Source organism: Hordeum vulgare, chromosome 5H, assembly GCF_904849725.1.
Source record: "Hordeum vulgare subsp. vulgare chromosome 5H, MorexV3_pseudomolecules_assembly, whole genome shotgun sequence".
Taxonomy (NCBI): Eukaryota; Viridiplantae; Streptophyta; class Magnoliopsida; order Poales; family Poaceae; genus Hordeum; species Hordeum vulgare.
In genome coordinates this window covers 14,981,245-15,053,333 of record NC_058522.1, presented here as the reverse complement: position 1 = coordinate 15,053,333, position 72,089 = coordinate 14,981,245, and the positions used below count along the sequence as shown (strand labels likewise).

Genomic DNA, 72,089 nt, shown 5'->3' with positions numbered 1-72,089 from the left:
GCGCCGAGGTTCCGGTCGGGGTTGGGGCAGCAGGCAACCCGTGGGTCGGGGTTCGGGCTGCCGGCAACCCATGGGTCGGAGTTCGGGCTGCCGGCGACCCAAGGGTCTGGGTTGGCACTACCGGCGACCTAGGGGTCGAGGTTGGGGCTGCCGGTGACCTCATCATCCCGTCCGGCCGGAGTAGAGGCTGCGAGCTAGGGGCCTGACTTGGAGGCGGATGAGGAAGGGATTCGTCGGCGTCGCCCGTCGAGCGGCAGCGGTGGGAGTCAACCATCGGCGGCACAGCCGCGACGCCTCCTGCGTAGGCTGGAAGGCTTGTGGGATGGGGTTGGTGGATAGGTGGGACTCCAGTGGGCTAATAGGGTTAGCCCACTTATTTTTTTTCTCTGTCCAGTGGAAGCCCAATTAATCAATTTAAGTGGGATGAACCCACTAATCCCACTTATTCCCAGATCCACCTACAGCCTGAGAATCTGGTAACCGTAACAGCGGGAGGTATGTACTACCAGCCACTCCCTGTGGCCCTGGTGGCGGCGAGGTCAAGCTGCTTGACGGCGACAGGTTGGGGCTCAAGGTCGAGCCGCATGCCGGCGTCGACCAAGCCCTTGTGGACGGTGCCAAATCCGCCCTCCCCAAGTAGGTAGCCACTCCTACAACGGGCATTACTTATGAAGGGGTTCGACGAAATATACAGAAATCATGTTGAATCATTCATACAGAAAGGGAGTGTTGGAATTAAAGTGAATGATGACATTGACCATTTCTTCCAAACTTTCAAAGGTCTCAGGCAGGGAGATCCAATGTCACCCATCCTATTTAACATAGTTGCAGACATGTTGGCAATTCTAATAGGAAGGGCTAAACTAGGAGGTCAGGTAGGTGGACTGGTGCCGCATCTTGTGGACGGTGGCGTGTCTATCCTGCAATATGCTGATGATACTATCTTGTTTATGGAACATGACATAGCAAAAGCCAGGAATATGAAGCTTATACTCTGCCTCTTTGAACAATTGTTAGGCTTGAAGATCAATTTTCATAAGAGTGGGCTGTTTTATTTTGGGAAAGCCAAAGATGAATAAAACACTTACAAATAATTGTTCGGCTGTGAACTCGGAAGCCTACCATTCAGTTATTTAGGTATACCTATTCACCATCGCAAGCTTTCCAGTAGTGAGCGGAAAAGCATCGAGGATCAATTTGAGAAAAAGCTAAGCTGCTGGAAGGGCAAGCTACTCTCATATGGGGGAAGACTGATTCTAATAAACTCGGTGCTTACGAGTTTGCCGATGTTCTTTCTATCCTTCTTTGAAGTACCCGCAGGGGTACGCAAAAGGTTGGATTTTTATCGATCTAGATTTTTTCGGCACGGTGATGAAGACATGAAGAAGTATAGATTAACTAAATGGGATATTGTTTGTAGGCCCAAATACCAAGGAGGTCTGGGAATTGAGAATTTAGAGGTACAGAATAGATGTGTGCTAAGTAAGTGGTTGTTTAGACTTTCTGTAGAGACAGAAGGCATGTGGGTACAAATTTTGCGTAATAAGTACCTACATTCTAAAACCTTATCCCAGGTAAAAGTCAGACCCAATGATTCACCATTCTGGAAGGGATTGATGAGAGTGAGGTCAACCTTCTTCCATAGAACCAAATTTATTATTGGAAATGGTGAGGGTACGAGATTCTGGGAGGATTCATGGTTGGGGGAGATGCCTCTACCTGTGCAATATCCATCTCTCTATAATATTGTTCAACGCAAGGAGGCGTACGTAGACAAAGTACTTCAGTCAAATCCTCTAAATATCCAATTCAGACGGTCATTATTAGGCCATCGTTGGGCGGGTTGGCTACACCTTGTCAGGAGGCTCATGGATATCCAGTTATCAGAGGAACTTGATAGGGTGCATTGGAAGCTTACAAATAACAGAATATTTACGGTGAAATCGATGTATCTTAATCTTATTGACATGACTAACATCCTAAAAACCATTAATATTTGGATAGTCAAGGTACCCTTAAGGATCAAGGCCTTCATGTGGTTTGTGCATAAGAAGGTGATTCTAACTAAGGATAATTTGGCTAAACGTAATTGGGGGCGGGGAGTACTCGATGTAGCTTTTGTGATAATGAAGAGAACATTAGACACCTCTTTCTCCAATGTCCACTTGCGAGAGTTCTTTGGCAGACAGTGCGTATAGCCTTCAACATTGCACCTCCGGATAGCATTGACACATTATTTGGAGTGTGGCTAGATGGAGTTGATATGACTATTGCTAGACACATTTGTACTGGGGTTTGTGCACTTCTTTGGGCTATATGGAACTGTAGGATTCATGTGGTTTTTGACAGACATACAAATATACATTTTTTGCACGTACTACACAAAGCTGCGTCATTGATCCGTACATGGTCATTACTCACTCCTGCGGAAACCAGACAGCCTTTGGTTACTGGGTCTACCCGGTGGGAGACGGTAGCGCGGGATATCTTCAACCGGTTTGGATGGCGGTCCAGTAATAGGATAGATGGCTAGGCATGTAGGCCTGTTTTGCCGGTTGTGGCACTTTTTGATTTACTTTTACTTCTATACTGCTATGTCGGAGACTATGTTGAACCGAGATCCGTTCGCTTATTTTTAATAAAGGGGCCATAGTATCAACAACATGCATTTTTTCTTCTACAATAGTATTGGAAACTTTTTGAGAATTAATGAATTCCTTAATTGTGTTCTCAAGATTAGAGGGTATCATATTAGAATTTGTAGAAGAATTTCCATACGAACTACCATAAAATTTCTATAGTTGTTAGAGGAATTACCGGGATAAGGTTTAGCATTGAAATTACCTCTATAAGCATTGTTGTTAAATTTATTTTGCGAGACAAGTTCGCATCAATAGCATCATTATTTTACTCAATCAAACTAGACAAGGTCATATCATTGGGATCAACATGAGTTTTTTGTTAGCAACCAAATTCATAAGAGCATCCACTTTTTCACTCAAAGTAGTGATTACTTCGATAGAATTTACCTTCTTACCAGTTGGAGCTCTCTTGGTATGCCATTGAGAATAATTAGTCATGATGTTGTGCAGAAGTTTTGTGGCCTCTCCTAAGGTCACATCCATAAAGGAACCACCTACAGGAGAATCTAGAAGATTTCTGGACACAAAGTTTAGTCCAGCATAGAAATTTTGTATAATCACCCACAAGTTTAAACCATGAGTAGGGCAATTTCTTATCATCAATTTTATTCTCTCCCAAGCTTGTGCAACATGTTCTTGATCTTGATGTTTAAAATTCATTATTTCATTTCTAAGGGAGATGATCTTAGCATGAGGGAAATACTTGGCAATGAAAGCATCTTTACACTTATCCCATGTTCCAATACCATTATGAGGTAAAGATGAAAACCAAGCTTTAGCTTTATCTCTTAGTGAAAAAGGAAATAATTTTAATCTCAAAATATTATTACCCATATCCTTTTTATTTTTCATATCACATAATTCAATAAAGGTATTAAGATGTGACGCGGGATCCTCATTAGGACTTCCCGAAAATTGATCTTTCATGACAAGATTTAGCAATGCAGCATTAATATCAAAAGATTCCGCACTAGTGGTGGGTGGTATAGGAGTACTAATAAAATCATTATTATTAGTATTTGAGAAATCACACAACTTAGTGGTATCTTGGGACATGGTGACCGAACAAGCAAAGCAACGAGCAAGACAAGTAAACTAGCAAGTAAAGCAAGCAAAGAAGTAAACTAGTAAGAAGCAAAGATAAATATATTTGTATTTTTTATGAGAAAAACTAAATATAACAGCAAAGAAAGATAAGAACAACTGAATGATATTTTTTGTGAAGTTACTTGATAGTTGATGATGGTATCCCCCCACAACGGTGCCAGAAATCCTTCCTCATACTTATGATCTGTGTTGGGCTTTCCATGAAGAGGAACGGGTTATCGCAGCACAATATAGGTAAGTATTTCCCTCAGTTATGAAACCAAGGTATATCGAACCAATAGGAATACCAATCCTCAACCGTCTTCAGTGGCTACACACAAAAGAGCAAAAAACTTGCAACTAACACTGGCAAGAGGTTCTCAATCCCCTTGGTCTCGTTATTTGCAAGCAAGTGAGTTGTGTAGATAATTGTAGATAATTGTAAATTGCAAAATAAAATAAAAGAAAGTAAATGGCAGCAAGGTAATAGTAGTGTTTGTAAATATACAAGTGAATAGACCCCGGGGGGGCGTAGTATTCTCTAGTGGCATCTCTCATAAAAATAGCATACAGTGCATAAACAAATTACTGTTGGGCAATTGATAGAGAAGTGGATAGTTATGCGATTTTCACGGCAACGACCATGTATATATAGGCATCACACCCATAAGCAAATAGGCCGACTCCTGCCCTGCACTGTTGGGGAACGTCGCATGGGAAACAAAAAATTTCCTACGCGCACGAAGACCTATCATGGTGATGTCCATCTACGAGAGGGGTTTGGATCTACGTACCCTTGTAGATCGCACAGCAGGAAGCGCTAAGAAACACGGTTGATGTAGTGCAACATCCTCACGTCACTCGATCCGCTCCGCGAACCGTCCCACGAACCGTCCCGCGATCCGTCCCACGATCCGCTCCGATCTAGTGCCGAACGGATGGCACCTCTGCGTTCAGCACACGTACAGCTCGACGATGATCTCGGCCTTCTTGATCCAGCAAGAGAGACGGAGAGGTAGATGAGTTCTCCGGCAGCGTGACGGCGCTCCGGAGGTAGGTGGTGATCTTATTCCAGCAGGGCTCCGCCCGAGCTCCGCAGAAACGCGATCTAGAGGAAAAACTGTGGAGGTATATGGTCGGGCTACCGTGGCAAAATTGTCTCAAATCAGCCCTAATACCTCAGTATATATAGGAGGGAGGGGAGGGACCTTTCCTTGAGGCTCAAGGAGCCCCAAGGGGTCGGCCGAAGTGGGGGTAGGAGAATTCCTCCTCCAATCCTAGTCCAACTAGGATTGGAAGGTGGAGTCCTTCTCTATTTTCCCACCTCCCCCTTTTTTCCCTTTGATTTTCTTTCTCTCCTGCGCAGGGGCCTTCTTGGGCTTGCCCACCGGCCCACTAAGGGTTGGTGCGGCACCCCTAAGGCCTATGGGCTTCCCCAGGTGGGCTGGCCCCCCCGGTGAACATCCGGAACCCATTCGTCACTCCCGGTACATTCCCGGTAATGCCGAAAACTTTCCGGTAATCAAATGAGGTCATCCTATATATCAATCTTCGTCTCCGAATCATTCCGAAAACCCTCGTGACGTCCGTGATCTCATCCGGGACTCCGAACAACATTCCGTAACCAACCATGTAACTCAAATACGCATAAAACAACGCCGAACCTTAAGTGTGCAGACCCTGCGGGTTCCAGAACTATGTAGACATGACCCGAGGGACTCCTCGGTCAATATCCAATAGTGGGACCTGGATGCCCATACTAGATCCCACATATTCTACGAAGATCTTATCGTTTGAACCTCAGTGCCAAGGATTCATATAATCCCGTATGTCATTCCTTTGTCCTTCGGTATGTTACTTCCCCGAGATTCGATCGTCAGTATCCGCATACCGATTTCAATCTCGTTTACCGGCAAGTCTCTTTACTCGTTCCGTAATACAAGATCCTGTGACTTACACTAAGTCACATTGCTTGCAAGGCTTGTGTGTGATGTTGTATTACCGAGTGGGCCCCGAGATACCTCTCCGTCACACGGAGTGACAAATCCCAGTCTTGATCCATACTAACTCAGCGGACACCCTCGGAGATACCTGTAGAGCATCTTTATAGTCACCCAGTTATGTTGGGACGTTTGATACACACAAGGCATTCCTCCGGTGCCAGTGAGTTATATGATCTCATGGTCATAGGAATAAATACTTGACACACAGAAAACTGTAGCAACAAAATGACATGATCAACATGCTACGTTCATTAGTTTGGGTCTAGTCCATCACATGATTCACCCAATGATGTGATCCAGTTATCAAGCAACAACACCTTGTACATAGTCAGAAGACCTTGACTATCCTTGATCAACTGGCTAGCCAACTAGAGGCTTGCTAGGGACAGTGTTTTGTCTATGTATCCACACATGTATCTAAGTCTTTCATTCAACACAATTATAGCATGGATAATAAACGATTATCTTGATACAAGAATTATAATAATAACTTTATTTATCATTGCCTCTAGGGCATAATTCCAACATGCACCTATTATTATTACTCCGCTCATCGACCGCTATCCAACATACATCTAGAGTATTAAGTAAAATAGAGTAATGCATGGAGAACGATGGCATGATGTAGAGAAAGTAAACTCAAGCAATATGAATAAACCCCATCGTGTTATTCTTAGGAGCAAGAATACAAAGACGCACCTTGTCCCTTTCTGTCACTTGGATATAGAAACTCATCAGGTTGAACCTACTACAACACACCCCTCTCACCGAAGAAATATCAATCTAGTAGGCCAAACTATTTCAATAGATCGGAGAGACTTACAAAGCTATCATAATCATGCACATAAGAATCATATTTAGAATACAGAGAAGACTCAAATATTTATCATGAATAATCTGAACATAAACCCACAATTCGTTGGATCCCAACAAATGCATCGCACATAAGTATTACATCATATGGATCAAAGCGAAGATGCGATGATCATTGTATTGAAGATCAAGACAGAAAGAGTTTGCTATCTAGGTACTAGCTACAGATCCGCAGGTCTATGGTGAACTACTCACACATCATCATGAGGGAAGCAAGGTTGATGAAGAGGCCCTCCGTGATCGATCCCCCTCCGACAGGGTGCCGGAACGGAGCTCCAAATGGGCTCCCGTTGGAACAGAGACTTGTGGTGCCATAAAAAGTGTTTTGGGACAGGCGCTAGGGTTTTGCGATATATGAGAATTTATAAGCCAGAGAACAAGATCGGGGGAGACACGAGGGGGATACAAACCATCAGTCCCCCCCCCCGAGGGCCCCCTCCCCCAAGGCGCACCATGTTGGCTTGTGGGGCCCTCGTGCGGCTCCCGGCCTCTTCCGAAGCTTCCAGGTCTTCTTTTGGTCCATAAAAAATCATAAAAAAGTTTCGTGGCAATTGGACTTCGTTTGGTACTGTAAAATTGATAAGTGAAAAACATGTAGAAAACAACAACTAGCACTGGGCACTAGGTCAATATGTTATTGCTCAAAATATTATAAATTGGTAAATAAATGCCCAAGAAGTATCCTAGAATGATAGTATGTCAGCATGGAATAATAAAAAATAATAGATACGTTGGAGACGTATCAGCCCAATGCGGTAACGGGCAGGGGTGGGGGGGGACTTAGCGGCGACGGCTAGGGTTGAGAGAGGCTTCGTTTGCGAGTCCTTGAACTAAGCACCTTTCTTTTTCTTCTTCTTTTGTGCATGCCCCTTGACCTTGATTTTAATGTGGGGCAGGCAAGACTTTCCTCTAATCTCTCTCCCTGTGGTTAATTCTCTAGTCTTATCTATCTCTTTCTCTCTCTTTTGATTATAAGTGCATGTACATTATATACAAGAGATAAGTCCATATTACAACCTCGAACTACCATCGAAGTCTAGAGAACAACCCTGAGCTACAAAAACCGTCTAATTTACCGCCCTATACTTCCAAAACCGGTGACACATGACTAAGTTGTTGACTCGTCAAAACCGATCAAAATCAGTCAAAAACCAGCCCAGGATTTTTTTGGCCGGTTTTTGAAGTTCAGGGTTGTAAAATAGATAGTTTCGTAGTTTAGGGTTGTGTTCTAGACTTCAGTAGTAGTTTGAGGTTGTAATATGGGATTATCTCTAATAAGATGGATTATCTATTACTCTTATTTCTAGTTGGTCCTAACTCAGTCTCGTTGTGTGCCCTACTCCCATTCCTCACGCGATCACCGTGACCATCAAAGCATCTCCAGCAGGCGCCCAACGTGTGGTTCACAAAAAATCAGTTTACAGCGCGTACACTGCAAAATTTAGCGCGTCGGTGAGCGCTGGCTCGAGCGGAAGCCACAAAATTTGGCACGCGCGTAGCACTCCATCAGACGCGCAAAAACTTCAGCGCATGCAACATGCATATTTGATAGCCTATATAGCGATACATAGCATAGATAGATAGCGATACATAGCATAGTCGCATAGATATCCTAGACAGATAGAAAATGATAAAAAAATGATACATAGCATAGCATAAATAGTCTAGATAGATAGAAGACTACTCCTCCTCCTCCTCGTCGGACTCCGACGCACTGGTGTTCGATTCCTGCATCATGATGAAGGCATCAGCCCACGATTCATCGTCAGAGGACCAAGTCGACGATTCCTTCACCTCCATCTGAAAGGGTGCGGCTTGCTTCCACGTACGCCTATCTTCACGATAGGCGGCTTGCTCCGCCCTCCTCTCCGCCCTCCTTTGCGTGAAGAATTCACGCTCGTCGAGGACATCCTGCGGGAACTGACTGTTGGAAATATGCCCTAGAGGCAATAATAAATTAGTTATTATTATATTTCTTTGTTCATGATAATCGTTTATTGTCCATGCTATAATTGTATTGATTGGAAACACAGTGCATGTGTGGATACATAGACAAAACACTGTCCCTAGTAAGCCTCTAGTTGACTAGCTCGTTGATCAAAGATGGTCAAGGTTTCCTGGCCATAGGCAAATGTTGTTACTTGATAACGGGATCACATCATTAGGAGAATCATGTGATGGACTAGACCCAAACTAATAGACGTAGCATGTTGATCGTGTCATTTTGTTGCTACTGTTTTCTGCGTGTCAAGTATTTGTTCCTATGACCATGAGATCATATAACTCACTGACACCGGAGGAATGCTTTGTGTGTATCAAACGTCGCAACATAACTGGGTGACTATAAAGATGCTCTACAGGTATCTCCGAAGGTGTTCGTTGAGTTAGTATGGATCGAGACTGGGATTTGTCACTCCGTGTGATGGAGAGGTATCTCGGGGCCCACTCGGTAATACAACATCACACACAAGCCTTGCAAGCAATGTGAGTTAGTGTAAGTTGTGGGATCTTGTGTTACGGAACGAGTAAAGAGACTTGCCGGTAAACGAGATTGAAATAGGTATGCGGATACTGACGATCGAATCTCGGGCAAGTAACATACCGAAGGACAAAGGGAATGACATACGGGATTATATGAATCCTTAGCACCGAGATTCAAACAATAAGATCGTCGTAGAATATGTGGGATCCAATATGGGCATCCAGGTCCCTCTATTGGATATTGACCAAGGAGTCACTCGGGTCATGTCTACATAGTTCTCGAACCCGCAGGGTCTGCACACTTAAGGTTCGACGTTGTTTTATGCGTATTTGAGTTCTATGGTTGGTTACCGAATGTTGTTCGGAGTCCCGTATGAGTTCACGGACGTCACGAGGGTTTCCAGAATGGTCCGGAAACGAAGATTGATATATAGGATGACCTCATTTGATTACCGGAAGGTTTTCGGAGTTACTCGGAATGTACCGGGAATGACGAATGGGTTCCGGGTGTTCACCGGGGGGGGGGGGCAGCCCACCTCGGGGAAGCCCATAGGCCTTGGGGGTGGCGCACCAGCCCTTGGTGGGCTGGTGGGACAGCCCAAGAAGGCCCTATGCGCCATAGGAAGAAAATCAAAGAGAAAAGAAAAAAAAGGAGGTGGGAAAGGAGAGAAGGACTCCAACTTCCAATCCTAGTTGGACTAGGATTGGAGGAGGACTCCTCCTCCCTTGGTGGCGCAGCCCTTGGGGCTCCTTGAGCCTCAAGGCAAGCCTCCCCTCCCTCCTCCTATATATATGGAGAAATTAGGGCTGATTTGAGACAACTTTTTCAAGGCAGCCCGACCACATACCTCCACGGTTTTACCTCTAGATCGCGTCTCTGCGGAGCTCGGGCGGAGCCCTGCCGAGATTAGATCATCACCAACCTCCGGAGCGCCGTCACGCTGCCGGAGAACTCATCTACCTCTCCGTCTCTCTTTCTAGATCAAGAAGGCCGAGATCATCGTCGAGCTATACGTGTGCTGAACGCGGAGGTGTCATCCGTTCGGCACTAGATCGTGGGACGGATCGCGGGACGGTTCGTGGGACGGTTCGCGGGGCGGATCGAGGGACGTGAGGACGTTCCACTACATCAACCGATTTCACTAACGCTTCTGCTGTGTGATCTACAAGGGTACGTAGATCGGAAATCCCCTCTCGTAGATGAACATCACCATGATAGGTCTTCGTGCGCGTAGGAAATTTTTTGTTTCCCATGCGACGTTCCCCAACAGTGGCATCATGAGCTAGGTTCATGCGTAGATGTCTTCTCGAGTAGAACACAAAACTTTTTGTGGGCGGTGATGTGCGTTTTCCTGCCCTCCTTAGTATTTTCTTGATTCCGCGGCATTGTTGGATTGAAGCGGCTTGGACCGACATTACTCGTACGCTTACGAGAGACTGGTTTCATCGCTACGAGTAACCCCCTTGCTCAAAGATGACTGGCAACTGTCGGTTTCTCCAACTTTAGTTGAATTGGATTTGACCAAGGAGGTCCTTGTATAAGGTTAACTAGCAATTCATATATCTCCGTTGTGGTGTTTGCGTAAGTAAGATGCGATCCTACTAGATACCCATGGTCACCACGTAAAACATGCAACAACAAAATTAGAGGACGTCTGACTTGTTTTTGCAGGGTATGCTTGTGATGTGATATGGCCAATGATGTGATGTGATATATTGGATGTATGAGATGATCATGTTGTAATAGATAATATCGACTTGCACGTCGATGGTACGGCAACCGGCGGGAGCCATAGGGTTGTCTTTAAACTAACGTTTGTGCTTGCAGATGCGTTTACTATTTTGCTAGGATGTAGCTTTAGTAGTAATAGCATGAGTAGCACAACAACCCCGATGGCGACACGTTGATGGAGATCATGGTGTGGCGCCGGTGACAAGAAGATCGTGTCGGTGCTTTGGTGATGGAGATCAAGGAGCACGTGATGATGGCCATATCATGTCACTTATGAATTGCATGTGATGTTAATCCTTTTATGCACCTTATTTTGCTTAGAACGACGGTAGCATTATGAGGTGATCTCTCACTAAAATTTCAAGACGAAATTGTGTTCTCCCCGACTGTGCACCGTTGCGACAGTTCTTCGTTTCGAGACACCACGTGATGATCGGGTGTGATACACTCAACGTTCACATACAACGGGTGCAAAACAGTTGCACACGCGGAACACTCGGGTTAAGCTTGACGAGCCTAGCATGTGCAGACGTGGCCTCGGAACATATGAGACCGAAAGGTCGAGCATGAATCGTATAGTTGATATGATTAGCATAGAGATGCTTACCACTGAAACTATTCTCGACTCACGTGATGATCGGACTTGAGATAGTGGATTTGGATCATGTACCACTCAAATGACTAGAGAGATGTACTTTTTGAGTGGGAGTTCTTAAGTAATATGACTAATTGAACTAATTGTCATGAACATAGTCTAATGGTCTTTGCGAATTACGATGTAGCTTGCGCTATAGCTCTACTGTTTTTATATGTTCCTAGAGAAAATTTAGTTGAAAGTTGATAGTAGCAAACTTTGCAGAGGATTGTCCTCGTTGCTGCGCAGAAGGCTTATGTCCTTAATGCACCACTCGGTGTGCTACACCTCGAGCGTCGTCTGTGGATGCTGTGAACATCCGACATACACGTTTCTGATGACTACACGATAGTTCAGTGCAAAATACTTAATGGCTTAGAAGCAAGGCGCCGAAGACGTTTTGAAACGTCACGGAACATAAGTGATGTTCTAAAGAGATGAAATTGTGATTTCATGCTTGTGCCCTTGTTAAGAGGTACGAGACCTCCGACAAGATTCTTTGTCCACAAAGTAAAGGAGAAAAGCTCAATCGTTGAGCGTGTGCTCAGATTGTCTGAGTACGACAATCGCTTGAATCAAGTGGGAGTTAATCTTCCAGATGAGATAGTCATGGTTCTCCAAAGTCACTGCCACCAAGCTGTGAGAGCTTCGTGATGAACTATAACATATCAAGGATAGATACAATGATCCTTGAGCGATTCGCGATGTTTGACACTGCGAAAGTAGAAATCAAGAAGGAGCATCAATAGTTGATGGTTAGTAAAACCACTAAGTTTCAAGAAAGGCAAGGGTAGAAGGGATACTTCGTGAAACGGCAAAACAGTTGCTGCACTAATGAAGAGACCCAAGATTAAACCCAAACCCGAGACTAAGTGCTTCTATAATGAGGGGAACAGTCACTGAGGCGGAGCAACTCTAGATACTTGGTAGATAAGAAGGCTGGCAAAAGTCGAAAGAAGTATATTTGATATACATGATGTTGATGTGTACTTTACTAGTACTCCTAGTAGCACGAGGGTATTGGATACCGGTTCGGTTGCTAAGTGATTAGTGACACGAAATGAAAGCTACGGCATAAACGGAGACTAGCTAAAGGCGAGGTGACGATACGTGTTGGAAATGTTTCCAAGGTTGATATGATCAAACGTCACACACTCCATCTACCATCGGGATTGGTGTTAAACCTCAATAATTGTTATTTGGTACTTGTGTTAAGCATGAACATGATTGGATCGTGTTTATTGCAATACGATTATTCATTTAAAGAGAATAACGGTTACTCTATTTGCTCGAATAAATCACCATCAATGGTTTATTGAATCTCGGTCGTAGTGTTACATATGTTCATAATATTGGTGCCAAAAGATACGAGGTAATGATGATAGTACCACTTACTTGTGGCACTGCCGTTGGAGTCATGTTGGTATAAATTGCACGAAGAGGCTCCATGCTGATGGATCTTTATACTCACTTGATTTTGAATCACTAGTGACATGCAAATCATACCACATGAGCAAGGCCTTGTTTTCATTGAGATGAAACAAGATAGTAACTTGTTGGAAGTGATACATTTTGATGTATGCAGTCCAATGGGTGCTGAGGCACGCAGTGGATATCATTATGTTCTTACTTCAATGACGATTTGAGTAGATACAAGAGTATTTACTTAATGAATCACAAGTCTTAAATATTGAAAGGTTCAAATCTGTTTCAGGAGTGAAGTTCGTCGTAACAAGAGGATAAACTGTCTATGATATGATCATAGAAATGAATATCTGAGTTACAAGTTTTGGTACGCAGTTAAGACAATGTGGAAATTGTTTCGGAGTTCATGCCACCTGGAACATCATAGTGTGATTGTTATGACCGGTACAACGTACCAACAGAGGAGGCCCAATGGGCAGGGTTAATTACGGGCTTAGCCCAAGTTATCTTACCTATCTTAGAAGTCCAAGTTATATTAGAGTCCAAGTTATATTAGAGTCCAAGTTAGAGTCCAAGCTATCTAGGGTTTAGTGGAGGCTGTCCTCCTTTATAAGCACATGTACCCCTTCGATATTAATCAGACAATAAACAGTATATTCTGTTGTCGTCTCCCTCAGGAGACGAGAGCCCCAAACCCTAGCCGCCTCCCTCTCTCTCTCTCACGCCGCGACGGCGCCCAACCGCCGGCGCCGGCGCCCCCAACCTCGCAGCCCGCACTTCCACCCCTACAACCTACGTCCGAGACCTGGTAGAACCCTAGCCTCTACAAGTGATGATGTGTCTGAACGTCATAGCCACGCACTATTTGGTATGGTGCATGCTATGATGTCTCTTGTCGAATTACCACTATCATTTATGGGTTATGCATTAGAGACAACTGCATTCACTTTAAATAGGGCACCGCGTATTTCCGTTGAGATGACACAGTATAGACTGAGGTTTAGAGAAATCTAAACTGTCGTTTCTTGAAAGTTTGGGGCTTCGACACTTGTGTGAAAAAGTTTCAGTTGAATAAGCTCAAACCCAAAGCGGATAAATGCATCTTCATAGGATATCCAAAACAGTTGGGTACATCTCCTATCTCAGATCCGAAAGCAAAGTGTTTGTTTCTAGAAACGGATCCTTTCTCGAGGAAAGGTCTCTCTCGAAAGAATTGAGTGGGAGGGTGGTAGAACTTAATGAGGTTATTGAACCGTCACTTCAACCAGTGTGTAGCAGGGCGCAGGAAGTTATTCATGTGGCGCCTACACCAATTGAAGTGAAAGCTGATGATGGTGATCATCGAGCATCGGATCAAGTTACTATAAACCTCGTAGGTTGACAAGGTCGCGTACTACTGCAGAGTGGTACGGTAACCCTGTCTTGGAGGTCATGTTGTTGAGCAACAGTGAACCTACGAGTTATGGAGAAAGCAATGGTGGGCCCGGATTCCGATAAATGGCTGGAAGCCATGAAATCCGAGAGAGGATCCATGAATGAAAACAAAGTGTAGACTTTGGAAGAACTACTTGATGGTCATAGGACGGTTGAGTAAAGATGGATCTTTAAAAGGAAGACAGACGGTGATGGTGATAAGTCAGTATTAAGAAAAGCTCGACTTGTCGCAAAGATGTTTCCAACAAGATCAAACAATTGACTATGATGAGACTTTCTCACTCGTAGCGATGCTAAAAGTCTGTTAGAATTATGTTAGTAGTTGTTGCACTATTTATAAAATATTGCACATAGGATGTCAAAACATTGTTTCCTCGACGGTTTCCTTGAGCAAACATTGTATGTGATACAACCAGGAGGTTTTGTCCATCCTAAAGATACTAGCAAGTATGCATGCTCCAGTGATCCTTCAATGGACTGGTGCAAGCATCTCGGAGTTGGAATATACACTTTGATGAGATGATCAAAGATATTCGGTTTGTACAAGGTTTATGAGAAACTTGTATTTCCAAAGAAGTGAGTGGGAGCACTATAGAATTTCTGATAAGTATATGTGGTTGACATATTGTGGATCAGAAGTAATATATAATTTCTGTAAAGCATACAAGGTTGTTTGAAAGGAGTTTTCAAAGGAGTACCTGGATTGCGCTACTTGAACATTGAACATCAAAGATCTATGGAGATAGATCGAAAGCGCTTAATGGAAGTTTCAACAAGATCCATGCCTTGACAAGTTTTTGAAGGAGTTCAAAATAGATCAGCAAAGAAGGAGTTCTTGGTTGCGTTGTGAGGTGTGAATTTGATTAAGACTCAAAACCCGACCCCGGCAGAATAAAGAGAATAGACGAAGGTCGTCTTCTATGCCTTGGCCGTAGAATCTGAAGTATGCCATGCTGGGTACCGCACCAGATGTGTGCCTTGACTCAAAGTCTGTTGAGAGGTACAGAGAGTGATCCATGATTGAATCACTAGCAGCGGTCAAAATTTATCCTTAGTAACTGATGGACTAAGGAATTTTTCTTGATTATGGAGGTGGTTAAAGAGTTCATCGTAAAGGGTTACGTCGATGCAAGCTTTGACACTAATCCGAATAACTATGAGTAGTGAAACGGATTCGTATAGTAGAGTAGATATTTGGAGTATTTCCGAATAGCACTTAGTAGCAGCATCTATAAGATGACATAAAGATTTGTAAAGAACGCACGGATCTGAAAGTTTCAGAACCGTCGACTAAAACCTCTCTCACGAGCAAGACGTGATCAGACCCCATAACTATATGGGTGTTGGATTCGTTGGAATCACATGGTGATGTGAACTAGATTATTGACTCTAGTGCAAGTGGGAGACTGTTGGAAATATGCCCTAGAGGCAATAATAAATTAGTTATTATTATATTTCTTTGTTCATGATAATCGTTTATTGTCCATGCTATAATTGTATTGATTGGAAACACAGTGCATGTGTGGATACATAGACAAAACACTCTCCCTAGTAAGCCTCTAGTTGACTAGCTCGTTGATCAAAGATGGTCAAGGTTTACTGGCCATAGGCAAGTGTTGTTACTTGATAACAGGATCACATCATTAGGAGAATCATGTGATGGACTAGACCCAAACTAATAGACGTAGCATGTTGATCGTGTCATTTTGTTGCTACTGTTTTCTGCGTGTCAAGTATTTGTTCCTATGACCATGAGATCATATAACTCACTGACACTGGAGGAATGCTTTGTGTGTATCAAACGTCGCAACATAACTGGGTGACTATAAAGATGCTCTACAGGTATCTCCGAAGGTGTTCATTGAGTTAGTATGGATCGAGACTGGGATTTGTCACTCCGTGTGACGGAGAGGTATCTCGGGGCCCACTCGGTAATACAACATCACACACAAGCCTTGCAAGAAATGTGACTTAGTGTAAGTTGCGGGATCTTGTATTACGGAACGAGTAAAGAGACTTGCCGGTAAACGAGATTGAAATAGGTATGCGGATACTGACGATCGAATCTCGGGCAAGTAACATACCGAAGGACAAAGGGAATGACATACGGGATTATATGAATCCTTGGCACTCAGGTTCAAACGATAAGATCTTCGTAGAATATGTGGGATCCAATATGGGCATCCAGGTCCCGCTATTGGATATTGACCGAGGAGTCACTGGGTCATGTCTACATAGTTCTCGAACCCGCAGGGTCTGCACACTTAAGGTTCGACGTTGTTTTATGCGTATTTGAGTTATATGGTTGGTTACCGAATGTTGTTCGGAGTCCCGGATGAGATCACAGACATCACGAGGGTTTCCGGAATGGTCTGGAAACAAAGATTGATATATAGGATGACCTCATTTGATTACCGGAAGGTTTTCGGAGTTACCGGGAATGTACCGGGAATGACGAATGGGTTCCGGGTGTTCACCGGGGGGGCAGCCCACCCCAGGGAAGCCCATAGGCCTTGGGGGTGGCGCACCAGCCCTTTGTGGGCTGGTGGGACAGCCCAAGAAGGCCCTATGTGCCATAGGAAGAAAATCAAAGAGAAAAGAAAAAAAAGGAGGTGGGAAAGGAGAGAAGGACTCCACCTTCCAATCCTAGTTGGACTAGGATTGGAGGAGGACTCCTCCTCCCTTGGTGGCACAACCCTTGGGGCTCCTTGAGCCTCAAGGCAAGCCTCCCCTCCCTCCTCCTATATATATGGAGCAATTAGGGCTGATTTGAGACAACTTTTTCAAGGCAGCCCGACCACATACCTCCACGGTTTTACCTCTAGATCGCGTCTCTGCGGAGCTCGGGCGGAGCCCTGCCGAGATTAGACCATCACCAACCTCCGGAGCACCGTCACGCTGCCGGAGAACTCATCTACCTCTCCGTCTCTCTTGCTGGATCAAGAAGGCCGAGATCATCGTCGAGCTGTACGTGTGCTGAACGCGGAGGTGCCGTCCGTTCGGCACTAGATCGTGGGACGGATCGCGGGACGGTTCGCGGGGCGGATCGAGGGACGTGAGGACGTTCCACTACATCAACCGCGTTCACTAATGCTTCTGCTGTGCGATCTACAAGGGTACGTAGATCGGAAATCCCCTCTCGTAGATGAACATCACCATGATAGGTCTTCGTGCGCGTAGGAAAATTTTTGTTTCCCATGCGACGTTCCCCAACACTGACGGCGCCACTCCACCATGGCATGCTCGTCCATCTCAGCAATGCTGAGGTGGCGCTCCCGCCTCCGGTTTCAGCGACGGTCCTCTTCAGTGACAACCCGTGGACGAGGCGCGACGTTCTGCGCCCAGTCCAGCGTCATCACCTCGGGGAAATTCATCTCCCTACGAGGCATGTTGAGGCGCCACGCCTTCGCGTCGTACGTGTGGGCGGCCTCGTCGGCGGTGTCAAACATGCAGAGGCCAAGGCGCATGTCGCCGGATCGGACCTCGGTGTAGAAGGTGCCGGAGGGGGCGCGCGGATGTCGCGGTAGACCGAAGCTCCCCGGCGGCGCGACGGCATGGTGGCGCGGCGGCGGCAAGGCGAGAAAAGAGGCAGAGGGGGGTGTGGCGAGGCGAGGGAGGGCACGTGGCGTGGCAACGGGGCAACGGTTTTTGGTGGAAGGGCGCGAGGTGGGCGCTGCATTTTATAGGCGTGTTGGACGCCGCACCCTAAATCTAGCGCGCGTTCGCCCATTTTTTCCCACACGCGTGTGATACGTCTCCATCGTATCTACTTTTCCAAACTCTTTTGATCTTGTTTTGGACTCTAATTTGCATGATTTGAATGGAACTAACTTGGACTGACGTTGTTTTCAGCAAAATTGCCTTGGTGTTGTTTTTGTGTACAAATGAAAGTTCTCCAAACGTCCTGAAAATTTACGGAGATTATTTTTGGAAAATATGAAAAATACCTGCGCAAAGATCCACCTGAGGGGGTGGGCCAGTGCGCCACAAGCCCTGTAGCCGCCACCCCCCTGGTGGCGGATGGCAAGCTTGTGGGGCCCATGTGGCTCTGCCGCCCCCAATCTCAGCTCTATAAATTCACTTTCATCCCAGAAAAAATAAAAAGAGAAGATTTCGTCGCGTTTGCGATACGGAGGCGCCGCCACATCCTGTTCTTCATCTGGAGGGCAGATCTAGAGTCCGTTTTGGGCTCCGGAGAGGGGAAATCGTCGCCATCATCATCATCAACCTTCTTCCCTCTCCAATTCCATGAAGCTCTTCGACGTTCGTGAGTAATCTATTCGTAGGCTCGCTGGACGGTGATGAGTAGGATGAGATCTATCATGTAATTGAGTTAGTTTTGATGGGGATTGATCCCTAGTATCCACTATGTTCTGAGATTGATGTTGCTACTACTTTGCCATGCTAAATGCTTGTCACTAGGGCCCAAGTGCCATGATTTCAGATCTGAAATCATTATGTTGTCACCAATATATGTGTGTTTTAGATCCGATCTTGCAAGTTGTAGTTACCTACTATGTGTTATGATCCGGCAACCCCGGAGTGACAATAACCGGAACCACTCCCGGTGATGACCATAGTTTGAGGAGTTCATGTGTTCACCAAGTGCTAATGTGTCGGTCCGGTTCTTTATTAAAAGGAGAACCTTAATATCCCGTAGTTTCCTTTTGGACCCCGCTGCCACGGGAGGGATGGACAATAGATGTCATGCAAGTTCTTTTCCCTAAGCACGTATGACGACACACGGAATGCATGCCTACATCACATTGATGAACGGGAGCTAGCCACATATCTCTTCGTGTTATAACTGTTGCATGATGAATATCATCCAAACAAATCACCGACCCATTACCTATGAGTTTGTCGTACTACTGATGTTACTTGTCTTGCTCTGCTTCTACTGTTGTTACTTATCTTGCTCTGCTGCTACTGTCGCTTGCCACTGTTGCTACTTGCTACTATCGTCACTACTGATGTTCCTTGCCACCGCTGTTACTCGTTACACTGCTGCTACCTGCTACAATACTTTTTCTCGCACCATTGACGTGAATGAATATTTTCCGTCCACGGGCAACTTCTGGCGCCATTGATATGACAGTTAGGAATAGTCTGCCATCAACAGATCATTTCTGACACTTTTGTTATCATACTACTTTGCTGCTGATACTTTGCTTGCAGATACTAATCTTTCAGGTGTGGTTGAATCTGACATATTCAGCTTCTAATACTCGAGAGTATTCTCTCACCTCCTGCCTGGCGTATCAACAAATTTGGGTCGAATACTCTACCCTCGAAAGCTGCCGCGATCCCACGCGCTGGTGGGTCGTCAACAACATTCTTCTAGTTTCGGTTGCCGGAGAGTGCTAGCAGCATTCTTCTGGTGCCGTTGCAGGGGAAGGTCTGCTGTCATGGAGTCAGCATTTTTCTGGCGCCGTTGCCGGGGAGGTATTGCTATATTCTCTAAGTCACTTGGGATTTATATCTGCTGATCACTATGAAGAATCTGAAGGATCCGAAAACCAAAGTCTTGCCCTCAACTACGAGGGGAGGTATGGAATTGCCATCTAGCTCTGCACTTGATTCACCTTCAGTTATGAGTAAGTTTGCGACATCACTTCCTGCTAGAAATCTTGATATGTCGCCTGTGCTTGATGATGCTTATGATGCTACTGCTAGAGATGCTATGCTTGATACTATGCCTGATGATGCTATGCTTGATACCGCTAGAGATGCTATGCCTGATGATGCTAGAGATGCTATGCTTGATACTGCTAGAGACACTACTTTGTCTGATGTTCCACTAGGGGTGTTCCTTGATGCTCATATTGCTAAAGTTACTGCCAATGCTCGTGATGCTTCTGAAACTGCCGATACTATTGAGATAGAACCTGCTTTTGCTCGTGTTAGATCTAGCTCTCCTAGATATGAATTGCCTGATATACCTGAGGGTTATGTTATGGAGGAAGAGATAGCTGAGGATTTTCTTGCGTGTAAGGATGCCTATGACGCTGAGAAATTACTTCTCAAGTGGTAGGAAAAATCTCTGAGAGCTAGGATGAAATACGACCCGAAGTTTGCCACTTCACCTATCTTTATCACCGATAAGGATTATGAATTCTCTGTCGATCCTGAGATAATCTCTCTAGTTGAATCTGATCCTTTCCACGGTTATGAGTCTGAGACGGTCGTAGCCCATCTTACCAAACTTCACGATATAGCCACCCTTTTCACTAGTGAGGAGAAGATCCGCCACTACTACATCCTTAAGTTGTTTCCTTTCTCTTTAAAGGATGACGCTAAAGCCTGGTTCACCTCTCTTGCTCCTGGATGTGTGAATAGTCCCCAGGATATGGTATATTACTTCTGTGAGAAATATTTCCCTGCCCATAAGAAGCAAGCTGCCTTGCAGGAAATATACAACTTTGCTCAACTCCAAGAAGAGAGTCTCCCACAAGCTTGGGGGAGGCTTGTCCAGCTACAAAATGCTTTGCCTGGTCACCCTCTTAAGAAGAATGAGATACTTGATATGTTCTATAACGGACTTACCGATGCTTCTAGAGACCACCTAGATAGTTGTGTCAGTTGTGTTTTTAGGGAACAAACTGTAGAACAAGTTGAGACCCTACTGAATAACATCTTGATCAACGATAATGCTTGGACTATTCCCTAACCACCTCCTAAGACAACTCCTAAGAAAATATGTATTCTATTCCTTAGTCCCGAAGATATGCAAGAAGCCAAGAAATCTATGCAAGAGAAAGGCATTAGATCTGAAGATTTCAAAAATCTACCACCTATCGAAGAGATCCATGGTCTCGATAACCCGATACAAGTAGTAGAAGTGAATTCTCTGCGTAGGTTTTATGAGAGTGATATTCCTTTTGACAAACCTGCTAGCCTATGCTTTGATGAATTTGACAACTTTGTTTCCAAACAACAGAGTTTCAATAATTATGTTAGCAGACATTTGGAACAAAGTACTCGTATGCTTAGCCATTTAAGTGCTTGTGTATACAGAAATGTCAATAATCTGAAGCTTCTGGGTAAACATGCCTCTATGATTACTACTCAGGTAGAACAAGTACTTAAAGCTCAGAATGACTTGCTCAATGAATTAAATGACAACTCTGTCAGAGTCATTACTAGAGGAGGCAAAATGACTCAGGAACCTTTGTATCCTGAAGGTCATCCTAATAGAATTGATCAAGATTCTCAAGGAATCAATGCTGATACACCCAGTCATCCTAAGGAGAAGAAGAAGGATGATAGAAACCTACCTGCCAGTTCACCAAATACTGTCACACCTGAAGAACCTAATGATATTTCTATGTGTGATGCAGAAACACAATCTGGTTATGAACATGAACCTGGTGACAATATGGACAGTGATGTTCATAATAATGCTCAACCTAGCAATGATGAGGATGTGGAGATTGAACCTACGGTTAATCCTGATAACCCACAACCTAAGAGATACGATAAGAATGACTTCACTGCTAGGAAGCATGGTAAAGAAAGGGAGCCATGGGTTCAGAGATCTATGCCCTTTCCTCCTAAGCCATCCAAGAAAAAGGATGATGAGGATTTTGAGCGCTTCGTTGAGATGATAAGACCCATCTATCTGCCGATGTGGTTAACTGGTATGCTCAAAATGTCTCCGTATGCCAAGTACATGAAAGATATCGTGACTAATAAACGGAAGATACCAGATCTTGACATCTCCACCATGCTTGCCAATTACACTTTCAAAGGTGGAACTCCTAAGAAACTTGGTGATCCCGGAGTGCCCACCATACCGTGCTCCATTAAAGGAAACTACGTAAGAACTGCCTTATGTGACCTTGGAGCCGGTGTTAGCGTTATGCCGCTCTCTCTTTATCGTAGACTTGAATTGGTTAAGTTGACACCAACTGAAATTTCTCTGCAAATGGCCGACAAATCAACTGCTTTCCCTAACGGCATTTGCGAGGATGTGCCTGTTGTGGTTGCTAACACCACTATCTTAACAGACTTTGTTATCTTGGATATTCCCGAGGACGATGCCATGGCTGTAATCCTCGGAAGACCCTTTTTAAACACTGCAGGGGCTGATATAGATTGCAACAAAGGCAATGTCACTTTCCATGTCCACGGTAATGAGCACACGGTGCACTTTCCGAACAAACGATATCAAGTGCATTGCATCAATGCTATCGAAAAGACTTCATCGATTCTTATTGGGAGCTTTGAATGCCCTATTCCTCGCGTCACGATGAAGTATGATTTGCTTGTTGGGGAGATACATATCCCCATTTAGGTGACTTAGTGGCTATTCCAAAATTCTCCGTTCTCTCTTGCGATTCGAGAAGGTTTTGTTATGAGGACTTGATCAACCCCATTGAGGGATTTCTTTCGATGACCATGAAATGGATGAACCAAAGAGTCACATACCTCTATTTTGAGCTTTCATTTTATGTTGCTTAGAAGGAAAATGATAGATTTAGTTTAGTTTTCCTGTTTTTTGTTTTAGCGTCCCGGAGAAAAATACCTCGAAAATAAAAGTTCTCCGATGGTCCTGAAAATTTAGTATGATTTTTTCTGGAATATTTGAAAATTACTGGGCCTGAGAGTTGGCCTGGGGGCCTGCCAGTGGGACACAAGCCCTGCCACCGCCACCCCCCTGGTGGCGGCTAGCAATCTTGTGGGGCCCACAGGGACACCCTCCACTCATTCCAGCTCCCATCCTCTTCTTCCACCTCCAAAAAAAATTGTTTCGCAGCTCAAACCCGTGTTCTTGCTCATTTGGCTGTGAGTTTCGATCTCCTTGCTCAAAGCACCATTCTCCGAACCGTTTTGGGGAAATTACTCCTTGGTAAGTGACTCCTCCATTGGTCCAATTTGTTTTTGCTCTAGTGCTTTATCCATCGCGTATTCTTGCTACCTTGGTGACCCTGTTCTTGAGCTAGAAATGTTGATTTTAGCTGGTCCCAAGTAGTTTTAGCGTGTGATACGGTCTCTAGGCACTAGTAGGAGTAGTTGCTACAAGGTGTGGTTGGTCTTCATTCACTTTTCTCTTGAACTTCAAAAATTTCAGCAAAAGGAAATTATGTTCAGGAGGAAGTTTCATGGTGGTTCCTCAAGTAAGAAGGGTCCCCGTCTTTCTTTTCGGGAGCCCGAACCTTTTCAACTAAGGGACGCACCGGTACAACCATGTGAAAATAGCCTTCCGATGAGTTCATGATCGAAGCAGGCTTCAAGGATGAGTTTGATACACTTGTCCGCAATGCCGGGTTAGAAGAATTCCTATCATATTAATGTGAAAAATATGCTATGCTCACTGCCCCTTTTGTGCGTAGATTTAAATTTTCAGTTGTCCGTGACTCATCCATACTGTTTGATCTGTACGATAAATCCTACGCCATGGATTTGGAGGATTTCAATAGGATTTGCAAGATACCCGATGGGGTAGTATTAATGATCCTTCTAAGTCTTCGGTCAGAGACTTTGTCTCCAGTATAACTGTTGGAGAAACCAGAGATATCACGCAAGCCACCATAGGAAGCATCCAATTCCCTGCCTTGCACTACTTTGCCCTCTTCATAGGTAGGTGCATTAACGGCAAGGGTGCACATTGTCACCTATGCGCTTCTGACCTTAGTATCCTTAAGAGCGCAGTAACAGGTGACAGGAGCTTCAATATGGGAGCTATAATAGCAAGGAGGCTGAATAATAATGCCAGTGAGGGGGATTTCTTTGGTGGAGTTTATGCTACACGCTTAGCAAATTTTCTTGGAGTATCCATCCGTTCAGAAGACCCTCCTCTCCGTACAGCCTACCTTGATCGTGTCACTCTAACACGCTACCAGTTCCTTGAGAGAGATCATGGATCCCTCCTATACGGCTTGCTATTTAACCGGCAGCGTGTTTTCCATATTACCCTTCCCGCTCCTGCTTTCTTTGACTTTCAGGTAAAACGGAGATACAACATAACCATAGGAGAGGCACAGGAGTATGAGAGGGAGGCGACGGCTGCTCGACTGCGTGAGGCAGCTATTCAGACAGTGGTTGCAGCACTCCCGTATAACACCCATTATGATTTTGGGTTTCGCCAGGACCATCCATGGGAGTAGACCAAGCTAGGCCAAAAGCCTAAGCTTAGGGGAGTACGTGTTCTCACCGACTTTACAATCATACTTATGCTTTCACTTTGTTAGACGGTGTTCACACTTTGCCACTGTATTATCCATGCTAGTTTATTTTTGTTTTCTTGTTTTCTTGTTTTGTGTCCTTTTGAGAAAACCCAAAAAGATTTTTCTTTCTTCTTTTGCTTGTTGGGAGCTTTCACGTGTAAATAGTTTTGTTTTTCTTTGGGTCAAGGTAGAAGATATTGGTTACAATGTTTAGTGGTTCTTGCTTGCATACCTGTTTAGGTTTCAAAGAGCCATATTACTTTGTCTTCTCCTTTGTGTTTGCCTTCAGATTTAGCTTAGTCCAATGCTCTTATTATTGTTCACATCGTTCGATCGTGCAAATGAAAGGCAATAATGATGATATATGATGAAGTGACTCAGACTGAAAAGTTGGTATGAACTCTATCTATTTTGTTTTTGTAAATATGACTAGCTTGTCATGCCTGATTCAGCTTTGTTGTGAGAGAACCATGTTTGCAATGACAACTTAGAGATCATAGTTTCTGATGCCATGCTTATTTAGCTAGGAGCTTATAATGGTTTGTCTTGAATGCCAACATAGATTTTGAGATGACTATGATGTAGTATGATAGGATGGTATTCTCCTTTGAATGTTTCAAGTGGTTTGACTTGGCGCATGTTCATGCATGTAGTTGAAACAAAATCAACATAGCCTCTATGATGTTCGTGTTCATGGTGATTTATATCCTGCTCATGCTTGCATTTAATGTTAGTCAAACTCATTGCATCTTGATGACTGTTGTCGCTCTCTAGTTGGTCGCTTCCCAGTCTTTTGCTAGCCTTCACTTGTACTAAGAGGAATACTGCTTGTGCATCCACTTCCATAAACCCAAAAGTTTTTCCATGAGAGTCCACCATACCTACCTATTTGCGGTATCTACCTGCCGTTCCAAGTAAATTTGCATGTGCCACTCTCTAAACCTTCAAGAAATAATCTATTTTGCATGCCCGAACCGCTCATGTGGTGACAGGGGGCTATTGGCATCTTCCATGCTAGGAGTGTTATCCTCGACATGTGTTTATTCACTGTCATTCGTGAGAAAGGGGCCGGTAATTGGACTGCCTAGTTCCACGCTTAAATCAAAAACATAACTGTAAAACAAGACTCCCCCCGGATTGATGTTACTATGGACGTTACCCGAGGATTCGGCTAGCCGTGGAGTGTGATTGATTGGTGGTGGGGGAGTTAAAACTTTACTTTTCTATTTGGGAACCACCTATAGCATGAGTAGCATGGAAGATATTGAGAACTCTTGGTCATTGCGTTGACAATGAAAGCATGCCACCCAAAATTATTATCTCTGCTTTCAAAGCTTGAGCTCTGGCACCTCTGCAAATCAATGCTTCCCTCTGCGAAGGGCCTGTCTATTTATTTTCCTGTCGAGTCATCCTCTTCTTACATAAGCACCAATTAGAGAGCACCTCTGTCATTTTTATGCTTTGCTTTTGATTGATATTGAGTATGACTATGACTGGATCTTCGTTGCTATGAATTACAATGTTTAGTCAACCCTTGATCTTTGGAAGTGCTCTGCATTTATGTTTTGCGGTCTCAGAAAGAGCTAGCGGGATACCACCTATTCATATTGCTTCATGCTTGTTTTGATTGAAGTATTGGTATTTGAAACTCATTATTATTTGCTCGTTAGCTGACTATGCCATTGATATTAGTTTATCGTGAGACCTTTGTGTCACTTGCTTATGTGGTTAACTTGTGATCTTGCTGAAATTCTGGTTATGAGTTAGACATAGTTGCAATAACAAGATCAAACAGAGTTTGTCAAAGTTTTTCTTTCTCTCTGAGTTTGTCAACTGGGTTGCTTGAGGACAAGCAAGGTTTTAAGCTTGCGGGAGTTGATACGTCTCCATCGTATCTACTTTTCCAAACTCTTTTGCCCTTGTTTTGGACTCTAATTTGCATGATTAGAATGGAACTAACCTGGACTGACGCTGTTTTCAGCAGAATTGCCTTGGTGTTGTTTTTGTGCAGAAATGAAAGTTCTCCAAACGTCCTAAAAATTTACGGAGATTATTTTTGGAAAATATGAAAAATACCTGCGCAAAGATCCACCTCAGGGGGTGGGCCAGTGGGCCACAAGCCATGTAGCCGCCACCCCCCTGGTGGCGGATGGCAAGCTTGTGGTTGCTAACACCACTATCTTAACAGACTTTGTTATCTTGGATATTTCCGAGGACGATGCCATGGCTGTCATCCTCGGAAGACCCTTTTTAAATACTGCAGGGGCTGTTATAGATTGCAACAAAGGCAATGTCACTTTCCATGTCAACGGTAATGAGCATACGGTGCACTTTCCGAAGAAACAATATCGAGTACATTGTATCAATGTTATCGAAAAGACTTCATCGATTCTTATTGGGAGCTTTGAATGCCCTATTCCTCGCGTCAAGATGAAGTGTGATTTGCTTGTTGGGGAGATACACATCCCCATGGAGGTGACCTAGTGACTATTCAAAAATTCTCCGTCTTCTTTTGCGATTCGAAAAAGTTTTGTCGAGGAGGCTTGATCAACCCCATTGACGGATTTCTTTCGATGACCATGAGATGGATGAACTGAGGAGTCCCAAGCCTCTGTTCCAAGCTTTCATTTTAGGTTGCTTAGAAGAAAAATGATAGGTTTAGATTAGTTTTCCCTGTTTTTTGTTTTAGCGTCCGGTAGAAAAGTACCCCGAAAATAAAAGTTCTCCGAACGCTGTGAAAATCTAGTATGATTTTTTCTGGAATATTTGAAAAATACTGGGACAAAGAGTCTGTCTGGGGGGCACACCAGTGGACCACAAGCCCTAGTGGCGCGGGCACCCCCCTGGCTGCGCCACCCAGGCTTGTGGGGCCCACAGGCACCCCCTCCACTCATTCTTGCTCCTATCCACTTCTCTTACCTCCAGAAAAATTCATTCTACAGCTCACACAGCAGTGGCACCCTCAGTCCACTCCGGAGTACCCCGGAGATGGTTATTTCCCTCCTTGGGAGTAGACCAAGTTAGGCCAAAAGCCTAAGCTTGGGGGAGTACGTCTTCTCACCGACTTTACATTCTTGCTTATGCTTTCACTTTGTTAGCCGGTGTTCACACTTTGCCACTGTATCATCCATGTTAGTTTATTTTCTTTTTCTCGTTTTCTTTTCGTGTGTCTGTCTAGTTTGAGAAAAACCAAAAAGATTTTCCTTTTCTTCTTTTGCTTGTTGGGAGCTTTCCCGTGTAGATAGTTTTCTTTTTCTTTGGGTCAAGGTAGAAGATATTGGTTACAATGTTTAGTGGCTCTTGCATGCATACCTGTTTAGCTTTCAAAGAGCTATATTACTTTGTCTTCTCCTTTGTGTTTGCCTGCAGATTCCAGCTTTAGTCCAATGCACGAGCATGCTTATTATTGTTCACATCGTTCGGTCTTGCAAGTGAAAGGCAATAATGACGATATATGATGAAGTGACTGAGCCTGGAAAAGTTGGTATGAACTCAATCGGTTTTGTTTTTGTAAGTATGACTAGCTCATCATGCCTCATTCAGCTTTGTTGTGAGAGAAACATGTTTGCAATGACAACTTAGAGATCATAGTTGCTTATGCCATGCTTACTTAGCTAGGAGCTTATAATGGTTTGTCTTGGATGCTCACATGAATGTTGAGATGACTATGATGTAGTATGATAGGATGGTATCCTCCTTTGAATGTTTCAAGTGGCTTGACTTGGCGCATGTTCACGCATGTAGTTGAAACAAAATCAACATAGCCGTTATGATGTTCATGTTCATGGTGATTTATGTCCTACTCATGCTTGCACTCAATGTTAGTTACTCTTAATGCATTTTGATGGTTGTTGTCGCTCTCTAGTTGGTCGCTTCCTAGTCTTTTGCTAGCCTTCACTTGTACTAAGCGGGAATATTGCTTGTGCATCCACTTCCATAAACCCAAAGTTGTGCCATATGAGTCCATCATACCTACCTATGTGCGGTATCTACCTGCCGTTCCAAGTAAATTTGCATGTGTCACTCTCTAAATCTTCAAGGAATAATCTGTTTTGCATGCCCGAACCGCTCATGTGGTGACAAGGGGCTATTGGTATCTTCCATGTTAGGCGTGTTATCCTCGAGATGTGTTTATTCACTATCATTCACGAGAAAGGGGACGGCAATTGGAATTCCCAATTCCATGCTCAAATCGAAAAGATAATTGCAAACAAAACTCCCAGGGATTGATGTTGGTTTGGACGGTACCCGAGGATTCGGCTAGCCGTGGAGTGTGATTGATTGGTGGGGGGGAGTCAAAACTTTACTTTTCTGTTTGGGAACCGCCTATAGCATGTGTAGCGTGGAAAGATGTTGAGAAATCTTAGTCATTGCGTTGAAAATGAAAGCATGCCACCCAAAATTATTATCTCTGTTTTAAAAGCTTGAGCTCTGGCACCTTTGCAAATCAATGCTTCCCTCTGCGAAGGGCCTGTCTATTTATGTTCCTCTTGAGTCATCCTCTTCTTGCAAAAGCACCAATTAGAGAGCACCTATGTCATTTTTATGCTTTGCTTTTAACTGTGTTGAGTATGACTATGACTGGATCTTCATTGCCTTGAATACAATGTTTAGTCAGCCCTTGGTCTTTTAAGGTGCTCTGCATTTATGTTTTGCGGTCTCAGAAAGAGCTAGCGAGATACCATCTATTCGTACTGCTTCATGTTGTTTTGATTGAAGTGTTGACACTTGAGGCTTATTATTATTTGCTCGCTAGTTGATTATGCCATTGATATGAGTTTACCGTGAGACTTAGATGTCATTTGCTTATGTGGTTTGCTTGTGATGTTGCTGAAATTCTGGTTATGAGTTAGACATAGTTGCAACAACAAGATCAAACAGAGTTCGTCAAAGTTCTTCTTTTGTCTCTCTCACTTTGTCAACTGAGTTGCTTGAGGACAAGCAAGGCTTTAAGCTTGGGGGAGTTGATACGTCTCCGTCGTATCTACTTTCCCGAACTCTTTTGCCCTTGTTTTGGACTCTAATTTGCATGATTTGAATGGAACTAACCCGGACTGACGCTGTTTTCAGCAGAATTGCCATGGTGTTGTTTTTGTGCAGAAATGAAAGTTCTCGGAATGTCCTGAAAATTTACGGAGATTTTTCTGGAATAAAAGAAAAATACCTGCGCAAATATCCACGTGAGGTGGTGTGCCAGTGGGCCACAAACCCACATGGCGCGGCCACCCCCCAGGTCGCGCCATGCAGGATTGTGCGGCCCACGTGGCACCACCGCCCCCAATCTCAGTCCTATATCTTCCGTTTCCCCTGGAAAAAAACAGAGAGAAGGTTTCATCGCGTTTTGCGATACGGAGGCGCCGCCACATCCTGTTCTTCATCTGGAGTCTGTTTCGGGCTCCGGAGAGGGGAAATCGTCGTCATCGTCATCATCAACCTTTCTCCATTGACAATTCCATGATGCTCTTCATCGTTCGTGAGTAATCTCATCGTAGGCTTGCTGGACGGTGATGAGTTGGATGAGATCTATCATGTAATCGAGTTAGCTATTGACGGGGTTGATCCCTAGTATCCACTATGTTCTAGATTGATGTTGCTACTACTTGGCTATGCTTAATGCTTGTCACTAGGGCCCGAGTGCCATGATTTCAGATCTGAACCTATTATGTTGTCGCCAATATATGTGTGTTTTAGATTCTATCTTGCAAGTTGTAGTCACCTACTATGTGTTATGACCCGGCAACCCTGGAGTGACAATAGCCGGAACCACTCCTGGAGATGACCATAGTATGAGGAGTTCATGTATCCACCACGTGTTAATGCATTGGTCCGGTTCTTTATTAAAAGGAAAACCTTAATATCCCGTAGTTTCCATTAGAACCCCGCTGCCACGGGAGGGATGGACAATAGATGTCATGCAAGTTCTTTTCCGTAAGCACGTATGACTACATACGGAATACATGCCTACATTAGATTGATGAACGGGTGTTAGTCACATATCTCTCCGTGTTATAGCTGTTACATGATGAATCACATCCGTCACACTCATCCATCACCGATCCACTGCCTACGAGTCTTTTACTACTGGTTCTCGCTACGTTACTTCGCCTAGGCTTGTCCCTTGCTACAAGAGGGATTGGGCCACTTTGCTGCTACTTTGCTGCTGCTGTCACTACTGATGTTACTTGTTACTTTGCTGCTGCTGCTACTATTGTTCCTTGCTACTCCGCTGTTACTTGTTGCAAGACTTTGTTGGCACTAAAATCCCGTCAACGTGCCTTTTTCTGGCGCCGTTGCAGGGGATTGCCAAAGCTTTTTCTGGCGTCGTTGATACAACTATTAGGAATAGTCTGCCTTGTCACCAGATCGTTTCTGGCATCGTTTCTATCATATTACCTTGCTACTGATACTTTGCTTGCAAACACTAATCTTTCAGGTGTGGTTGAATCTGACGCATTCAGCTGCTAATACTTGAGAATATTCTTTCGCTTCCCGTCGTGCGAACCAACAAATTTGGGTTGAATACTCAACCCTCGAAAACTGATGCGATCCCATACGCTTGTGGGACATTAGTGCGGCGGCGGTAAGGCGAGAAAAGAGGCAGAGGGGCGCGTGGTGAGGCGAGGGAGGGCACGTGGCGAGGCAAGGGGGCGACGGTTTTTGATGAAAGGACGTGTGGCGGGCGCTGCATTTTATAGACGCGTTGGACGCCGCGCCCCAAATCTATCGCGTGTCCGCCCGTTTTTTCCCACGCGCGCGCAACTGTTTTCCGCGCGCCTGACTTTACCGCCTCCGCTGAAGCGTGCGAAAGCGTCCCGCGCACGCCAAAATAACGTTTTAACGTGCTCGCGTTTTTTACAGCCGCGGTTGGAGATGCTCTCGTGGGCGATGGGAGGCCCATTGCATGTTGGCTAGGCGGTTGGCTCCCGGGTTGTGTCAACTTATTAAGTTAAGAGGCATTTTGGGTTGTGTCAGCTTACATATACTCCCTCCATTCGAAAATACATATCAAAGAAATGGATGCATCTAAAACTAAAATATATTTAGATACATCCACTTCTCTGATAAGTATTTTCAGATGAATGGAGTATGATCTATGCTTACAATATACATATGGATGCAAATTACAACGGGATTGCCCATTCATAAGTTGCTTTGAGAATGATTTCATTATATGTGAACCAGTTACAAGCCTTTTACATCGACGTCGAGAATTGCACACTTGCTATGCCACGATTTGTGACTAAGATTTATCAAAAAATGAGGCGGGTGAGAACTAGCCAAACCATATATTACCTCGGTCCCAAACTACTTGTCTTAGTTTTATCCATATATGGATATATTTAACACTAAAACGTGTCTTGATACATCCATATTTAGACAAATTAAAGACCAGTACCGAAGGGAGTGCAAAATTACAGTGCATTGCCATTCTGAATCAGAGGGGAAAACTGCACAAATCTACCACGTCTTGCAGGAGAATTTAAACAAGGTCCACAATGCGCCCTCCCTCGGGCTACATCAAAGCATGAAGAACAGGATCACAGTAACTAAAAACAACCAGCAAGAAGCAACAACATCCGACACCCAAATGGAACAATGCCAAAAACATGCAGCATTTCCAGCACACCATAAACGCCTAACCATATTCCAGTAAAGTGATATTACCAGTTGCACATCTCGAGACAGATCATGAGTCGTAATACATACAAACTTTCGTGTCAATGTCATATGAAATGTGACTACCATGTCAGACAAGAGTAAGTCTGGTGATGCATACTGACATTTCAGCGAAAGGAAGTTGCGAGCTTAATCTTCAGCTTCTGTTGGCGTGTAGACAGCTTCAACTTCAGTGATTGTAGCCTCGGCCTCACCGATCTCAGTGCCTTGTTCATTTGACTCCTTCAACTCCGCCTGTGACAGATTAACCAAACATTTGTTCAAGTAGCTGAAGACAAGATTGCAGACGATTTCAAATATAGGTAAAAATCTCTGCACAATACCAGTGTTGCTTTCAGGTCGGTCAGTGCAGCTTCAAGTCGCTTATGGCAGTCCGGGACCATCATCCTCGACTCAGCCAAAACATTTTCCTGCACATGTAAAAGGCATTAAAAGATAAGATGTACTAACAAGATCTTCACATCCATGAATAGTGACTTGGGAAGAGGATCAGGGAGACCAACAACAAAGTACTCGTGTTGCGTGTCCAAAATCAGACCATAAGACCTCAATGTATGTATGAGATCAATCGACGTGAACAACTATCTTTTCCAATCCCAATCACATCGAAAACAATTTCATAACTCATCAAGCATATTTATGCCTTAAATATCTTGACATGTCTGGTAATACTAATAACTATCTGTAAAACCCAGAAGAATGTGATTAACAGATGAACATAGTAGTAGTACTCTGAAGAATGCATAGGCCACTTGCTCATGTAATAACACAATCTGCTTCTAAGTTACAAACTTATAACTATATCCATTCTGATGCTCTATACAGTGCCCTACATCTGACAAATGTAATTGTTTTTAACATAACCAAATATTCGCTGAAGGAGAGATAGGTTATCTTATACTTCCTCCGTCCGGAAATAACTGTCGCTCAAACGGATGTATCTAGTCCTACATCCGTTTGAGCGGCAGTTATTTCCGGACGGAGGCAGTACCAAGCAATCTACATGGACTGAAGGCCAAGAAAGGGAGAGGGTAATCCACATGAGAAGAGCCACAAGAGGCATGATACATGCTGAATTTGTTTATGCCGGGCCTTAAGGGTAATAACTGGGATGAACTAGAAGCAGAGACCTGATGTTCCAACCAAAGTAAAACCATTACATAAGCTGCAGTAACAGAAGTTATCATTAATATCATGGATACCCAGCGGTAACAATGCACAGATTACTATGTCACAACCAACCAACCAACCAGGGTAACAGTTGACAAACACCAAAATGTTAGTCGGGCAAACCAACCAATCCTCAAGGTTTCACATGGTAGATCCCTCTACACATATCCACAACAAGTTTAATGACATGCCATTCTAACAACAAAACTTGTCTTAGGAAATCAATAACAGAATATGTGATTGACCTGTCCATTTTACCAAGAACTGATTAATTAGTGGGCATATGACAGAAATTACTACCCATCAAGCTTCTAGTGACTAGATCAGCATCTTTAAACTAATGAAACCATGCTACAAGGGACCATTCTAAGGATAACTAACATGTGATCCTACTATCACCAGCAAGTACTGTAAGCAGAGCTGCTGAATGAGAGATGTTGGGTCACCTGCTGCTTGAGATCATAGGTGTCGGCGCCCTTCTCCTTCATGTCGGCGGTCTTGGCCGCCTCCTTCTCCACCTCCTTCTCGTAGGAGCGCAGCTCCTTGACGATCCTCTTGCACGTCGACGTCTTGATCTTCAGGTTCCTCAGGGTCGCCATTCCGAGATGCGGGATCTGGGTGGCGCGCCGGCACGCCCAAAAAAATCGTGGAGGTTAGTTCGGGTTAAAAGTAGTCAGTGGATTGAGATCCAGTCCAATGATCCGCGCTCGCTCTTCTCCTCCTCGTGAAGCTAAGAAGAATCTAGCGAGGGGTAGGGAAGAAGTGGGGGAGAGCTCACCTTGCCCTGGTTGCAGCGTGGCCGACGGGGTGGCGCCTGGCGGGGAGGCTTGACGGCGGTGGCGGTCCTACTGTTCCGGTATGGGTCGGCGGCGGCGGCGGCGGCTCGGCCGGGGAGGGGGGTGGGGTGGCCGGAGATGGCGGCGGCGGCTTGGTCTGGGGGAAATGGGCTGCGGGATGACGGGGTGAGGGAGATTGTGAAGAGGATCTAAATAATACTATGTCATTTTTGTCTAAAAAAAAAGACAACATGGCATTATTTTTCCTTTTCTTTTTTGAGAGAATGTGGCATTCATTTTTATTTTGACATTCATTTGTTTTTTTATTGTGGAACAAATATGGCATTCATTTGGAACGGGTGAGAATTTCACGGTGCAAATTTGGCTTGTGCTTTTACAAGCCCGGTGTAGGGTTTTTTTTTTGGGGCTTGTGTTATAGGAACCTAGACGCACCAAAAGGCGAAGCTAACACAAAGCTCTACAAATACCATCTTACTAGGATTTTTATCCTCTCGACGCTGACGGCGATGTAGAGACACATTATTTCCATCATCGTCGTGATCTTGGATCGTTCCTGCTCAAGTTGATCAAGGGGCAACCGTGGGTTGTTGCCCGGCCTTGACGGGACTCCAGGGGACCGGCAGCGGAGGGGTCCCTTACATTCCTAGACCATCTAGGTCAGGGGGTTCCGATCTACATCCACTACATCAATGGCTTCGTATGGCAAGTCTGGCGCGTCTAGCAGCAAGGGCAAGGGTCGGCTCGAGGATATGATGAAGGAGCTAGCCCTAGAAGAGGGCGATCTGGCTGATGTTGTGTTTGATGATGAGGATGCGCTGGCGGAGGAGAACCTACGCTGGATGATAATTGCCCGTGTGCATATGGAGAAGGATTTTAGCAACTATGGTTTCTTTCGAACGATGCGTGCAACATGGGATCTAGCCAGGCCTGTCAAGATCAAAAACTTGGAAGAGAACTTGTTCATTATGCAATTTGACTGTCTATGTGACTGGGAGACGGTGACACAGGGAGGCCCAAGGCACTTCAAAGGCAATCCAGTGCTCATTGCTCCTTATGAAAGATTCACCAAGCCATCTTCAATAGAACTTTTCACTTTTGAGGTGTGGGCTAGGATCATTGGTCTTCCTCCTACGTACCATGGAAAGGTGAAGGCGCTGGCATCAAAGCTTGGCCAGTTTGTGGACGTCGAACCCTTATCTTTTGACTTTCAAGGAAATTTCTTTAGGGTGCGGGTCAGGATTGATGTCTGTAATCCCCTAAAAAGGTGATCTCTTTGATCAGAAAAGGACAGCGCGAGTTCTTTGCAGTCAGGTACGTAAGGCTCCAGGATTGGTGCCAGGTATGTGGCTTGATGGGACACGAGTACAAAGAACATGGTGATGGAGTGCACCCTTTGTTTGCATTAGTTTTCAAAAACCTTCGTGCTCCTGCCACTACCAGTTGGGCGACTAGGAGGAGAAACACTTCTCAGCAGTTGAGATCGGGGGTTAAAACTGACAATCCTGGTGAGCATACAAGTGAGACCGAGGCGTAGGACATCGATATTAACGAGATGGACCCGAGCCGCAAACGTATCTCTAAGGCTATTGATGTATAAAGCTCTTCTTCAGCACAGGGTTTGGAGCTTGTGCCGGTGTCCAAGGGGGCAATGGAAGTGCAGTCTGTTACCCCTAGCCCTCCACCGAAGCAAGAACCTAAAAAGATCCAGAACATCGGCTACATCAGATAAGAGCATTGGCATGGACGGGAAGAAGGCAATTGGTGCCAAAACTAATAATGTGCGTTTGGCGGCCTCCTCTGGGAGGACAGTCGTGCGCTATGAATCTGTTAAGCTAGAATTGTCACGGGATTGGCAATGCCCTGACAATTCAAGAGCTACGCGAGTTCGCGATAAAGTTTGCCCCTAAAGTACTCTGTATAGTAGAAACCCAGACCAGTGGTGCTCGAGTGGAAAGTCTAAAAGATATTTTTGGGAATGATGAAATAAAAACTGAGATTCTGGGGTACTCCAATCTTCATACAGATGCAAAAATCAGTATGCTCGAAGGAGATCCATGGAGGTTCACCTGTATCTACAGTGAGGCCCAAACTCATTTGCACTACCATACGTGGGACATGATGAAAAATCCGTCGACGCTACATGATATCCCCTGGCTTTGCATGGGTGATTTCAATGAAGTGTTATGCCACGACGAACATGACGGTATCGAGACATGAAGTCAATCACAAATACAATCCGTGACACCATCGATGTTTGCAGTCTGGTAGACCTGGGGTATAAGGGAAGGATGTGGACTTATGAGAAACGAGTCGCAGGTGGCACTTTTACATGGGTCCGGCTAAATAGAGCACTTGCTACGGCTCATTGGTGTACACAGTTCCTGAGCGCCATGGTAGAGCATCTATCGTCGGCTTCATCAGATCACTCGCCAATCTTATTGCAACTCGCTCCTAGGGAGACATATGCCAGGAGTGTGAAGCGCTTCCAATATGAGGTGATGTGGGACAAACATGATGAGATGAAACCGACGGTGCGATCTGCATGGGAGATCGGGGGTCACACCTCTTCGACTACTGAGGAACGGATCAAACTAGAAGCGTTGGCTCATAACCTGGGCGACTGGTCGAGGTCCACCTCCGGTAGTGTTCTTGGCAAAATTCGAAGCCTAGAAAAAGAGCTTGAAAGGCTAAGGGGTGAGGTGCCGAGGGCAGGACCATCTCATGCGGAAACAAAGATTAATGATAGATTGATCGAACTATGCTTGTGTGAGGAACTTATGTGGCGACAACGATCACGGGTGGAGTGGCTAACTGCAGGTGACCGCAATACACATTTCTTCCATATGAGATCGTCAATGAGGAGGAGGAAGAATCTGATTAAGGCATTGCAAAGAACGAATGGGAAGCTAACAACGGACACAACAGAAATGCAAAACTTGCACTAGAATTTTATAAGAATCTTTACACATCTCAGGGAGTGCAAGGTGTGACTGAGGTGCTAGAACATGTCCCAAGTAAGGTCACTTCGGCTATGAATTCCATCCTTTTGGCATCGTATGTTGAGAAGGAGGTGAAAGAAGCATTGTTTCATATGTTCCCAACCAAAGCACCATGTCCGGATGGGTTTCCGGCTCACTTTTTCAAGAGGCACTCGGATGCCTGCGGTGAAGAGGTCACAAAGGCGATTCTTGGTATTGTTCAGGGTGAAGAGAGCCCAGTGTGTCTTAACGATACCCTACTGGTACTGATCCCCAAGGTAACATGTCCAACATTACTATCTCAATTTCGACCAATCAGTTTATGTAATGTCTTTTCCAAGATTGCCTCAAAAGTGCTCGTGAACTGGCTCAAGTAAATTCTGCTAGAAATTATCTCGGAAGAACAATCAACTTTTGTGTATGGGAGACAAATCACGGACAACGTTATTTATGCCTATGAGTGCCTTCATTTCATGAAGAGGAATAGATAAAAAATAACAGTTTCTATGCTCTGAAGCTTGACATGATGAAGGCCCACGACAGAGTTGAGTGGTCTTATCTTAGATCTATCATGGAGAAGCTAGGCTTTGCAGCGCCTTGGGTAAATGTTATCATGAATTCGGTGAGCTTTGTCTCTTTTTCAGTAATGTTTAATGGAAGAAAATCTAAGGAGTTTAAACCTTCACGTGGCATCCAACAGGGAGATCCCATCTCTCCATACATGTTCTTATTGGCAGCAGAGGGACTTTCGTGCCTCTTGAAATCACAAAATCAGTCATCCCAGCTCAGCGACATTAAGATAGCTCCATCGGCTCCATCGGTGAACCATCTTTTATTCACGGCTGGTAGCGTGTTGTTTTTCAGAGCAAGTGTTAATGGAGCATAGGAGATATCAAACCTATTGGAGTCATATTGTATGGCGTCAGCCGAGAGGATCAATAGAGAGATGTCCTCCATTTTCTTTAGCAAGGGGACACCGGAGATGGTAAAAAACACAGTCAATGGTTTCCTCCATGTTCCTAATGAATCTTTGCATGAAAGGTACTTGGGCATGCCTACGGATGTGGGACCCTCAAAGAATGGAACGTTTAAATATTTGAGTGACAGATTGTGGGATAAAGTCAAGGGGTCGATGAGCAAGTGCTTATCAGCAGGAGGCAAGGAAGTCCTAATCAAGTGTGTAGCTCGGGCAATACCGGTATATTCTATGTCTTGTTTTGATCATATGAAATCAATCATCCGGAAGTTTGGGTGGGGCTGCAAACAAGGTGAGAGGAAACCGGCTTGGGTATCATGGGATGTGATGGCAAGGCCAAAACACTTGGGAGGTCTTGGGTTCAGAGACCTGGAACTATTCAACCTTGCTCTGTTTGCAAGGCACGCGTGGAGGCAGCACCAAGATTCCTCATCGGTGAGTGCCAGGATACTCAAAGCGAGCTATTTTCACGACGTGTCATTGCTAGAGGCGGAACTTGGCTCCCGCCCATCCCAGATTTGGTGTGCAATTCTAGAGGGAAGGGATGTACTGAAACAAGGCATCATAACACACGTTGGGAATGGCCAGACTATGGACATGTGGACGGACAACTCGATCCCTGAAGAAGCATCTTTAAGACCTATAACCTCGTGTGTGCTTGATCCTCCAAGGAAAGTGGCGGAGCTTCAATCTCTAGCTACTGGCTCATGGAACGCGGAGCTGGTCTGAACTATTTTTACCCCTTTTGACACAAACGCGGTCTTGAGAATCCCACTCTGCATACGTAACTTGGAGGAATTTTGGGCTTGGCAGCGTGATAAGAAAGGGAAGTTCATAGTCACCTCGACATATCGCCTTCTGGTCAAGACCAAGTTGCAACGAGAAGAATGGCTGGAAGGGAGGAGTGGAACGTCGTTGGGAGAAAATGAGAAGGCATGGACATCACTTTGGAATGTCCCGATTCCAGCAAAATTTAAAAAATTCTCTGGCGACTCGCTCGCCACTCTCTTCCAACAACAAATGTGCTGCACCATCGCAACATGGCGATCCCGGATGTGTGCATGTTGTGTGGATGCCGAGATTCTTGGCAACACGCTCTAGTATCATGCACTGTTGCTAGATGTGTGTGGGCTTTAACTGAAGATGACATAGTAATAAAAATGTCATAAGTTGATCAAGCTAGTGCTAAGGAATGTCTGCTTCAAATGCATGGACCGTTGGTCCAGGAAGGGTTCACTAAGATGGCTATCAACTTGTGGGCACTCTGGTATGCACACAGGAAAGCAATTTATGAATCAATCTTCCAAAGCTCGCAGCAAATTGCAACTTTTGTAAGCAGCTTTATTGATGAACTTGACCACTTGACGGAGGCAGGAGGTAGACCGGCTGCGCCCCGTAGCCCGCCGGACCAAACACAACGATGGTTGGCTAATACGTCTCCAATGTATCTATAATTTCTTATTGTTCCATGATGTTATATTATCATTCTTGGATACTTTACGATCATTTTATAGCAACTTTATATCATTTTCTGGAACTAACCTATTTGAAAGGATATATATGGTTGACTAGAGGGGGTGAATAGGAAACTAACAAACTTGAAGCTTTTCTTTTAACAAATTAAGTTTAGCAACAAATAGGTTGTCTAGATATGCAACTAAGTGAGCAACCTATATGATGCTAAAACAACAATAGTAAGCACGAAGTAAATACAAGTAAAGGTAAGAAATAACCACAAGTGGAACCGATGAAGACGAGGATGTGTTTCTGAAGTTCCTTCACTTTGAGGGGAAGTACGTCTTCGTTGGAGCGGTGTGGATGCACAATTCTCCCCAAGATGCCACTAAGGCCATAGTATTCTCCTCATGCCTTCACACGATGTGAGGTGTCATGATTCCACTAAGTGGTGCCCTTGAAGGCAGCGACCGAACCTTTACAAACAAGGTTGGGGAAAACTCCATGACTGAATTGGAGGCTCCCAACGAAACCATGAAGATTCACCATAATGGAATATGGCTTCGAGGTGACCTATTCCATCTAGGGTGCTCAAACACCCAGGAGTAACAAGACCCGCAAGGGATTAGTGGGGGGAATCAAATATCTCTTGGTGGAAGTGTGGATTCTGGCCTTCTCCTCCAAACCCTAGAAAATCAATAAGAATCGTTGGCTAGGGAAGGAGAGCGGGCAAGAGTGAGCTTGGGGGGGAAATAGAGCTTTGGATGGTAAAAAGGTGAGCCTTGTTGGAAATATGCCCTAGAGGCAATAATAAATTGGTTATTATTATATTTCCTTGTTCATAATAATCATTTATTATCCATGCTAAAATTGTATTGATTGGAAACTCAAATACATGTGTGGATACATAGACAACACACTATCCCTAGTGGCCCTCTAGTTGACTAATTCGTTGATCAAAGATGGTCAAGATATCCTGGCCATAGGCAAGTGTTGTCACTTGATAACGGGATCACATCATTAGGAGAATGATGTGATGGACAAGACCCAAACTATAAACGTAGCATATGATCGTGTCAGTTTATTGCTACTGTTTTCTGCATGTCAATGTATCTGTTCCTATGACCATGAGATCACGCAACTCCCGGACACTGGAGGAATACCTTGTGTGTATCAAACATCGCAACGTAACTTGGTGACTATAAAGGTGCTCTACAAGTATCTCCGAAGGTGTCTGTTGGGTTGGCATGGATCAAGACTGGGATTTGTCACTCCGTGTGATGGAGAGGTATCTCAGGGCCCACTCGGTCATACAACATCACAACAAGCCTTGCAAGCAATGTGACTAATGAGTTAGTTATGGGATCTTGTATTATGTAACGAGTAAAGAGACTTTCCAGTAGCGAGATTGAACTAGGTATGAAGATACCAACGATCGAATCTCGGGTAGGTAACATACCGACGGACAAAGGGAACATCATACGGGATTAACTGAATCCTTGACATAGAAGTTCAACCGTAAGATCTCCGTAGAATATGTAGGATATAATATGGGAATCCAGGTCCCGCTATTGGATATTGATCGGAGAGTGTCTCAGGTCATGTCTGCATAGTTCTCGAACCCGCAGGGTCTGCACACTTAAGGTTCGGTGACGTTTCGGTATAGTTGAGTTATAGATGTTGGTAACCGAAAGTTGTTCGGTGTCCCGGATGAGATCCAGGACGTCACGAGGAGCTCCGAAATGGTCCGAAGGTAAAAAGTAATATATATATAGGAAGTCCTGTTTTGGTCAGCGAAAAAGTTTTGAGCTCATCGGTAGTGTATCGGGAGTGCTCGGAGGGGTGTCGGGGACCATCGGGAGGGGTGTCACGCCCCAAGGGGTCTCATGGGCTATGGGAAGAGATAAACCAGCCCCTAGTGGGCTGTAATAAGTTGCCACTAAGGCCCATAAAGTTTGAGAAGGAAAAAACACAAGGTGGAAAGAGTTTTCAAGTGGGAAGGTGGAATCCTGCACCAAGTAGGATTGGAGTAGGACTCCTCCACCTCCAATTTCGGACAAACGTTGAGGTTTTGAGGCTGCTTCCTCACCTCCCTCCCTCCTATATATAGTGGTGATTTAGGGCTGATTTGAGATAACTTTTTGCCACGTGCAACTCAGATCTAGACACCATAGTTTTTCCTCTAGATCGTATTTCTGCGGAGCTCGGGCGGAGCCCTGCAGGATTAGATCGTCACCACCACCGGAGCGTCGTCACGCTGCCGGAGAACTCTTCTACCTCTCCGCCCCATCTTGCTGGATCAAGAAGGTTGAGATCGTCATCGAGCTGTACGTGTGCTGAACGCGGAGGTGCCGTCCGTTCGGCACTAGATCGGAACGGATCATGAAGACGGATTGCAAGACGGTTCGTGAGACGGATCGCGGGACAGTTCGTTGGACGGATCGTGGGACGGATCACGGGACGGTTCATGGGGCGGTTCGAGGGACGTGAAGACGTTCTACTACATCAACCGCGTTTCTTAACGCTTCCTGCTGTGCGATCTACAAGGGTACGTAGATCCAAATCTCCCCTCGTAGATGGACATTACCATGATAGGTCTTCGTGTGCGTAGATTTTTTTTTGTTTCCCATGCAACATTCCCCAACTGTGGCATCATGAGCTAGGTTCATGCGTAGATGTTATCTCGAGTAGAACACAAAGGGTTTTGTGGATGGTGATGTTCGATTTGCTGCCCTCCTTAGTCTTTTATCGATTCGGCGGTATTGTTGGATTGAAGCGGCCCGGACCAACATTATTCGTATGCTTACGAAAGACTGGTTTCATCGATTGACATGCAACCTCGTTGCATAAAGATGACTGGCGGGTGTCGGTTTCTTCAACTTTAGTTGAATTGGTTTTGACCGAGACGGTCCTTGGAAAGGTTAAATAGCAATTTGCACATTTCCGTTGTGGTTTTTGTGTAAGTAAGATGCGATCATACTAAATACCCATAACAGCCACGTAAAACATGCAACAACAAATTAGAGGATGTCTAACTTGTTTTTGCAGGGTATGCTTGTGATATGATATGACCAATGACGTGATGTGATACATTGGATGTATGAGATGATCATGTTGTAATAGTTAATATCGACTTGCACGTCAATGGTACGACAACCGGCAGGAGCCATAGGGTTGTCTTTAAACTAATATTTCTGTTTGTAGATGCGTTTACTATATTGCTAGGACGTAGCTTTAGTAGAAATAGCATAAGTACCATGACAACCTCGATGGTGACACGTTGATGCAGATCATGATGATGGAGGTCATGTGTGGCGCCGGTGACAAGAAGATCGTGTCGGTGCTTTGGTGATGGAGATCGAGAAGCACAAGATGATGGCCATATCATGTCACTTATGAATTGCATGTGATGTTAATCCTTTTATGCACCTTATTTTTCTTAGAGCGACGATAGCATTATGAGGTGATCTCTCACTAAAATTTCAAGACGAAATTGTGTTCTCCCCTACTGTGCACCATTGCGACAGTTCTTCATTTCGAGACACCACGTGATGATCGGGTGTGATAGACTCAACGTTCACATACAACGGGTGCAAAACAGTTGCAGACACGGAACACTCGGGTCAAACTTGACGAATCTAGCATGTGCAGACATGGCCTCGGAACACAAGAGACTGAAAGGTTGAGCATGAATCATATAGTTGATATGATTAGCATAGAGATGCTTACCACTGAAACTATTCTCAACTCATGTGATGATCGAACTTGAGTTAGTGGATTTGGATCATGTACCACTCAAATGACTAGAGAGATGTACTTTTTGAGTGGGAGTTTATTAAGTAATTTGATTAGTTAAACTCTAATTATCATGAACATAGTCAAAAGGTCTTTGTGAATTACGATGTAGCTTGTGTTATAGGTCTACTGTTTTTATATGATCCTAGAGAAAATTTAGTTGAAAGTTGATAGTAGCAACTTTACGGACTAAGTCCGTAAAACTGAGGATTGTCCTCATTGCCGCGCAGAAGGCTTATGTCCTTAATGCACCACTCGGTGTGCTGCACCTCGAGCGTCGTATGTGAATCTTGCGAACATCTGACATACACATTTTGATGAATATGTGATAGTTCAGTGTGTGATACTTAATGGCTTAGAAGCAAGGCGCCGAAGACGTTTTGAAACGTCGGGGAACATAAGAGATGTTCTAGGAGATGAAATTGAGATTTCATGCTCGTGCCCTTGTTGAGAGGTGTGAGACCTCCGACAAGATTCTTTGTCTAAAAAGTAGAGGAGAAAAATCAAATTATTGAGCATGTTCTTAGATTGTCTGAGTACAACAATCGCTTGAATCAAGTGGGAATTAATCTTCCAGATGAGATAGTGATGGTTCTCCAAAGTCACTGCCACCAAGCTGCTAGAGCTTCGTGATGAACTATAAACATATCAAGGATAGATATGATGATCCTTGAGCGATTCGCAATGTTTGACACTGCAGGAGTAGAAATCAAGAAGGAGCATCAATTGTTGATGGTTAGTAAAACCACTAGTTTCAAGAAAGGCAAGGGCTAGAAGGGATACTTCATGAAACGGCAAACCAGTTGCTGCTCTAATGAAGAAACCCAGGATTGAACCCAAACCCGAGACTAAGTGCTTCTGTTATGAGGGGAACGGTCACTGAGGCGGAGCTACCCTAGATGCTTGGTAGATAAGAAGGCTGGCAAAGTCGACAGAAGTATATTTGATATACATGATATTGATGTGTACTTTACTAGTACTCCTAGTAGAACGAGGGTATTGGATACCAGTTCGGTTGCTAAGTGATTAGTAACTCGAAATGAAAGCTACGGTATAAACGGAGACTACCTAAAGGCGAGGTGACGATAAGTGTTGGAAGTGTTTCCAAGGTTGATGTGATCAAACATCACACGCTCCCTCCATCATCGGGATTAGTGGTAAAACCTAATTAATTGTTATTTGGTGCTTGCGTTGAGCATGAACATGATTGTATTGTATTTATCGCAATACGATTATTCATTCAAAGAGAATAATAGTTGTTCTATTTGCTTGAATAATTACCCTTCAATGGTTTACTGAATCTCGATCGTAGTGCTACACATGTTCATAATATTGGTGCCAAAAGATACAAAATAATAATGATAGTACCACTTACTTGTGGCACTGCCACTTGAGTCATGTTGGTATAAATGCATGAAGAAGCTCCATAGAGATGGATCGTTTGGAGTCACTTGATTTTGAATCACTTGAGACATGCAAATCATGCCACATGAAACAAGAGAGTAACTTGTTGGGAGTAATACATTTTTTATGTGTGCAGTCCAATGAGTGCTGAGGCACGGAGTGGATATCGTTATGTTCTTACTTCACTCACGATTTGAGTAGATACAAGAGTATTTACTTGATGAATCACAAGTCTGATATATTGAAAAGTTCAAAGCTATTTCAGAGTGAAGATCGTCGTGACAAGAGGATAAACTGTCTACGTTATGATCATAGAGATGAATATCTGAGTTGCGAGTTTTGGTACACAGTTAAGACAATGTGGAAATTGTTTCGCAATACATGCCACCTAGAACACCATAGTGTGATGGTGTGTCCGAACGTCATAGCCACGCCCTATTTGGATATGTTGCATACTATGATGTCTCTTATCGAATTGCCACTATCGTTTATGGGTTATGCATTAGAGACAACCACATTCACTTTAAATAGGGCACCGCGTATTTCCATTGAGATGACACAGTATAGACTATGGTTTGGAGAAACCTGAGCTGTCGTTTCTTGAATGTTTGGGGCAGCGACGCTTATGTGAAAAGTTTCAGTCTAATAAGCTCGAACCCAAAGCGGATAAATGCATCTTCATAGGATATCCAAAACAATTGGATACATCTCCTATCTCAGATCCGGAAGCAAAGTGTTTGTTTCTAGAAACGGGTCCTTTCTCGAGGAAAGGTTTCTCTAGAAAGAATTGAGTGGGACGGTGGTGGAACTTGATGAGGTTAGTGAACCATCACTTCAACCAGTGTGTAGCAGCGCGCAGGAAGATGTTCCTGTGGCGCCTACACAAATTGAAGTGGAAGCTGATGATGGTGATCATTAGAGCTTCGGATCAAGTTACTAATAACCTCGTAGGTCGACAAAGGTCATGTACTACTACAGAGTGGTACGGTAACCCTGTCTTGGAGGTCATGTTGTTGAACAACAATGAACCTACGAGTTATGGAGAAGCAATGGTGGGTTCGGATTCCGAAAAATGGCTGGAGGCCATGAAATCCGAGAGAGGATCCATGTATAAAACAAAGTGTAGGAGAACTAGTTGATGGTAGTAAGACTATTAAGTAAAGATGGATCTTTAAAAGAAAGACAGACGATGATGGTGATAAGTCACTATTAAGAAAAGCTCGACTTGTCGTAAAGATGTTTTCGACAAGATCAAAGAGTTGACTATCATGTGACTTTGTCACTCATAGCGATGCTAAAAGTCTATTGGAATTGTGTTAGTAGTTGCTGCATTATTTGTGAAATATTGCACATAGGAAGTCAAAATATTGTTTCCTTGACGGTTTCCTTGAGGAAACATTGTATGTGATACAATCAGAAGGTTTTTTCGATCCTAAGGATACTAACAAGTATGCAAGCTCCAACGATCCTATTATGGACCGGTGCAAGCATCTCGGAGTTGGAATATACGCTTTGATGAGATGATCAAAGCTTTTGGGTTTGTACAAGGTTTATGAGAAACTTGTATTTCCAAAGAAGTGAGTGGGAGCACTATAGTATTTCTGATAAAGTATATGTGGTTGACATATTGTTGATCGGAAGTAATGTAGAATTTCTGTAAAGCATAAAGGTTGTTTGAAAGGGGATTTTGAAGGAAAACCTGGATTTAGCTACTTGAACATTGAGCATCAAGATCTATGGAGATAGATCGAAACGCTTAATAGAAGTTTCAACAAAATGCATGCCTTGACAAGTTTTTGAAGGAGTTCAAAATAGATCAGCAAAGAAGGAGTTCTTGGTTGTGTTGTAAGGTGTGAATTTGAGTAAGACTCAAAAGCCCGATCACGGCAGAAGAAAGAGAAAGGATGAAGGTCGTCCCCTATGCCTTAGCCGTAGACTCTACAATATGCCATGTTGTGTACCGCACCTGATGTGTGCCTTGTCACAAGTTTGTTAAGAGGTACAGAGAGTGATCCAGGATTGAATCACTGAACAACGGTCAAAGTTATGCTTAGTAACTAACAGAATAAGGAATTTTTCTCGATTATGGAGGTGGTTAAAGAGTTCGTCGTAAAGGGTTACGTTGATGCAAGCTTTGACACTAATCTGAATAACTATGAGTAGTAAAACGGATTCGTATAGTAGAGTAGATATTTGGAGTATTTCCGAATAGCACGTAGTAGCAGCATCTATAAGATGACATGAAGATTTGTAAAGCACACACGGATCTGAAAGATTCAGAACCGTTGACTAAAACCTCTCTCACGAGCAAGACGTGATCAGACCCAAGAACTATATGGGTGTAGGATTCGTTGAAATCACATGGGTGATGTGAACTAGATTATTGACTCTAGTGCAAGTGGGAGACTGTTGGAAATATGCCCTAGAGGCAATAATAAATTGGTTATTATTATATTTATTTGTTCATAATAATTGTTTATTATCCATGCTAGAATTGTATTGATTGGAAACTCAAATACATGTGTGGATACATAGACAACACACTGTCCCTAGTGGGCCTCTAGTTGACTAGTTCATTGATCAAAGATGGTCAAAATTTCCTGGCCATAGGCAAGTGTTGTCAATTGATAACGGGATCACATCATTAGTAGAATGATGTGATGGACAAGACCCAAACTATAAACGTAGCATATGATCGTGTCAGTTTATTGCTACTGTTTTCTGCATGTCAATGTATCTGTTCCTATGACCATGAGATCATGCAACTCCCGGACACTGGAGGAATGCCTTGTGTCTATCAACTGTCGCAACGTAACTGGGTGACTATAAATGTGCTCTACAGGTATTTCTGAAGGTGTCTGTTGGGTTGGCATGGATCAAGACTGGGTTTTGTCACTCCGTGTGATGGAGAGGTATCTCGGGGCCCACTCAGTAATACAACATCACAACAAGCCTTGCAAGCAATGTGACTAATGAGTTAGTTACGGGATCTTGTATTACGTAACGAGTAAAGAGACTTGCCAGTAATGAGATTGAACTAGGTATGAAGATACCGACGATCGAATCTCGGGTAGGTAACATACCGAAGGACAAAGGGAACATCATACGGGATTAACTGAATTCTTGGCATAGAGGTTCAACCGATAAGATCTTCATAGAATATGTAGGATCCAATATGGGCATCCAGATCCCGCTATTGGATATTGATCGAAGAGTGTCTCAGGTCATGTCTGCATAGTTCTCGAACCCACAGGGTCTGCACACTTAAGGTTCGGTGACGTTTCAGTATAGTTGAGTTATAGGTGTTGGTAACCGAAAGTTGTTAAGAGTCCCGGATGAGATCCAGGATGTCACGAGGAGCTCTGGAATGGTCCGGAGGTAAAGATTAATATATGAGAAGTCCTGTTTTGGTCACCGGAAAAGTTTTGGGCTCATCGGTAGTGTACCGGGAGTGCTAGGAGGGGTGCCCGGGACCATCAGGAGGGGTGTCACGCCCCAAGGGGTCTCATGGGCTATGGGAAGAGATAAACCAACCCCTAGTGGGCTGGAATAAGTTACCACTAAGGCCCATAAGGTTTGAGAAGGAAAAAACACAAGGTGGAAAGAGTTTCCAAGTGGGAAGGTGGAATCCTACTCAAGTAGGATTGGCGTAGGACTCCTCCACCTCCAATTTCGGCCAAACCTTGAGGTTTTGAGGCTGCCTCCTCCCCTCCCTCCCTCCTATATATAGTGGTGATTTAGGGCTGATTTGAGACAACTTTTTGCCACATGCAACTCAGATCTAGACACCATAGTTTTTCCTCTAGATCGTATTTCTGCGGAGCTCGGGCGGAGCCCTGTAGGATTAGATCGTCACCACCAGCGGAGCGCCGTCACGCTGCCGGAGAACTTTTCTACCTCTCCGCCCCATCTTGATGGATCAAGAAGGTGGAGATCGTCATCGAGTTGTACCTGTGCTGAACGCGGAGGTGCCGTCCGTTCGGCACTAGATCGGAATGGATCATGAAGACGGATCACAAGACGGATCGCGGGACGGTTCGTTGGACGGATCGGGGACGGTTCGAGGGGTGGTTCAAGGGCCGTGAAGACGTTCCACTACATCAACCGTGTTTCTTAACGCTTCCTGCTGTGCGATCTACAAGGGTACGTAGATCCAAATATCTGCTCGTAGATGGACATCACCATGATAGGTCTTCGTGTGCGTAGGAAATTTTTTATTTCCCATGCAACGTTCCCCAACAAGTCTCCACGGGGAAGAAGACCCACTTATATAGTGGAGGAACAGTTTGACCGTTTTCTGCCCAAAAGTTGTGTAAGAGAGCTAGTACCGCTCGGGGGAGCGGTACTTCCGCTTGAATGGAAGTAAAGTCCGAGCAACCAATGGACATGCGACACGGGGTGCGGTAGTTCCGATGGAGCCTTACTACTGTTCCAAGCACCGGTACTATCGCTACAAACTGACAAGGAAGAAACAGAGTAGAAGTGCTGCTGAGGGCGGTACTTCCGCTTCAAACTTCCGCTCCAAAATAATTGCTAAGAAGAATCAAAAAATTGGAAACATAAGTATAAGTGAGGTCGGAAGTAGGAAGCGGTAGTACCGCCTAAGTGGTAGTACCGCTCAACTCCAGCGGTACTTCCACCCACACGGTAGTATCGCTCAACTCCGAGTGGTACTTCCACTTACCAAAGATCAAGAGGACAACTCCAAAGTGCCGAGGAGGAAAGGAGGCAACGAATTTGTATGTGAGAGATTCTCCCAACCTTTCCAACTGCGGACCCCCTCTTGATAGTATGGATTATCCTATGACTCAAGCCCACCAACTCTAAATCATATGAAGTACTCCATCTTCTTGTTTAACATCTGAGGGGAATAATAATCATCTCGTGCCACCTCATAACCTATGAAAGCTCAAAGCACACGATTAGTCCGTGAAGGTGTTGTCATCAACCAGCAAAACTACTCAGGGAAGATTATGCTCTTAGAATCTCTCCCTTTTTGGTGGGTTGATGAAAACACCGGATTTGCCACAAGAATGTACGAGAAAGGTTAGGAAAACCCAATACCTACAAAATATAGACGGGCTCCCCTTAGATGCGTGCTCTATTTGAATATGCTTTTGGAATGCAAAGAGCACACACTAGGATCGACACTCCCCCTATAGTTTATAGACAAGGCTATATACTTGCGTGAACTGAAGAAGAGTAAAACAAGTAAGCAAGCATATGAGACAGGGATCTCACAACATAAAGGTAGAGACATAATAGGATAGACGGGGTACCATATGTCTTACACCATATATAAGTTCACACAAGTCTTGGACAAACATAAACCAAAGCAAGCAATAAACGAGTTCACGAGATAGAGAAAAAAATGCAGATAAACACACTCGTGACTCGGCAAGGGAAATCCATCTCAAACTAAGATACTTTCTCCCCTTTGGCATCGAGACACCAAAAAGGGGAGACAGGAGAAGCTCAATACTCTTCGTCATCATCTCCCTTAGAATCATCTGAAGCAGCAGACACCTCTTCCTCAGACTCTGTCCACTGGCAGTTGGCCTTCATCCAGTCCTCCCCATCAGTGATCTTGTCCTTTGAACCGCTCTAGACATCAAGGCCAATCTTGCGCATCATCATCTTGCCATGACCATGCGCCTTCTTGGCGTCAACATGTGCCTTGTACTGACCCTTCACCTCAAAGCACAAAAGAGCCTTCATCTTCTTCCTGAGCTTGGAGGCCCAAGATGGTGTGGTCTCGGATCTAGGAACAAACTCATAATCGGGCTCAGGCTTGTCATCCGAGTCGGTAGGATCAATCTCCGGAACGGCACGTGGAATTCCCCAATTTTACTTCACACGGATCTTGAGTACACTATGATGAACCATGTGATCAGTCACCAAGAGCTCAGAAGGAAAGGTAGCATCCCAAGTGTCCTCAATAAGCTTGAACAGATACAGAGCATAGATGGGCACTTTCTTGTTGTCAAACATAGCAGACCTCAACTCCGTCCACATAATGTGGGAAACATCCAAGGTGTACTGGCGGTCTCGCTCCTTGATGCAGAAAAGGAGGAGGCTCACGAGATAGGAATGCACATGGTCCTTGTTTCCAACAGGAGGAAACGGAGTGTTGAAAAAAATCTTGTGCATGATGTCCAGAAAAGGAATGAGTTCAGTACGGTCACCCTTGGCAGTCTTCACAATTCTGGAGTAACAAATGAGCTTTGACTTGTGAATAGAAGCAACACCCTCAATGTGAGACCTCAGACCAATAGGCCCATCCAGACCCCTGTCAGCATAGCCCAGAGAGTTCATAAAAGTCTTCCAATCAAAGTGTAGCACACGCGCACCAGTCATCCAGGTCATGCACCTTTCTTCATCATTTTGATGGAAGTGTACAGTGGCATAGAATTGAGCCACGATCTCGCTGTCAAAGTCCTTATTGAAGCTGATGATAGGACCAAGACCCCACTTCTCGAAGAGAGCATGAGCTTCAGCAAAATAAGCAATATGGGGATTGGAGGTCATGTGCCCCATGTCAATGCTCTTATCGTCCACAAAGAGATTGGTCCTTGTCTTGATAATCCTGGAGTAAATGAGAGATTGAGTCTTGTTCCAGAACGGACATTCCGCAAGAGCTTCATCCTGAGGCATACAATAGGGATCCTACTTGCGAAGCACAACAAACTCATCTTGGGATAAATCTTGGGGCTCTTTGGGGCCCTTCTTCTTGTTGCATGTCCTCCTCACGGGCTGCTTCTGTAGTTGAGCACTGTAACTAGTTGCTGCCAACTCAAATGTGTGTGGCCGCTTGGACCCATGCAGAGGGTTCATGCGACGAGTCATAGTACTAGAGCCATCACCACCTACAACGCAGAAGAAGAATGGCAAGAAATACATGTGTAAAAAGACTGCACTGGTCAAATAGGAAACCAAAATAAAGATAGGCAGATGCAGAGAAGGTACTGAGTGCAGGTGCCAGGGCGGTAGTACCGATGTGCAGGAGCAGTACTTCTGCCCCAACGGTAATACCAGTCATGCACGGGCGGTAGTACCGTCCTGAGAACAGATAACGGTTGCGGCCATGGGGACGGCAGTACCAGAGCCCTATCTCCCAATTATCCGATGCATCCATCAAAACTAATGCAACTAAAATCCATCACACATCCTACGCATGCCATGGAAAAACAAACTAGGCAAGAAATTCTAAAGAATTGTCCTAGATCACGATTTCAACAAAAGACCATCACAAAAGAAGAGGATCGTGGGCAGTACTGGAGGCCATGGCACACAGAAGATGGGGGAGAAATCCCCCCGGATGAAAACACGGAGGATCAGAGCCGGCCGCCGGTGATGCTCATGGTCGCCTCCGAGAGAGAGAGAGGGAGGGAGGGGGAGAGGGAGGGAGGGAGAGAGAGAGAGAGAGAGTTGTTGTGAAGGGGAAGTGAATGGGTATGGGGGAGCTAGAATTCCCCCTGTCCATTACTTGAACCACCCACCGACCCCTCAGGGCGGTAGTACTACCAACCAGCACAGTATTACCGCCGAAGCGGTAGTAATAGTATGAGGGCAGTAGTACCGCCTACAACCCGAGGAACAGCCCCAGAAACAGCAAAACATGACACATTTGACTGTTAAGAGAAGAGAAGAAAACCAGACACGAACAAGAAGGTACTCCAACATAGAAGAGTGCAAATCGAGAAGTAAAATGATTTGTGGAGTGACCTTGCAAATAAACAACAACAATCTGGGGGCGATGGCCGAATCCACCTATGTTTTAGTTGGATGGTATGGCACCGCAAAGATTTTAACCTTGAGCCCATGACCAAAACTCGTCTTTGAAGCACAAGTGTCATCAACAATGACTAATGTGAAAGACTTGATCGATTTATGCATAATAGGGAGAGGGAGAGTTCATTGAGAGAATAACACTCCCCCTAAATCCATGCCTACACCTAAACAAAATGATGAGAGTGGTGGGATGTGCCTAATTTTAATTCACATTGCTCAAATCAATGATATTTAGCTCGTGCCTTAACTCATGAAATCTTGCTTCATTCAAAGGCTTCGTGAATATATCAACGAGTTGATTAGTGTTAAGGTAAATGAGATCAATTTCCCCACGCTTGATATGATCCCGGATGAAATGGTGACAAATACTGATATGCTTCATCATGCAATGCTGAACTGGGTTGTTGGAGATCGAGATAGCACTAATATTATCATAACAAAGAGGCACTTTGTCACAAGTGACACCATAATCCTTTAAAGTTTGCCTCATCCAAAGCAACTGAGCACAACAACTAGCAGCAATTACATATTCAGCCTCGGTGGACGAGAGAGAAACACAATTTTGTTTCTTTGAAGACCGACTTACCAGAGAGCGACCAAGGAATTGGAAACCTCCGAAAGTTGACTTCCTCTCCACACGGTCTCCTGCCCAATCCGAGTCCGAATATCCTATGAGATCAAATGAAGCACATTTGGGATACCATAAGCCAAAGTTTGGAGTATGAGCCAAATACCGAAAGATTCGCTTGAACGCCACATAGTGGCTTTCCTTAGGTGCGGATTGAAATCATGCACAAATGCCCACACTCAACATAAGATCCAGTCTAGATGCACAAAGGTAAAGCAGAGAGCCGATCATAGAGCGATATACCTTTTGATCCACAGCTTTACCATTAGGATCGAGGTCAAGATGGTAGTTTAGAGGCATGGGTGTGTTTGCCTTGGCTGGTTTGAGATCATCCATCTTGAACCTTTTGAGCGTGTCTTGTGTATAGTTTGCTTGATTGATGAAGGTTCTTAGACTTTGTTGCTTGACTTCGAATCCGTCCAAGGAAATAATTCAACTCTCCCATCATAGGCATCTCAAACTCTTTAGTCATTATTGCGACATATTCTTCATTAAAAGCTTTGTTAGGAGAACCAAAGATAATATCATCAACATATAGTTGGCATATGAACAAACTCCCCTTGACCTTCTTAGTAAAAAGAGTGGGGTCAATTTTCCCAACTTCAAACCCACGATCATGTAACATCTCGGTAAGGTGCTCATACCACGCACGTGGGGCTTGTTTAAGGCTATAGAGTGCCTTATCGAGAACATAAACATGATTGGGGAACTTGGGATCCTCTAACCCCGGTGGTTGCTTAAGATATACCAACTCCTTCAGGGGACCATTCATAAATGCACACTTCACATCCATTTGGTATAATTTGAAGTTATGATGAGAAGCAAATGCAAGCAACATGTGAATAGATTCAAGGCGAGCAACAGGAGCAAAGGTTTCACCGTAGTCGATGCCCTCGACTTGAGAGTAGCCTTGTGCTACCAATCTTGCCTTGTTACAAATGACGACGCCGTTTTCATATTTCTTGTTCTTAAAGATCCACTTGGTTCCAATGACATTGTGGTTCTCCTTCGGTCTTGGCACCAATCACCACACTTTGTTGCTCTCGAAGTTATTGAGTTCGTCATGCATGGCTTCAACCTAGTCCATATCTTCGAGCGCTTTTTGTACCTGAAGGGGTTCAATGCAAGAAACAAACGCATGATGTGCACAAAAGTTTGACAATTATCTGTGAGTGGTTACCCCTTTTGTCACGCTACCGTAGACATTTTCTAAAATATGTGAATATTGATGAGCTTTGCAGCATTGTTGGCGATACGTTTTTCTCGAATCTCCTCAGGGGTGAGTTGAGGAGGATCCTTTTTGCGACCTTTACCGCCTTTGGGAGATGGCTCTTGATCTTGAGCTTGGTATTGATCTTGAGCTTGCTCTGAGGTGTGAGCTTGATCAAGGATATCAGTTGGTGAACCACCATCTTGTAATTGATCTTCTCCTTGATCTTGAACACAAGGCTGAGGGCCTTCGATTGGTTCTTCGGAAGCGTGTGGGTTTTGCGTTGGTGATGGTTCCACTTGAGTGGAATATTGTCCTTCTCCTTCGGCCACAAGGGGTTCCTCAACTGGTAGGAAGTGTCCCACACCCATTCTTATTATGACTTGGGGAGGAATTTCATCACCTACATCACAAATACCACTTTGCTCCGCTTGGGAGCCATTATTTTCATCAAACTCAACGTTACACGTCTCCTCAATGAGTCCTTAGGACTTGTTGGGGACACGGTAAGCGCGAGAGTTTGTAGCATAACCAACAAATATGCCCTCTTGAGCTCTAGGTTCAAATTTATACAAGCGAGCACCTTTCTTAAGAATGAAACACTTACAGCCAAACACCCGGAAGTACTTGAGGTTGGGCTTGTTACCGGTAGGAATTTTGTAAGGAGTCTTGTTCAGCCCTTTGCGGAGGTAGAGCCGATTAGATGCATGACATGCGATGTTGATGGCTTCGGCCCAAAAGTTATATGGAGATTTAAACTCCGCCATCATGGTTCTTGTCGCGTCCATCAACGCCCGGTTCTTCCTTTCTGCTACACCATTTTGTTGAGGAGTATATGGTGCAGAATACTCGTGCTTGATTCCTTCATCACTCAGAAATTCATTTAGGGTGTAATCTTGAACTTGGTGACATTATCACTTCTAATCATCAATATCTTTGCATCATGTTGTCATTGAGCTTCATTGATAAAGTCGGTGACGGTTTGTTGAGTCTCACTCTTCCTCTTGAAGAAATAAACCCAAGTATATCTTGAGTAATCATCCACTGTCACCAAGCAATACTTTCTTCCCCAAGGCTATCATAAGAAGGAGGGCCAAAGATATCCAAATGGAGGAGCTCCAAGGTCCTCTTTGAGTAGATGATAGTTGTGGGGCGGTGAGCCGTCTCATGTATCTTTCCTTCAATACATGCACTGCAAGCACGATCTCTGGTGAAACTCAATTTATTAGTCCAAGAACGTGATCCCCTTTGAGGAGACTTTCCAAATATCTCATATTGACATGGGCTATCCGGCGATGCCAAAGCCATCCCACATCAACTTTATCCATTAGGCAAGTCGCGGTCTTAGTGGGTCGCTCCAAAAAGTTAACCACATAGAGACCATTCTCGACATGCCCAACAAAAGCTACTTTAAGAGTCTTGCTCCACAAAAGGGCCACACAGTCAACGCCAAAGAAAGTACTAAAACCCATAAGTGCAAGTTGATGAATAGAAAGTAAATTGTATGCGAGGGTCTGAACAAGCATGACCTTTTCAATGGTAAGTTTCAGAGAAATTACCACCTTGTCGAGACCCAATACCTTGGAAATCGCATCATCACCAAAGGAGACTTGGGTGGCAATGGATGGGTCGGGATGAACGTCCACCACCAAGTCCTTGCTTCCGGTCATATGATTTGTTGCTCCGCTATCAAGCAACCATGACACCCCATCGGAAGCAAACTCCTACATAAGATCAATGCTTGGATTTAGGTGCCCATTCTTTAATGGGTCCTTTTAGGTTAGTAACAAGGGTCTTAGGAACCCAAATAGACCATTCAATGTACTCATTAGGATAACCAATAAACTTAGCAAAAACATTCCCATCACTGGCACGACATAAAACATAAGAGGGGTTAAAGTCGTCGGTTGTGTTGGGAAGTAGGGGTTTTCCCTTCTTGGCATTACCACCCTTATCTTGGTCCTTCTTCTTCACATGATTACTCTCACTGACTTTAACAAAGGTTTCCATAAGCTGGGGAGGTTGCTTGATCTTCCTCTTCTTGTTCTTTTTGGACTTGGGTGCAAACCCAAATCCTTTGTTTGCAACCACTTCCTTTTGATTGCTCAAAAGGTCATTAAGATTCTTTTCACCTTGGATGCATGTCACAAGGCCTTTCTCAAGCTGCTCTTTTAATTTGGCATTCTCTTCCACAAGATGTGCATGCTCACAACAATGGTTAGTAGCATGGACATTATCAATTAAAACAAAAGGAGAGCAAGTGGCTATTTACTTAATGAGTTTTACTTGGACTTGAGCATGAGACTCTTTCAAAGAGGCATGAACACTCTTCAAGGACCTCTGAGCCTTGTCAAGTGTGGAAAGCTCTTCCTTGAGTCTAACATGGTCAACCCCAAGTGTAACCTTTTCTGATTGGAGCACACGAGTAAGAACAAGAGCATGATCAAGATCTTTCTTTAATTTGGCAAGGTCATAGTTGTGTGACTCCTTAAGAGCCAAACGAAGTCCTTGCTCTTCTTCAAGAGCGATGGAATGATCTGCTATCTCATCGGCATAGTCATGGCTATGTCCTTGTAACGTAGAGATAGTTTCTTCGTGAGATTCAATGAGGTCATTAGCCTCTCCTAGTTGTTTCAAGAGAGCAACAAAATGCTTCTTGGATTTACCCTTCATCTTTCTCCTGAATTTCTCAAAGGAGTTTTCCTCATCATCTACCTCTTCCTTTTCATCACCACTAATGGGGGTACTGGAAATGCTAGCATTGAGGTTGGAACTTTTAATGTTGTCTATTACCTTGTTGGGTGCCTTGGTCATAAGGTACTTGGCAATGCGGTTATCGTTGGGGGCGTTGAAGAGGGACACCTTTCTTGGAGAAGATGATGCAATGGCCACGGTGGCCATCCCCGTTCACCACTTGCATCATCGTCCTCATCCTCATCGGAGAGATACCCTTCTTGAGCCACCAACACCTTTTGGGCTTGTTCTTGACGAAGTTGTTCTTGTTGGGTAAGGGCTTGGGCTTGTCTTTGCGAATAAGTTTGCCACCATTGTCTTACCTCTTCTCATCAGGACAATCAGCCACAAAGTGACTCACATTGCCACAGTTGTAGCAAGTCCTCACACGTTGCTTGCCTTTGGGCCCATTTGAGATAAATTGGGCTTTGAGTTTCTCTTGTTGCCCCCAAAACTGTCTTGACGCAAGAGCCATATGCTCGTGATAAGCATACTTGGTGTATTTGGGGCACAATTCCTCTTCTTCATCTTCATCTTCCTCCAATACAACCTTGGCCTTCAAAGCAAGGTTAGGAGAGTCTTTTCTTCACCGTTGAACATAAGCTAGAGCATTGTTAGCGGTCTTGTACAATATGTTCATGGAAATGAACTCATCCAACACATCACTTGAGGACATGGAATGAAAGTCTGGCCTCTGACGGATGACAGAGGACATGGATTTGTTAAAGGCCATAATAGCCTTGAGAAACTTACGCTTGATCCAATTGGCATCCACATCCTTGCTTCCATGGTCTTGAAGAGCAACTGCAAGAGTTGTCACCCTTCGATAGAGCTCATGAGGATCTTCATCCTAAATCATAACAAATTCATTGGCCTCATCCAGTATCACTTCATAGTTTGACCGTTGAATACTAGAGCATCCCTTGTACATGGAAATGATGTGCTCCCAACAATCTTTGGCACGAGTGAAGGGATGCAAATGAGCAAGATCTTCAATAGGAACAGCCGCTTGAAGGATGAACAAGGCGGAATGGTTGAGCTTATTGTCAACCTCTTCTCTTGGAGTGAGGTTTCCTGGATCATGTGGGTAGTAGCCTTGCTCGATGATTCTCCAAAATTGTGTTGAGTTGTGATTCAAATGAGCCTTTATACGAAAAACCCAGTCACCAAAATCATTCTTAACAAGCTTAGTTGGAGGATCGAGGTTAATAATATGCGGTGGGTGAACCGGTCCTCCAAAGACCACGGGAGGAGGAACTGAGGCAAAGGTATTTGCCCCACTCATTCCTTGAGGAAATTTATCTCTATCACTACTAGCATTTTCCTTTTCGGAATTGGTCCCCGTATCCGAAGTTGTGGGATTAACCACATGCAATGGGTTGGTATGCAATTTGAAATTATCAAGGAAATCTTTAAGCATGTTCTTGACTTGATAGCCACTGAGGATCTAAATGTGGAATGGCCTCATTTAGGTCCGCTCGGGAGACCGAGTTCGCAACAGCTGCCTAGAGCAACTCCACCTCGTCGCCAGCCATATTCTTTGGGTGGTAAAACCCTTAATAAAGAGACGTGGCTCTGATACCAATTGAAAGGATCAATATGGTTGCCTAGAGGGGGGTGAATAGGCAACTAACAAATTTTAAGCTTTTCTTTTAACAAATTAAGTTTAGCAACAAATAGATTGTCTAGATATGCAACTAAGTGAGCAACCTATATGATGCTAACAACAACGATAGTAAGCACAAAGCAAATACAAGTAAATGTAAGAAATAACCACAAGTGGAACCGATGAAGACGAGAATGTGTTTCCGAAGTTCCTTCCCTTTAAGGGGAAGTACGTCTCGACCGGTGTGGAGGCACAATGCTCATTAAGATGCCACTGAGGCCACCATATTATCCTCACGTCCTCACACGATGCGAGGTGTCGCGATTCCATTAAGTTGTGCCCTTGAAGGCGGCGACCGAACCTTTACAAGGAAGGTTGGGGCAAACTCCACAACTGAATTGGAGGCTACCAATGAAACCATGAAGCTTCACCATAATGGATTATGGCTTCGAGGTGACCGCCTATTCTGTCTAGGGTGCTCAAACACCCAAGAGTAACAAGATCCGCAAGGGATTAGTGGGGGAAATCAAATATCTTTTGGTGGAAGTGTGGATTGTGGCCTTCTCCTCCAAACCCTAGAAAATCAACAAGAATCGTTGTCTAGGGAAGGAGATCGGGCAAGAGTGATCTTGGGGGCAACAATGGAGATTTTGGTGGAAAAAGGTGAGTCTCCACGGGGAAGAAGACCCACTTATATAGTGGAGGAACAATCTGGCCGTTTTTTGCCCAAAAGTTGTGCAGGAGCCGTAGTACCGCTCGGGGGAGCGGTACTTCCGCTTGCACGGAAGTAAAGGCCGGGCAGCCAACAGACATGCGACAGGGTGAGCGGTAGTTCCGTGGAGCAGTACTACCGCTCCAAGCAACCGTACTACCGCTACACAGTGACAAGGAAGAAACAGAGTAGAAGTACCACTAAAGGCGGAACTTCCACTTCAAAATAATTGCTAAGCAGAATCGAAAAACTGAAAACATAAGCAAAAATGAGGCTGGAAGTAGGAAGAGGCAGTACCGCTCAACTCCAGCGGTACTTCCGCCCAAGCGGTAGTACCGCTCAACTCCCAGCAGTACTTCCGCTTACCAAAGATCAAGAGGACAACTCCGAAGTGCCGAGGAGGAAAGGAGGCAGCGAATGTGTACGTGAGAGATTCTCCCAAGCTTTCCAACTGCGGACCCCCTCTTGATAGTACGGATTATCCTATGACCCAAGTCCACCAACTCTAAATCATACGAAGTACTCCGTCTTCTCGTTTAACATCTGAGGGGAAGAATAACCGTCTCGTGCTACCTGATAGCCTCTCAAAACTCAAAGCACACGACTAGTCCACAAAAGTGTTGTCATCAACCAGCAAAAACTATTTAAAGAAGATTATGCTCTTACACTATTAATATAGTGCCCAGTGTCAGTTGTTATTTTTTGTTATTTTTTCTTTCCCGAAAATTAATATCAGATGAATCCAAATGACACGAAACTTTTTGAAGATTTGTTCTCGACCAAAAGAAAACTTGAGGACGAACGATGATCACCAGAGAAGGCCCACACAGCCCACTAGGCAACAGGGGTCACCCACTCTCCATGACACCTCACAGCTCCCTCCCTCTGGTCTCGCCCCAGCCATGGCCCTCACAAACCAACTCACCCAACCACGCCGACGACGCCGTCGAGCCTGCCTTCCCCGGCCAGCACGCCGTTGAGCCTGCCCTCGTCCGGTAGCACCACGCGCCTCCGAGCTTGCCACGCCTCTGACAGCCGGCGTCCCCTCGGACCGGCCCAGGGTCGACCACGCTGTAAGTCGGACCACCATATGAAATATGAAGCTTTGCTTTGGTTTTTCCCTTCCTTTCCTTTCCATCCTATTCACTACCTGCAAGCTGCAAGCTGCAAGCTGATATCTACTCATCTTCATGATATGCTGGTGCTGAATCATAACGCTCATCATCTCCCTTGATTTTAACTTGGATGCAGCTGCCCCCTTCTCCGCTTCCATTGGGAATGGAAGCGAAAATAGGCATCACTCCATCTCCATTAGTCTCTCCTTGGGACTTGTGAGGAATTTTCATAGGCTCTTTCCAATCCACACCACCTACTGTATTTCTTCTTCACCACATGGCCGATCCAGACGCGCTGCTGCTACGCAAGTCAACGGCTTATAGCTAGCTAGCTAGATCACCCACCTAGCACCACACCACCAGAGAATAGAGATCCAAAGTGAGAGGGGAGGGGCCGGCATGGATCTCAAGGAGGGGGTAATGGGTTCCGTCCTCTCCAAGATGAGCGAGCTCCTCAAGGAGGAGCATGACCTGCCGCACCGAGCCAAGGAAGTCCTCAAGTATGTTGCACAACAGCAAAAGCGCCTGCGGCTTACTTCTGTATAGGGCTTTGCAGATGCACGTTGGTGCCTAGTCATAGTTTGTGATCAAACGCATGAAGTTACGTTGTGGAAATGCAAATTGTACTCATCTGGTTTTGTTTTTGTCATTGCTAGCTAGCAATTTTACAAACAGGGAAGGCTCCATAGGTACCCATACTCTAGCAACCTTTGACTTGGTTGCCGAGTGATTGCAGCCGCACTTATCCCGTCATGATTACTGTCTCATGCATGTTATATCACTGCCCGATTTGGTTATACCTTTGCTCATAAGTCATAATAGCAAATACTATTATTTAGCCTTACTCAAGTTTGACTGTTCATTGTCAACCTTCGATAGGTACCTGGTCGTGATTGATGATTTATGGAACGAAGATGATTGGCATAGCATCTCATCTAGCTTGCCAAATAATGACTGTGCTAGCAGAGTAATTACTACTACCCGTGTTAATGACATAGCTATGTTATGTTGCTCAGGCTGTGACGAGTCGATATATGAAGTTCATTATCTTGGATACCAAAATTCCAGAGAGTTGTTCTACAAGCACTATTTTCACCATGCGGACAGTTGGCCCGAAGCACCTGGAGACATATTTTTGTTTGCGATCTTGAAGATGTGCAGTGGTACGCCTTCAGCAATAAAACGTATTGCTTCGTTACTCATAACCAAGGTAACCCCAAAAAAGCAATGGCAAGAGATGATGTATTCTGTATATTTTTCTTGGAAGCAGACGCCGCGTTCTTTAGGTTCTGAAGCCGAGAACATTGCTGGTTTCAAACTCTTCAGAGAAATTATATCAATTATCTACGACGACCTTCCCGGAGCTCTCAAGGACTGTTTGCTGTACTTGGCTGTACATGCTAAGAACCAAATAATTCATAAGACTAGTATGGGTAGGAAATGGATCGCTGAAGGATTTATCTCTGAAAATGTGAGGCATGGTCGAGAGGAAGTAGCAAGCAGGTACTTTGATGAGCTCATCAACAGAAACTTCATCCGGCTGTCAGAATATGACAACTATTCAAGGGAAGAGAAGTATGAAGTTAACCAAATGGTGCTTTATGTTCTTAGGCAGATATCAAACGAGGAAAAAATTGCTGCTGTCTTGTCTGACGTTGGTATTTTTTTCAAGGGAATATGCTCACTATTTCCGTTTGTCAGTGCAATGTTCTTCTGGTTCAGAACTTTCAATTGACACAGCAGCGATGGATCCGGATAGCAATATTCGTTCCATGACTATTGCTGGTCCTGCAAAGTTTTGTTTAAACAATGATTTGGTGTGTCTACGGGTGTTAGATCTAGATGGCTGCAATGATTTGGAAAAAACGGCTATGGACCATATATGCCGAATGGCCCTGTTGAAGTACTTGACCCCGGTCAAGAAGATCCCTCCAGAAATCAGGGGATTGCGCTATCTGGAGACTCTGGATTTAAGGCAGACTGAAATCAGTAATCTCCCTGCAGAAATCGGGAAACTGCAACAGCTCAAGACTTTAGATGCAAGGCAGGCTAAACTCAGTTGTCTCCCTCCAGAAATCGGGAAATTGCAAAATCTGGAGACCTTGGATGTAAGACAGACACAAGTGAAAGAGCTACCAAAGGAACTTGTTCATCTTCCCAAACTTGCGCATCTTTATTTTGGTCATTCTAGTTCCGGTCGAGGAGTAAAGTTGCCTGTGGGAAGTGACCAGTTCAACTCAGTGAAGGTCCTTGGCATCGTTGATTCAAGAGAATGGTCGGAAAGTGGACTGACAGGAGTAAGGGAGCTTGAAGTAGTGTTGGCAAGTGCACAAATCTTGAATATCTGATTATTTATGGTGACTACATGCCGAGCGACGAACTTCCTGTATCCACGAATTTTTCTTCACTTAAGAGATTGAAAGTGGCAGGAAGGTTTGAGAAAGTTCCACGGTGGCTAGCAAAGCTTACCACTCTGAGGAAGCTAGATATCAGAATCTGCAAGCTAGACCAAGATGATCTTAAGATACTTGGACGTCTGCCGGCCCCGAGTACTCTTGCACTGATTTGCATTTCTAGGAAGAAAGAGGAACAAAAAATTCCTGCAGGTTTCCCGAGCGACGAGGTTTTCAGTTTCGACGGTTATGTGACATGGATCACCTTTGAGAAGGGAGCTATGCCGAAACTGAAACACCTCCACCTGAAGCTCTATGCCGGCCCAACTGATAAATTTCCTTCGGGTATCATCAACCTCCGCAGGCTTGAGAAGATTACCATCCGGTACTCTTCACAGCATGCTAGCAGTGGCGGTATCAGGAAGGCAGTTGCTAAGATGAGAGAACAGGCTGCCAACCATGGTAATCTGATAAAGCTTTCTGACAATGGTGACTCTGAGATTGTGAGAAGTGGTCAGGAGGGTGAACGCACACCATTTGGATTCAAGTTCCTGTGGAACTACTTTTGGCCTACTAAGGAAGAAATGGCAAGGTTTGGACGGAACGGAACGATAGCTTGTCCTGAAGCCAAAGAATCCTTCTTCCTCCGTCGCCACTAAGAGTACGTTTCAGCCACATTACAAGCTTCCTCACGCATATAATGATGTACCTTTCCCTCCATTTCTTCCTCTTGTTAGATAATGGAAGCCGCATCGTTGTTTACAGTTGTGTGTCAACAAATACTCTGTCTTCCTCTCTTTCTTATTTCAAAAAACAAGCAAATCCGGTTGCTTGCAAGATGCCTGCTTGCTGAGGTGGAAAGGACAAGACATGCTTATCATGAATAATGCTATTGTAGTTGAGCTTGTATCTATCCTTATTACCGGCAACCCTTCTTATAATGCTTGTATTGCCTATGTTTATGGACTTATCTGTCGTGTTGTTTTTTTAACGCCATGCTGTGGTTCGTACCATGAACTCTTCATGTTATTCTATTTGGTACACTTGATTGATAATGCTGCTTGTGACATGTACATGTTTTAAATAGCGGGCTATGCCAAATACCAGCGGACCTCCATATCAGTTATATCTGGCTATTTGTACATTAGACCATTTAGCGGCACCCTGTTGAAAAGCCTATAGCGAGGCTTTTCAAACCCCCCGACAGTTATTATGTACGCACCACAAATGTTTTTTTTTTTGGAGAATGAGGTTAAACCTTCGGCCTCTACATCAATCGATCCATGCAGCCATCTTTATTAATTATTCCACAAAGGTCTAACAAGAGTATACATCAATCCACCCAAAGCCATCACTCACACCTACCAACTCGATAATGTGGACTGCTCTCACTCCACATATCTAAGACCGGTGTTGTCGCCAATCCATCCACATAACGTATCAAGAGCAACAGCCAGTGCAGCACACCTAAAACGCACACCTCACGCACATGTTTTACAAGCCGCCATCATCATCGAACCACTGACCCATCTTCAGGAAAGAGATCCGCATCATCCATGCCAGTCCAAACATCCGTCGACGCCACCATGGCGCCCAACGGCGCCACCGCCCTGCGCTCATCCGTCCAGATGCGAAGACTCCGGGAGATCTGTCGTGCGTAGCACCTGCCAACCAGGCATGACTCAGCGTAGCACCTGTCGGCCAGGCATGACTTAACAGCTCCATCGAAATTCCGTGCAAGACGAAGCCGCTCCACCTCCTGCCTCAGTCTGCCAGCACTGCTCCACAAACGATGCTCCCAAGAGAGAAACGGCACCGCAGTCCCGCCATCGTCCGATCTGGAAGACCAGATCCTAGGGTTTCCCCCAAAGCAGTGCCCACCACCAGCAACTGTTCAGGACCCACACAGTGCCCACCACCAGCAACTGTTCAGGACCCACACAGTGCCCACCACCACTCAGCCCTCTAGGCGACGCCTTCAGGAAGGTCACGACGTCAAGGACGCCGCCGCCGCCCATCGGAGTTAGGGTTTTCACCCTAAAGGCAAGGAAAGGGAGCAGAGGAGCAGATGTATACTGACGTCTCCAAAAAGAATAACGGCGCCCTTAAGCGTCGCCGTCGGCGCGGCCGGCCTGGGCCAACCAAGGGGTTTCCCCCAACCCGAATCTCCTCCCCCGGCTTCACCCGCAGGTAGGGCCCCGGCAACCACGCCGACACCGCCAAGAATCCGCAGGAGAGAGGCCCACATCAAGGCCAGAGGACAGCGGCCAGATCTGGCGCCGCCGGCCGCCATAGCAGCCACGTGACGGCTGACCAGGCAGCGGCCGACGAAAGGGAGCAGCACACCTCCACAACGACGCTTCCAAAAAAGATAGCGGCACCCGCGGGCGTCGCCGTCGCGGCTCCGATAAGGACCAGAGCAAGGATTTCTCCCGGAGCTGCGCTGAACATCCACCGCCACCGACCGCTGAGCATGGCCGCCGCGCACCACCACGACCCCCAGGCAGGGTCACGGGTCACCGCACCGCACGCCCTGGCCACCGCAGTCGCGCCTAGCCGACGCTCCATGCCACCGCAGTCGCACCTAGCCGACGCTCCATGCCACCGCAGCCGCGCCCGGCCGCCGCTCCCTACCACCATGGTCGCGCGCCCCGCACAAGATCCGGCCATGGCAGCCCCGGATCCGCCCTAAGGCGCCGCCGGTGGGCGAGATCTCGCCGGATCCCGCAGCCGCCGACGCGGGGCGCCGCCGCCAGAGCCCGAGGGCCGACGCGAGGGGCCCCGCCGCCGCCATCCTCGGGGCGCGCGCTGCTTCGCCGGCGTCCCCTCCGGCAGCGGCGAAGCGGGGAGGGGCGGAGAGGGGGGTGTTGGGGAACGTCGCATGGGAAACAAAAAATTTCCTACGCGCACGAAGACCTATCATGGTGATGTCCATCTACGAGAAGGGATGAGTGATCTACGTACCCTTGTAGATTGTACAGCAGAAGCGTTAGAGAACGCGGTTGATGTAGTGGAACGTCCTCATGTCCCTCGATCCGCCCCGCGAACAATCCCGCGATCAGTCCCACGATCTAGTACCGAACGGACGGCACCTCCGCGTTCAGCACACGTACAGCTCGACGATGATCTCGGCCTTCTTGATCCAGCAAGAGAGACGGAGAGGTAGAAGAGTTCTCCGGCAGCGTGACAGCGCTCCGGAGGTTGGTGATGATCTTGTCTCAGCAGGGCTCCGCCCGAGCTCCGCAGAAACGCGATCTAGAGGAAAAACTATGGAGGTATGTGGTCGGGCAGCCGTGAGAAAGTCGTCTCAAATCTGCCCTAAAAGCCCCATATATATAGGAGGAGGGAGGGGGACCTTGCCTTGGGGTCCAAGGGACTCCCAAGGGGTCGGCCGAGCCAAGGGGGGAGGACTCCCCCCCCCCCCAAACCGAGTTGGACTTGGTTTGGTGGGAGGAGTCCCCCTCCCTTCCCACTTCTTCCCTCTTTTTTTTCTTTTCCTTTGATTTTCTTCTCTTGGCGCATAGGCCCCTTTGGGGCTGTCCCACCAGCCCACTAAGGGCTGGTGTGTCTCCCCAAAGCCTATGGGCTTCCCCGGGGTGGGTTGCCCCCCCCCCCCCCCGGTGAACTCCCGGAACCCATTCGTCATTCCCGGTACATTCCCGGTAACTCCGAAAACCTTCCGGTAATCAAATGAGGTCATCCTATATATCAATCTTCGTTTCCGGACCATTCCGGAAACCCTCGTGACGTCCGTGATCTCATCCGGGACTCCGAACAACATTCGGTAACCAACCATATAACTCAAATACGCATAAAACAACGTCGAACCTTAAGTGTGCAGACCCTGCGGGTTCGAGAACTATGTAGACATGACCCGAGAGACTCCTCGGTCAATATCCAATAGCGGGACCTGGATGCCCATATTGGATCCTACATATTCCACGAAGATCTTATCGTTTGAACCTCAGTTCCAAGGATTCGTATAATCCCGTATGTCATTCCCTTTGTCCTTCGGTATGTTACTTGCCCGAGATTCGATCGTCGGTATCCGCATACCTATTTCAATCTCGTTTACTGGTAAGTCTCTTTACTCGTTCCGTAATACAAGATCCCGCAACTTACACTAAGTTACATTGCTTGCAAGGCTTGTGTGTGATGTTGTATTACCGAGTGGGCCCCGAGATACCTCTCCGTTATACGGAGTGACAAATCCCAGTCTTGATCCATACTAACTCAACTAACACCTTCGGAGATACCTGTAGAGCATCTTTATAGTCACCCAGTTACGTTGCGACGTTTGATACACACAAAGCATTCCTCCGGTGTCAGTGAGTTATATGATCTCATGGTCATAGGAATAAATACTTGACACGCAGAAAACAGTAGCAACAAAATGACACAATCAACATGCTACGTCTATTAGTTTGGGTCTAGTCCATCACGTGATTCTCCCAATGACGTGATCCAGTTATCAAGCAACAACACCTTGTTCATAATCAGAAGACACTGACTATCATCGATCAACTGGCTAGCCAACTAGAGGCATGCTAGGGACGGTGTTTTGTCTATGTATCCACACATGTAAATGAGTCTTCATTCAATACAATTATAGCATGGATAATAAACTATTATCTTGATACAGGAATTATAATAATAACTATACATTTATTATTGCCTCTAGGGCATAATTCCAACAGTCTTCCACTTGCACTAGAGTCAATAATCTAGCCCTCACATCACCATGTGAATTACATTGTAATAAATATAACACCCATACAGTTCTGGTGTCGATCATGTTTAGCCGTGGAAGAGGTTTAGTCAGCGGGTCTGCTACATTCAGATCCGTGTGCACTTTGCATATATTTACGTCCTCCTCCTCGACGTAGTCGCGGATGAGGTTGAAGCGTCGTTTGATGTGTCTGGTCTTCTTGTGAAACCTTGGTTCCTTTGCTAAGGCAATGGCACCAGTGTTGTCACAGAACAAGGTTATTGGATCCAGTGCACTTGGCACCACTCCAAGATCCGTCATGAACTGCTTCATCCAGACACCCTCCTTAGCCGCCTCCGAGGCAGCCATGTACTCTGCTTCACATGTAGAATCTGCTACGACGCTTTGCTTGGAACTGCACCCCCATTAAGAATAAATACGTATCCGGTTTGCGACTTAGAGTCGTCCGGATCTGTGTCAAAGCTTGCATCGACGTAACCTTTTACAGCGAGCTCTTCGTCACCTCCATACACGAGAAACATCTCCTTAGTCATTTTCAGGTACTTCAGGATATTCTTGACCGCCGTCCAGTGATCCACTCCTAGATTACTCTGGAACCTACCTGCCATACTTATGGCCAGGCTAACATCCGGTCTAGTGCACAGCATTGCATACATGATAGAGCCTATGGCTGAAGCATAGGGGACGGAGCGCATATGCTCTCTATCTTCATCAGTTGCTGGGCACTGAGTCTTACTCAATCTCGTACCTTGTAACACTGGCAAGAACCCTTTCTTGGACTGTTCCATTTTGAACCTCTTCAAAACTTTATCAAGGTATGTGCTTTGTGAAAGTCCTATCAGGCGTTTTGATCTATCCTTATAGATCTTAATGCCTAGTATGTAAGCAGCTTCTCCTAGGTCCTTCATAGAGAAACTTTTATTCAAGTAACCTTTTATGCTCTCCAAAAGCTCTACGTTGTTTCCAATCAGTAATATGTCATCCACATATAATATTAGAAACGCCACAGAGCTCCCACTCACTTTCTTGTAAATACAAGATTCTCCAACCACTTGTATAAACCCAAATGCTTTGATCACCTCATCAAAGCGTTTGTTCCAACTCCGAGATGCTTGCACCAGTCCATAAATGGATCGCTGGAGCTTGCACACCTTGTCAGCATTTTTAGGATCGACAAAACCTTCGGGTTGCATCATATACAACTCTTCCTTAAGGAAACCGTTAAGGAACGCCGTTTTGACATCCATCTGCCAGATTTCATAATCGAAAAATGCAGCTATTGCTAACATGATTCTGACGGACTTAAGCATCGCTACGGGTGAGAAGGTCTCATCGTAGTCAACTCCTGGAACTTGTGAAAAACCCTTTGCCACAAGTCGAGCTTTATAAACGGTCACATTACCGTCAGCGTCCGTCTTCTTCTTAAAGATCCATTTGTTCTGAATAGCCTTGCGGCCCTCAGGTAGTATCTCCAAAGTCCACACTTTGTTCTCATACATGGATCCTATCTCGGATTTCATGGCTTCTAGCCGTTTGTTGGAATCTGGGCCCACCATCGCTTCTTCATAATTTGCAGGTTCATTGTTGTCTAACAACATAATTGATAAGACGGGATTACCGTACCACTCTGGAGCAGCGCGTGATCTCGTCGACCTGCGTGGTTCAACAGAAACTTGAACTGGAGTTTCATGATCATCATCCTTAACTTCCTCCTCAACTGGCGTCGCAACGACAGAGGTTTCCCCTTGCCCTGCGCCACCATCCAGAGGGATGAGAGGTTCGACAACCTCGTCAAGTTCTATCTTCCTCCCACTCAATTCTCTCGAGAGAAACTCCTCGAGAAAAGTTCCATTTTTAGCAACAAACACTTTGCCCTCGGATTTGAGATAGAAGGTGTACCCAACTGTCTCTTTTGGGTAACCTATGAAGACGCACTTTTCCGCTTTGGGTTCCAGCTTTTCAGGCTGAAGCTTTTTGACATAAGCATCACATCCCCAAACTTTAAGAAACAACAACTTTGGTCTTTTGCCATACCACAGTTCGTATGGTGTCGTCTCAACGGATTTTGATGGTGCCCTATTTAAAGTGAATGCAGCTGTTTCTAATGCATAACCCCAAAATGATAACGGCAAATCAGTAAGAGACATCATAGATCGCACCATCTCTAACAAAGTACGATTACGACGTTCGGACACACCATTACGCTGTGGTGTTCCAGGTGGTGTTAACTGCGAAACAATTCCACATTGTCTTAAGTGAGTACCAAACTCAAAACTCAGATATTCACCCCCACGATCAGACCGTAGGAATTTGATCTTCTTGTTACGATGATTTTCCACTTCACTCTGAAATTGCTTGAACTTTTCAAATGTTTCAGACTTGTGCTTCATCAAGTAGACATAACCATATCTACTTAAATCGTCAGTGAAGGTGAGAAAATAACGATATCCGCCGCGTGCCTCCACGCTCATCGGACCACACACATCGGTATGTATGATTTCCAACAAGTCACTTCCACGCTCCATTGTTCCGGAGAACGGAGTCTTAGTCATCTTGCCCATGAGGCATGGTTCGCACGTGTCAAGTGAATCAAAGTCAAGCGACTCCAAAAGTCCATCAACATGGAGTTTCTTCATGCGCTTTACACCAATATGACCCAAGCGGCAGTGCCACAAAAATATGGCGCTATCATTGTTTACTCTAACTCTTTTGGTCTCAGTGTTATGTATATGCGTATCGCTATCGACATTCAATATGAACAATCCTCTCACATTCGGTGCATGACCATAAAAGATGTTACTCATAGAAATAGAACAACCATTATTCTCAGACTTAAAAGAGTAACCGTCTCGCAATAAACAAGATCCAGATATAATGTTCATGCTCAACGCAGGCACTAAATAAAAATGATTTAAGTTCATCACTAATCCCGATGGTAGTTGAAGTGACACTGTGCCGACGGCGATTGCATCAACCTTGGAACCGTTTCCTACGCGCATCGTCACTTCGTCTTTCGCCAGCCTTCGTCTATTCCGCAGTTCCTGCTTCGAGTTGCAAATGTGAGCAACAGAACCGGTATCAAATACCCAGGCACTACTACGAGAGCCGGTTAAGTACACATCAATAACATGTATATCAAATATACCTGATTTTTCTTTGCCCGCCTTCTTATCTGCCAGATACTTGGGGCAATTGCGCTTCCAGTGACACATACCCTTGCAATAGAAGCACTCTGTTTCAGGCTTAGGTCCAGCCTTGGGTTTCTTCGGCGGATTGGCAACAGGCTTGCCGCTCTTCTTCGAATTGCCCTTCTTGCCTTTGCCGTTTCTCTTGAAACTAGTGGTCTTGCTCACCATCAACACTTGATGTTCTTTACGGAGTTCAGACTCTGCGACTTTCAGCATCGCAAACAACTCGCCGGGAGACTTGTTCATCCCTTGCATGTTGTAGTTCAACACAAAGCCTTTATAGCTTGGCGGCAGTGATTTAAGGATTCTGTCAGTGATAGCTTCTTGCGGGAGTTCAATCCCCAGTTCAGCTAGACGGTTTGAGTACCAAGACATCTTGAGCACATGTTCACTGACACACGAGTTTTCCTCCATTTTGCAAGCATAGAATTTATCGGAGGTCTCATATCTCTCGATCCGGGCGTTCTTCTGAAAGATAAACTTCAACTCCTGAAACATCTCAAATGCTCCATGACGCTCAAAGCAACGTTGAAGTCCCGGTTCTAAGCCATACAAGACTGCACATTGAACTATTGAGTAGTCCTCCTTACGCGCTAACCAAGCGTTCTTAACATCCTGATCAGCCGTAGCGGGTGGTTCATCTCCTAGCGCAGCATTAAGGACATAATCCTTCTTTCCAGCTTGTAAGATTAGCTTAAGATTACGAGCCCAGTCTACAAAGTTGCTTCCATCATCTTTCAACTTAGCTTTCTCTAGGAACGTATTAAAATTCAGGATGACACTTGCGTGAGCCATGATCTACAACACAAATATATTCAAAGTGGACTTAGACTATGTTCAAGATAATTAGAGTTCAACTTAATCAAATTATATGCTAAACTCCCACTCAAAAAGTACATCTCTCTAGTCATTTGAGTGGTTCATGATCCACTTACACTATCCCAAGTCCGATCATCACGTGAGTCGAGAGTAGTTTCAGTGGTAAGCATCCCTATGCTAATCATATCATCTATATGATTCATGATCGACCTTTCGGTCTCATGTGTTCCGAGGCCATGTCTGCACATGCTAGGCTCGTCAAGCTTAACCCGAGTGTTCCGCGTGCGCAACTGTTTTGCACCCGTTGTATGTGAACGTTGAGTCTATCACACCCGATCATCACGTGGTGTCTCGAAACGACGAACTGTAGCAACGGTGCACAGTCGGAGAGAACACAATTTCGTCTTGAAATTTCAGTGAGAGATCACCTCATA

The 72,089-nt window shown here is 45.0% G+C and overlaps 2 protein-coding genes and 1 pseudogene across 2 annotated transcripts; 1 reads left to right on the top strand and 2 right to left on the bottom strand.

Moving 5' to 3' along the window:
• Positions 1-3,500, bottom strand: part of LOC123396199 — a 5,877-nt pseudogene extending 2,377 nt beyond the window's left edge.
• Positions 3,501-31,928: 28,428 nt separating this feature from the next.
• LOC123396040 (tubulin-folding cofactor A) lies at positions 31,929-34,271 on the bottom strand. The gene is made up of 4 exons (XM_045091070.1): positions 34,105-34,271; positions 33,773-33,940; positions 32,480-32,566; positions 31,929-32,390 (listed from the first exon to the last, which is right to left on the bottom strand). The coding sequence occupies exons 2-4, from the start codon at positions 33,923-33,925 to the stop codon at positions 32,286-32,288; spliced, it is 345 nt and encodes a 114-aa protein (XP_044947005.1). The 5' UTR covers positions 33,926-33,940; positions 34,105-34,271; the 3' UTR covers positions 31,929-32,285.
• Positions 34,272-60,853: 26,582 nt separating this feature from the next.
• Positions 60,854-63,840, top strand: LOC123396039 (disease resistance protein PIK5-NP-like). The gene is given in 3 exon segments (XM_045091069.1): positions 60,854-62,192; positions 62,194-62,845; positions 62,848-63,840. Coding segments are annotated over 3 exon segments (2,283 nt in total). The 5' UTR covers positions 60,854-61,292; the 3' UTR covers positions 63,579-63,840.
• The last annotated feature ends 8,249 nt before the right edge of the window (positions 63,841-72,089 follow it).

What these genes read in the sequence shown, in the direction of transcription:
- LOC123396040 (XM_045091070.1), bottom strand. Translation starts at nt 33,925, where the DNA reads ATGGCGACCCTGAGGAACCTGAAGATCAAGACGTCGACGTGCAAGAGG. An exon ending in CCTATGATCTCAAGCAGCAG is followed by an intron (nt 32,567 to 33,772) that starts GTGACCCAACAT and finishes TTACATGTGCAG; the next exon opens with GAAAATGTTTTGGCTGAGTC. An exon ending in CCGACCTGAAAGCAACACTG is followed by an intron (nt 32,391 to 32,479) that starts GTATTGTGCAGA and finishes AATCTGTCACAG; the next exon opens with GCGGAGTTGAAGGAGTCAAA.